Genomic DNA, 72,089 nt, shown 5'->3' with positions numbered 1-72,089 from the left:
ATAGGGCTAGAGAAAAGTGAATTATTATTGTTCATAGTAATGTGCTTTTATCATTCTTTAGGATATACCAAAATATTCTAATTAAGTTAAGCTAGTGGGACACTAGGCAACTGTAAAAGTCAATAGCTGACCAAAAGCCCACAGTAGACTCCCTGCTGAGCTACGTGCTTCAAAGGGTTCTTGCATGCCAGAGACAATAGGCCTTTGCGTGGAAGACAGGGAACAGGTCTCGCTATCAGGTGAGGGGTTTCTAAACAAAAGAGATAGCAACTCCGAGCGGGGGTAGCTTTCTAGATAAGAGACAAAAGCTTTGTGTAAGAACAAAGCAACTGATTTGACTGCATAATGCAGTCTGGCTCCACCGTGACAGGAAATGGCAAGGAATCGCAAGGCTTTGTGGGTAACCGGAACTTCCTGTTGCTAGAGGCGGACCTTGTGTGAGAAGTTTATAAATTAGGAAGGTCTCAGAACAGAGACTCAGATTCTAATAAGTAACTATGCCATGGGTTGTCTCTCGAATATGGGTTCTTGAGTGACCCATTGATCATCTGGAAGAGAGTGGAAAGTCAATAGTAAGTAAAGCATTGTAAATGATTGTATGTTTGATGTGTTCATAATGGGATGAAGTCATATCTTAATACTGTGAATGTTCTGTGCTTGTTTTCTCTCTTACCAGGTTTTATTACCTATTTACCTAAATGTATTGTATGTGTTATTAGTAAAATAAATCACCTTAAAAGACATTTGGTACGAGTAATGCCTTAGACTCACTCCTCTCTCTACCCTTTCATTTGGGCTTAGTAACCGTTGTTTAACTCTGCACAAAGCAGAAAACTAGGTTGGCTATAAAAGTGAACATACAGAGATAATGTGTGCGGATTTGCATGAGTTTTTGACATAATCTATAGGAGTAGTAGCAAAAAGTGTGGAAAATCTTGTCAGCTGTGGCCTATAGCCTAGGGGAAGTTGCGTCATGATCTAAGTCGTTTTTTTTACTGTATGACTTACGGTTCAAGAGGCCAAAATGTGAAACAGCCTGTAGTGCCACCATGAGGCATTTGAAAGATTTGGGGCAGAGGTTCTTCCTTGGCCTACTGGAAGTGCATGATACAAAGTTTCACACTGATTGGTCCAACAGTGACTGAGCTGTTCATAGCCATGTACAGAGGTGAAAACGTCTCCAGCCTTTTCCTTAGGCCGTCCTGCCTAACAATAAATACAACTCAAATCGATGTATTGTTTGAATGTCTAAATGTTGTGAATGAGACGTTCTCAAAGATACATTCATTTAGGATTAGCAGTCAAAATTTTTCCATGTAGCGCAACAGCACACAGAAGCCAAACCATTTACACAAGTCTGTCTCTTTTTCCTCTCATCCACTTGTTCCTCTTTTTCCTTTTTCCTTTTCTGTCCATCTCATTTGTTTTCTTTTTTCCATCTATTTGTCTTTTTCCTTCTTTTCTCTGAAAACAAGTTTTACAACTTTGAAAACCTTTTAAACTGAGTAGGGCCTAAGATTTTAATCTGTACGTTACCATTGCATTGCTGCTAAATAAATATAAATGAGAATCAAATAAATGACTGCTTTTTTACAGAATCATACAGTTATGCTGCTTGCCATGGCATGGTTGAACTGACTGCTACAGGGGATAGCAAATCAGGTACTGTCCAGACAGGGGCCCACATGAACTCTAATGTCCCTATTCTAGGCATATCGTAATAGGCAAACATTTGACAAAAATACACAAAGATTTGGCAAAAATAGCCAGTCTACAAGATGAGAGTGTGTTTATAAAGTGTTATAAACGCATGAACCCTAGTGTCCTTATTCTGGGGGCGAGCATTCGGCGAACTAATAGCTCACAAAGTGTTGCAATGTTATATGAGCTTGTAGATAAGCTATTTTTGGTGAAAAGATTTGGGTGTAGAGGGAAAAAAGGAGGGGACCTAAAACAGCAGCCTGTGAGTTCCAGTAGCTTACATACCACCATGCCTGGTTTTAAGAGCATCATTTTGCTCTTGTGTTTTAATCACAACTGGCTGCAGCACAAATCAGTCACCAAATCAAATCAAACTTTATTTTATTAAAGCACATTTCATATAGCAAGTGCAACTCAACATGCTTCACAGAGAAGAAGAATTAAAAAGAAAAAGAAGAAACAAAAAATGTAAATACATTCAGCACTTTCTACCTGGCATCAGTATTTTAGACATGTAATTATAGTCAAAATTCTTTAACAGAGACAAAAAAAAGTAGCAGAATTGGCCGATCTAGTTCACAACACGTCACATCACAACATGTTGTGAGCTTGCAGATGGGCAATTTACTCCGGCGAGGCAGCATACTGCTCGCACCATGTCCCCTGAAGGCTGGGGCCACACTCCGCGCTGATCTTCACAGTCAGAGTACCGTGATTCAGTTTGAACGTCTTGTAAACGTTCAGACCTCGGGTGGGTGTGTCAGCTCCCTTGCCGAGATTTCCGTCGGACCACATCATGTCCTGGTCCCATACCTCGAAACACAGCAAGCTGGTGGAGATAGCAGGAGTAGGATGTCATTTTCAACTTTCACTGATAGAAAACAACACAATATCTTTCATATCTTGCATTTTTATTGTTGGCCAATATACTTTATCATATCACGTTTGCACCCTGACTGACTTACGTCTTGTTCGTCAGGTCCACGGTTCCGATGTTGAACTGCTCATTCCAGCGGGGGAAATCGTCGTTGTTGATCGTCCTCGTTTGAAAGCCCTGGGGGCCGTATGACACCTTGACGTAGCCGTCCGTCTTGGTTGAAACGTCTCCATACAGGGCCGAGCCGTTGACCACTGTCACGCTCAACTGGGCCACGCCGGGCCTTTCGGGGCAGCAGTCGGCGTTCACCATACGGTGATTGCTGCAATGGCACGCGCAGTTCTGGTTCTGTCGGCCAACAGAGCAGCGGGCGCGGCACTGCAGTGACACATCGCTGGATATGATGTAATCTCTGATGGCGGCTCGCAGTCTGGACTTCAGCGTGGGGTGGTCCATGACCTACATTGACGAGGAGGACAGGTTCTTTTCTGAAAATGTTTTATTGTCCTATGGCGTTTAGAAAGCAGGACATTTGTGTGTCCTGCTCAGTGTTGGAAAAGTTACTAAAACATAGTAATATAGTACTTATTACATATTACTTGTTTAAAAAGTAATATAGTTACTTTACTTATTACTCCCTGCCAAAAGTAATTAGTTACTTTACTAGTTACTGGAAAAAAGTAATATATTACTTTAAGTTACATATTACTTTAGTTAGCCTACTTTCCAACACTGTGTTGGAAAAGTTACTAAAACATTACTTTCCAACACTGTGTTGGAAAAGTTACTAAAACATAGTAATATATTACTTATTATACATTACTTGTTTAAAAAGTAATATAGTTACTTTACTTATTACTCCCTGCCAAAAGTAATTAGTTACTTTACTTTACTAGTTACTGGAAAAAAGTAATAATATTACTTTAAGTTACATATTACTTTAGTTACTTTCCAACACTGGTCCTGCTTACAACAGAGTACATCTAAACGATCAAAGGCAGTGTATTTTACTTTACACATCTGTTAACCTCCTACCTTAAAAAAAACTCAGTCTCTCACCAGATAGTGTAGGGGGCTCAGTTCGTAGGATACCACTCCTGGGACCCTCTCGAGGGACGCGAGCCATTTATCGTAGCCCTGTCTGCCATTGGGGTTGAACAGGAGGTCACCGACCTCCCGGCCTCCCCCCTGAACCTCAGTGAACCGGTCCGAGAAGGAGGCACCGAAGCTCTTGGTCATTTTCAACTTCTTGCTCTGCAGCTCACAGTATTCTGCCTCGGGGCTGACGGTGGCTCCCTTGATGGTCGCACTGGCCTCGACTTCCAGGCAGTCTCTGACGGTGCGGGTGTCGAGGCCGCTCAGGGCCGCCTTGCAGGTGCGTATGGCGGTGGTGGAGTGCACGCGACCCCCAAGGTGAACCCGGCGGAGGAAGTGGGTGCCGTAGACAGAGATGAAGTGACGGAAGGCGGAGGTGTCGTTATGGTCAGGGGTGTAAGCGAGGTGCAGCAGTGCGGCCTTCAAGTCTTTGCTCGGTGGTGGTTGCGCCTGAAGACGGAAACTGTGGGTCATAGAGGAGAATGGGGCCACTGAGAAGTCGTTACAAGGTTACATTTGAAAAAACTGAATTTCACCCTGAATTTTTGTAGCTCTTGTGCAGCAATGGTCGGGCCAGGCAATTGGAAGTGAATGTGGAAAAGGGATTAAAATTATGTATTATTTTTTGAGTGGTGCTAGCCACTCCAAGGACTGACTTTGTCCGTGTGTCTGTCCGTATGAGCACGGCCTCTCTGTATGTTTGAGCACAGCCTTAACAGCTGCGGCTGATTGCAACACAAAGATGCAACCAGTTACACTAATTATACACACACACACACACACACACTTTTGAGTAAAAATACTTAAAATGAGTAAAAATACTTAAAATGAGTAAAAATACTTAAATATTAGTTAAGATACTTTAAAGTTCCTAAACTGAGTAAAAATACTTAAAATGAGTAAAAATACTTAAAATGAGTAAAAATACTTAAAAGATGTTAAAATGAGTAAATACACGTACAAATCTGTAAAAACATTTTAAAGTACTTAAAATGAGTAAAAATACTTTGAAGTCATCAAAGTCTGTAAAAAGTAACTAATGAAATGAACTCATGAAAGGCACCACTCTCTTCACACTGGGTGTGATTTTTTATATACAATTCTGAAATTCACCACACTGCATCTATCATGATATGAAAATGCTGTAGATATTTACAGTACTGTTTACAGTAACACATTTTGATGCCAAGCTGGCTCAAACATGTGGACCTGTTTGCCATGTGGGAAGGCAGATTTCCTGATAGAAGATATATAAGAATCAGAAAACACAAGAGGGACAATCATCATAGCTGCCTGGCCCCTAATTATCTTCAAACTAACTAAATCTGATTGACAAAATGATTATGTCAGCATAAAAGTCAAACGTTAATGTGTTGAACCTGTACTTTAGACAGTACAGTACATTGTTAGTACTGACCTGTAGTACTGGCATTTGAACTCATGGGAGACAAAGGAGAACTTGTCACTTTTGGAGTGAATGCGGGCAAACTTTGAGGACTTGGATTGTGTTCCTGCGAGAGGCACATCACCAGTGCCTGAGAATCCGAGGCCAACCTTAATCATGAAAACAATGATTATCCTTTAATAAACCTATGGAGACAGGCTCTATAGTCAAAGGAAAGAACAGCGTTATACACATATATAGCTACAATCCGTGAATTTGATGTCCTCTGCCGACAGAGAGAGATAATTGCAACGGTGTCCGATCTACAGGAATGATGACTCACACTGCTTCAAATAGCTTTCTTGACATGTATCACCTAGTCGGTGTCCTACAGTACCTGACAACATTATTGAAATTCCTCAGATGAGTGGGGAGACCTCCAGCCACAGCAGATGTGCTAGTTATATTTCGTGAATACTCTTCCAAACAGATTGGTTAAACTATCATTTTAAAATGAATCCTGGATTGTAGCTTTAAAGGTGATTGGTTGAAATTGTTATCCTGACCTGAAAATCTATTTTCTGTTTATTAAAGAGCTGGAGCGACAGGAGACCCCTGTTACTGAACAAACACGCTAAATTGCAATTACGGTATTACTGTCAGAATATGGAGCTTTAAAGTTTTAACAATAATCTTTTTTGTTTGAACCAAAAATATCACAGCACCTTTGAGGATAAATGTAAACAATGGTTACCAATGCTAATGCTGACAGACAAAAGATATGTCAGAAGAAAGAGTGGAGAAGACAATTCTAGATCAACAATAATTGTAAAAAACACACAGAGACATCAGACTAACCCTCCAACTGTCTCCCAGAGATTCACTGGTATCCTTCAAGACGGCTTGGCTGGATTCTAACATCTTACTGCTCAGACTGTTACAAAGCACCTGAAACCAGACAGAACCACACGTAATCATTTTAATCCAAGTGTGTGAACCAACTGATCGATTGAACTGTGTTTACACCCATTTTAAGCACCACATATAATTTACAGTCTTGTCACCACAAAAATGTCACTACAAATCGCAAAAAAAATATGAAACTGGATGTTTTTTAAATCCCAAAAACATTTCTAGATTCTGACCATGTCGACTCAATCCATTTAAAAAAAAATTGAATCAAGAATGATTATGTGCCTATTGGTATGCAACACCAACCTTTTCAACGTGCGATGTATGTATTGTGGTTTGCAGAAACAAGTATCTGGCAATTGTGTTGTTAATTTACTAAGTCGTAATTCCAGTGTATTAACTTGTATATCAACCTAAAGTGAACCTAAAGTATTAAAACCTGACACACACGTATTACACATTACGCATTATGAAGCCTTTATAATTACTAAGAGGTTGTGCCATGGTTTTGCACTTTTTCGGTTTTTCATGTGTCTATGAGGTTGATAGAACTTCATTAAGCCCCCTGGTGGTGTTTTTATGGTGTTTTATGTCTTCTCTGACTATTTTGAGTTTCTTCCTGGGGCTGAAACCTTGAGGGTCAAACGTGCCAATAGAGAAACAGCCATTTAATGACACAGTAAAAATATACCCTCCCCCTCATTATCATAACACAACAGGTGTGGGCATGAGGAGGAGGAGGGACTAGGACAGGTGGGTGGTGCTAAGGTGGTGGAGGAGGTGCTAAGGTGAGAACCAGGTACACTATATATGAATGTATACTTAATGAACTGGAAGCGTGCCCACATAAAAACATAATTTTAACACTTTCTGTACACTTTTTTGAAAAAAAATCTTCCTCCTAGTATAACCATAATACCTGATGATTATGTTTTAGGGGGGGGGGGGAATCACTGAAAATCACGGCACCCCGTCTTTAAATGTCATGTCATAATTACTGTCAGGATGTGTTGTTTGGGCATATTGGACAGACGGACAGACATTTACATCTCCAGAGCCTAAATCCCTTCATAGAAATTGTCATCCTAAATAAAGTAAAGGAGTGAGGTGTGTGTGTCTACTGACCTTGACCCGCCAGTCCCGGACAGATACTGGGAGCTTCTGAGTCTGGTTTAGGAGGAAGAGTTGAGTCAGCATGTCCCATGGTTGGAGTGATGGACAAGAAAGAAAGGAACAACAATTATGTTAATTAAAAGCCATAAGATAAATCAGTGGTTCCAAACCTTTTCTGGATCAGGGCCCTCTTGAAAATCTTGAAAGCGTTTGCGTCCCACCCATCTGATGACTTAACACGGCAGCCATTTAGGTCAGGTGGGTGGACCATGTGCATTTTCAGAGCATATTTATTTGAATGATCAATCAATCAATTGTGCTCCAGCTTGGATCAATGGAACTAACGTTAAAATAGCCGATCTACAAGCTGCGACGCATTGTGAGCTTGTATGTGAGCGGCTATTTTAGTATAAATCAGGTATTATGACGCCATCAAATACATGTTTGTCGACAAAATCAACTGTAGATTGACTGAAATCGTATGATATTTAGTCAACTAAAACTAGACTAAAAACAAAAAACATTTCAGATGACTAAAATATGACTAAAACTAATTTTATTCAAAAGACTATGAGTAAAACTACATAAAAATGTCCTGTCAAAATAAACACTGACTTGCAATATCCTCACAGCCCAACAGGTTGTGAATCACAGAAATAAAGTCATAATGTGAACGTTTCAGACAGACAGTGGAGCAGAGAGAAAGGCAAGTTGAGAACAGAATATTCAGTACAACCATTGTTGTAATTATAAGGTTGCCGGTTCTTGATCTATAATTTCGTCACCTTCCTAAACTAATGGCTTAAGTAATATTTTTTCAGTTTTCAGAAAAAAATAAAAAACTGTAAAAAACTGATCCAAAACAAAACTATATGATATTTCTTAATCATTTCACCCAAAACGTTTATAACAAATTATGACTATTAACATAAAAATAACACTGTCTGTCAGTTATGTCACATAAGAGATTTAAATAGGATTAAACCTGACTTAGGCCAAAGGATTTACAGATTCTTTCCAGACTTTTTGGCCTAAGTCACAAAAAACATGTGACTTAGGCCAAAAAAAAATCCTATTTTGGCCCAAGTCACACTAGGGAGATAGGTCATTATACTAAAAGCGGTGGGAACATTATGATCCTTTTCAATTAGGAGATAGGCGATTTTACCAGAGGTGAAAAATTACTTGGCCATTAGTTCAGGAAGGTGACGGTTTAGAAATGTTTTGAATATTTGGCACAAAGGATTTTTTGATGGGGGCACCTGGCCAAATACATATTAATTTGGGGGTCTTTGACATGAAAAAGAACCACTGCAGTATGGTGACCTTGTTGAGCAGATGGTTTTTACAGATGGTACATTTCCCCTCGTGTCCTCCGACCATATACTTCTGGACTTCCACCACGCTGGCCCCGGTGGTCTGCAGCTTCACCACGTCAAAGCCCTCCCCGACCAGGTTGTGACCCGGGACAAACTCAGTCATCAGACACTCTTCGACCGAGCCTGTATAGCAGCCCAGAGACGGAGGAAGGAAGAAGAGGAAGAGGAGGAGGGGGAGAGGGTGGCGGGGCATTGTTGAGCTGGAAAAACGACAAGACAAAAAGAATGCCTGAAGAGTTGGTGTGAAGTATAATGAGTCGTCCTCACCAAGGTTATTATAGTTTTGCATTTTCATTAGCTTAAAATTGTATTTCATTTTGACTTTAAATTTCAGTTTGGTTTTATTAGGGTTTAAAGCAGGTTTGCTAGTTTTGTTTAGTTTTTAGTTTTTGAAAATGTTTAGTTTTATTTTATAGTTTTTTCGTTTTAGGGTTAGTATTTTGTAATGAAAATGAATGAAATAATTGACACAATTCTATAAACTAGCCCAACCCTCAACATGACAAGCAGTGAATATGGTTCTCTTAGAAATGTTGAATACAACAAATTATTAATGGAATAACAATTAATATGAAATGATAAAATGGCATAAAATAAGTCAGACTCAACGTGTGTTGTGACTCACCTAGAGGACTTGGCTCCGTTAAGGATGGTGACTGGTGAGTTTGACAGAGATGGCAGGTGACAGTCTGTTTGATGGAGAATCCAGTGGAGATAAAGACCTGAAGATGGCTTTATGTATAAAGAGGAGGGGCTCCCTCTCTCTCTCTCTCTCTCTCTCTCTCTCTCTCTCTCTCTCTCTCTCTCTCTCTCTCTCTCTCTCTCTCTCACACACACACACACACACACACACACACACACACACACACACACACACACACACACACACACACACACACACACACACACACACACACACACACACACACACACACACACACACACACACACACACACACACACAGTAAAGTATAACTTCACTCATGTGAACATCAGAGTTGAAGGTGAACTATCCTAAGGTCTAGCCAGCCTATGAGCAAAGAATATGAGATATATCTCATTAATGGAAAAAGCAGTAAAACAAAGTAGAAAATACAAATAATAACTTTCCACTAATTACATTCGTTTGACACAAGTGTTATAGCAGCTTTAAGATAGGTGCTGTAAAGCTGGGAAAGAGGTTCCCATACATTACGAGCCAAATAATCGCTTTTAGTACTATTTAGCAACACTTTTGGTTAGTGTGAGATATGATCTACTGGTTTCAACATGAAGTTAGCGGAAACGTTTACCACTTCTATAACTTTGTCATACTTCTCTCTTTTTTATCTTTTTGTACAGTTTCCTCCCACAGAGTGAAAAAAGCAAGAAATGTCAAAATATGAGATGGTTTCATAAGCCTGTGCAATACAGATCGATGGATTCATGCGGGCCCGGCTGTCTCCCGCTCCTGCTTCCAAGATGCCCCAACCATGTGTTAATAGACAGGTCCTCAGGGATAGAACAGAGCATCTCTTGTGCCACCTGCGCCTTATTGTAGGGATGGCGGGGCTTGAGTCTTTTTGGAGGCGCCGCTGTCAAGCATTTTCTATATGTAGGAATACTACACTATTAGACACTATAACAACAACAGTTACACTGACAGGTTCAGAATTTGTAGAAGTGTTGAGCAGTCATTATTTGCAAACATAGCTGTTGACTGGACTCTATGGTCAAATGACAGCAGACCCTTGCTGTGCAGCCAAACATTCTCAATATAAAGTTTAAATAGAATGAATAGACAGGTCACAGGTTCTAAAATGCAAGGAGAATCAGAATCAGAATCAGAATCAGAAGACTTTATTGCCATGACATGTAGACATGTTAGGAATTTGGTTTGATGCAGTGGAGCGCAGTTTACAACAGGACTGGTGCAAGACAGGACAAGACAGTGCAAACCACATCATAGTGCAACAACAAGTAATAAAATAAAAATAAATATGAGAAGTGCCAAAAAGTCCTTAATGCTCTACAACAGAAATTATTTTTATAACAAACTTACAATTTACAATTTAGGCATTTAGCAGACGCTCTTAAGGCCAGTCCACACCAATGCAACTCCTTGCAACATGCAACTTGCATTGGCAGTTGCAAGGAGTTGCATTGGTGTGGACTGGCCTTAAAACTGTTTTGTTGTAAGGAGTTGCGACTAGTTGCATTGGTTCGGTCTGGCCTTTAATCCGGAGCAATTTACAGTAAGCAAGGTAAACACGAGGTAATACATCAAATGCATATAGAAATAGTAATCTAGGATCATAGGTAAACCAAAGAACCTATCATCAGTCTAAACAGTATAATATTTAAAAAAAAAATCTGTACATTGAAACTATACAAACTATAGGATGCCAGGTCAGCAAATGAACCTAGCATCTGTCAACATAACATGCTATCTAAATTACATTTTAACCTTTGCATAAGCCTGCAAGGTCGTCAAGGCTAGGGCGAGAGCTACGGCAAGTGCTATGGGCTAACATGCACATTTGGCATTCTATAAAGTCCTGCCACGACAGACAGCAAAAGCATGGTCACCCATGAGCCTGAGTTTAGTTCGTGGGACAGCTGAGGACACCCAAGTCAGCAACCTGGGTGTCGGGAAGAGGTGTTAAAAGGTTAGGGTGGGGCGATGTAAATGGAGAAGTATGACTAAGTATAACTTAGTCATACTTCTCTCTTTTTTATCTTTTTGTTGTCAGTTTCCTCCCACAGAGTGAAAAAATGCAAGTAATGCCAAAATGAGATAGGGTATAGTTTCATAAGCCTGTGCAGTAATAGCCTATGGTTTTTAATGGCTCAAAGCTGAGGAAAGAGCCATTCAAATAAAAATGTGTATGGTTCACAGGATCATAAATAATACTGCACCTAAATACCTATACATGAATATTTTCCCAAGGTCAGCGCAGTACATAGGAGAGATACTCAACCAGAGGAATCTCCACCAACTTTGTGCCTCACCTATTTAGCAGCTGTATGGGCCAAAGTTCATTCCTGTACACCGCAACAGATGCATGGAAGATCTACCCACAAGCATTAAGACCACTATCTCTATGGCTAGCTTTAAGTCCTCCCTTAAGAGATGGCTCATTACCAGCTCGACCTCAAGTTACATTTTTACAACCCTTTTATTAGGGTTCTTACCCCCCCCCCCCCCGCCCCCACGTACACACACAAGCACATACACACATGCACGCATAAACATACTCACACGCACGCCCGCACCCACACCAAGATCAAAGGTACCACGATGGAAATAAGCTTTTAGCTTTCTTGTGTCTATCAATCAATCAATCAAACAAACAGTTTGTATTTATTTAATAGACTGACAGCTGATTGATATGTTTTCACTATACTTTATTATTTTTATAGTAACAAATATGAGGGCCAAAGTAATTCCCTGGGTGATCTTTGCTTCCAGTCTGCCCTGCACTCAATCATCTTTCTCTGCATACAGTGGCTAACTTTTCCCAATGCAAGCAAATGCCCCTCACTGGTGTATGACCTCAGCAACGTATGTCATAATACAGTAATATATCAATTTAAAATACATTTATCAACTTATTAGTTATATTAGCAATAGTTGTATTTATTTCATCAGCAGGGATGAAACCCACAACCTACACTTTATTCACCTTTTAAAATAGTAAAGAAAGTTCACATAGTTTTTATATTTCCATTAATGAGATACATTGTGTTGAAACAGCCAATAGTTATGGCTGATGATGGAATAACACAAAACAAACACGCGCGCACGCACGCATGCACGCACACGCACACGCACACGCACACACACACACACACACACACACACACACACACACACACACACACACACACACACACACACACACACACACACAGTTAACAAGTAACCTTTCTTTAAATGCATACTTGAGTTGGGTAAAAAATCCAATGGGGCCCTTTTGACCGAATTCAAATATGATTTAGATAGCTTGTTGTTTTGACAGATGCTAGGTTCAGTCAGTGTTTACCTGGTAGCTTAGTTCCTTTGAGGCAAAACACTATTTCCTATGCACTCTATTTATGTGATTATTTACCTTGTTTATTGGGTTCATGCTTACTCTGCTTATTTCGATCTCGCTTGTAAGTCACTCTGGATAAGAGCGTCTGCTAAATAGCTAAATTGTAAATGGATTGACCAGGGTGTCCCAGTCTGTGGTTAGACAACTAAAATAACTGGGACAGGTGAATGCAAATGAGATCTTGGGAGGGTAGAAAGCCAGCATTACCGGGGGGTCCCAAAGGACCAGGATTGGAAATCATACAACATACAACATTCCAAGAGTAAGGCACACGTCCCTTTACCCAGAATTACTCGAAAAGAGAGGCTGCTCAGTGTTCAGCAGTAGAAGACGTGTGGTTGCACTGGGTTGCTCCCAGGTGTGAAAATGTGTGCATGAGAGTGAACCAATGTGTTGCTGTAAAAACAAAAAGAGCAATGATCAGTGCTCAATTAATTTTCCAGGTTGAAGCTCGGAATGGAAAGTGAAAGCACAATTTGTTTGCGTTACATTGCACCCAAGCTGATGAATCAGCTGTATCAGGAAAAAAAGTATATATATATGAATAAATAAATAATGCAGTTCATTCAGGTGGAAATTGAGCGACTTCAACTTGAGTAACGTGTGCAGAGTCCTATCTTGCATCAATGGAGCAATCATCACAACCTGTCCACCGTCATGCTCTGTGTTCCTGCTGAGAGACAAAGAAGATTACACCACTGAATCTAATTTAGAAGCCAGTTTACAACTGATTTAGCCGCTTATCATGCAACAGCAGCTGAGCTCAACAGTCTTTGGTTTGTCCAGACATGAATCACATTGTTGATATAGCAGCCCTGCGGTTTCACGATCAATGATCATCCATCCCAACCTTGTCATGGTCACACACCAAAACAATGCAGAATGACAAGTGCCACAAACTGAGTTTTACAGGGTGATTAACAACTTGACCCCTTGAGTCTCTCTTCTGAGGAGAACATTGGGCAAAAATGTGTCACCGAACTTCCTGCAGGGAATAGATTGACTTGCAGTAGCCAGCTGATTAGATATTAATGTCTGCGGCGGGCCTTAACACACACACAAAAAAGCAAGACATTTCCTTGCCGGATTGTAAATTAACAGTACATTTAGTAAACTAATGCTTACTTGACTGGGGTCGGCTCTGTACTTGGTCCACTCCTTTTCCCCCTTTACACCAAATCGCTTTGCTGGAAATAGTGTGTGCGTTGTGTCGTGTCACAACACAGCGCAACGCATTGCATTGTGGGCTTGTAGATCTGCTGTTTTCTGCAAATGTTCCCCCCCAGAAATGGGAATGCTAGGGTTTATGAGTTATGAGTCTATTAGAATCCCCATTAGCTGGTGCATAACAACAGCTAATCTTCCTGGGGTCCACAAATAACATAAAACATGACATTCAACAGTACATTACAAGACAACAATGTACAACGTCAATTTTCCTTTGAACAGTGACTTTCATATCAACCATCATATACAGCTTTTTTCTGATTCCCCATTTCCTTGGAAAAATAAATAAATAATAATAATAGGTGTCAAGTGGTTAAATCATGCCATATAACACAACCCAAAGTTGTTCTTCTACCAAAGTTCAGCATTTCTGTAAATCCTGTTTTATAATACATTATATTTCAGTATGATTACAAACTTTCATGAGTGTCCTATTTTATTATTGGGGAATCAAACATGGACCATGATTTATAAATCTTGGTACATTGCCAGCTCTCAGAATGGGGAAAAGAAAACACAAGGAAAAAACTAGTCAGCAGTATCTTAGAGGTTATTTCATTTTCTATATTCTCAGTTTTTCAATTCATGAAACCCCAGCAGCAAATCAATACCTGACATGTGCATTTGTTAATATATTTGCATTCCCCTTGACAAACATTCTGTTGGGCTTTCTCATTAGTTCCAGACTTTTTTCAAATCACATGATCAAACATATGTATAACTATATAAAATATGTATATATATTTGAATATGTGTCTATGCTTTACGTATCCGTAGCACCTTGCCAGTATTTGTGGTATGCTTGTGTATATTTGTGTTTGCTCACAAGGTCTGTGTACTGTATGTACACTGTGTGCATGCGTACATAGAAGAGCAGGAGAGAGCAAGGCCTGCAGGACAGAGAACCAGGCAGAGATTTAAGTGGAGCCATGATCTCTGATTACCAGTAAGTCATGATCTCATAGAGACACTGAGATAAAAACACACTATCCTGCAGGGAATAGATAGACTTGCAGTAGCCAGCTGATAAGATATATATGTCTGGAGCGACCCTTAACACACACAAAAATAAAGCATGACATGTCCTTGCCGGATTGGAAAATTAACAGGTGTTATGATACCAAGAACTGGCAGACCCAAATACAGGCATAGACACAGAATAAAAGTTCAAGGGTGTTTATTAACACAAACAGGGAATGAGGGGCATGGTGGCAGGCAGGCAGAGCGGATGAGAAACAGGCAGGCAGCCAGGTGTGTGAGTGAGATCTGAGATAGATAGGAGAGGAGGATGAATACAAGCAAAAATCCAACAGGTGAAAACCTCCAAGAATAACACATTTCTGATCGTATGAGATATTATGAACCTTCCAGATCTCTCAGGTCATCTGGTGGTCTGCTTTCTGTCTCTAAAACAAAAAATAAAAACGTGGGGAAGCAGTATTTAGTTTTTATGCACCACATATCTGGAACAAACTCCCAGAAAACGGCAGGTCCGCTTTTAAATCACAACTAAAGAGCGTTCTGTTTGCCGCTGCCTTCGAATGAGTTATTTTTATTAATTATTTTTATTTCTCTTCTGCGCTGTAATTGTATTTGTTAATTTTTACTTCTTTTGTTTTATTGATTGATTTATTGAATACTTTATAAACAGTTTGCGGACACACTTTTTGATGGCTGGTGGCAGGGCATTCCACATTTTGGTGGCATAATAGTAGAATGACAAACATGGGGTTGAACCCCATGTTTGTGCCGAATCTGGGGGGGAATGAGATCAGTGGAGCTCCCTCTGGTGTTGTGCCTGTGGGCGTCTCTCACTCTTTTGAAGTAGATTGACAGGTACATGGGCACTGGTCCCTTGAGTAGGCCCAGTGAATTTGTATTTTGGTTTTCTTTCTGCAAGATACTTGTCAATCTGTTCGTATAACCTCTCCATAACCTACGAGATGGAACATAGAATGGAAACAGGGCGGCAGTTGCCGGGGTCTAATTTGCTTCCTTTTTTTGTACAGGGGGGTGACTCTCGCAAGTTTGACATCTTGTGCATTCATCTTGTTGTGCAATCTTCAATCTTGTGCAATCATTATGCATCCTAATGTCCTTTTATTATTGTGTCTCCTTTGCTTGATGTTTTGGTGTGTTAAGCACATTTAATTGCCTTGTTGTTGCAATGTGCTTACAAATAAAATTGCCTTGCCTGTCTTGCCTTGTCACGAGAACTGAGTGTGTGACAAGAGTTCACACAAAATGAAATAAAAAAAATCACAGAATAATACATTTATATCAAAATAAATAATAATAATGAACATACAAAACAGAATACAAAGACAAATAAATACAATAGTATTGTGAATGTGTGTGTTCCCAGGGTGAACAATGACATGACGGGTCAGCCTACGGAGGTGCCCATGGAGACCGTTCCCATGGTGACCGTTCCTCCCCACCACCAGCTCCGGCCCTGTGGGAAAAGAGGGAGAGTCACTCAGAGAGACAGAGTTCCATGCGGAGAGGAGGGAGGATGTTTAGTTTTCGTTTTGTTCTTTCCCTTTTCTTTATTAAGATTATGCAAATGTACACTGATGAGCAACGGGAAAGTAAGGGCACGGCGGACAAATTACGTCCTGAACTGTCACAATCCCCTAGCCACCCTCCAACGTTATAAATCCAGTTCATTCAGGCAGAAATGCATCTCCATGGGGCAGTCAAATAGAAACTAATTCTGTCTGAAAGGTGCAGAGCACAGCTAACAAGTTTTATATACAGTATACTACCCCCAGGGTGAAAGGGTGATAAAAGGACAGAGACAGGATGAAAAGGTTACACTGATTTGCTATATATATTTTTATATTTTCACTAGGCAGTTCCTCACAGTTCCTTGTTCAGAGTATAGTTAATATGTTCATTATTGCTATGGGTAGGCCTACATGATAAACAAATGATCACCTATAGCATTCATCGTTGCTAGGATAAGATAGTAGAGAGACAGGAAACTAAGTGCACTGCAGAGATGGGGAAAGAAATGCAACACAGGTCTCCAGCCAGAACAAAACACAATAAATCAGGACATTGATACCTTCAGTACAGCAGCTGTGACTACTGTCACACCGTCACACGTGACAGTGTGCATGTGCTATGGATGCTATGCATTTACAGACACACACACACACACACACACACACACACACACACACACACACACACACACACACACACACACACACACACACACACACACACACACACACACACACACACACACACACACACACACACACACACACACACACAGAACTGAGCCTAGCAGAGGGCCATTGATTTTCCAGTCAGTGCTGTTGTGTAATCAAAGTGTCCATTCAGCAGTGTTAGGTAATTAAAGTCTAACTCTAAGTTCACCCAGCCCATGCCCTGCTCATTTATTTATTATCATCCCTTTCTCTCTCTCTCTCTCTCTCTCTCTCTCTCTCTCTCTCTCTCTCTCTCTCTCTCTCTCTCTCTCTCTCTCTTCATCATTGTCTATCCATCCTTTGTGCCCTTCTTGCTTAATTTCTTTCCCTTTCTTCCCAGTTCTTCCTTTCATGTGTCTTTCTTTTTACTCCATCTCCCTCAGCTCCTTCCCTCTTTCTGTGAGATAATCTCATTCTGTCTGTCTTTTCATTTGAGGAGTCTTTCATTGGCTCTGAAGCCAAGTCTCTCTCTCTCTCTCTCTCTCTCTCTCTCTCTCTCTCTCTCTCTCTCTCTCTCTCTCTCTCTCTCCCTCCCTCACCCCCCCCCCCCCCCTCTCTCTCTCTCTCTCTCTCTCTCTCTCTCTCTCTCTCTCTCTCTCTCTCTCTCTCTCTCTCTCAAGTTCCAAGTGTGCTATATATGATGCAAAGCATCAATTACATCATGAAGTGTGAAGGTATAATTGTAAACCCACCATTATTTACCGACATGACATCTCTGATAGTTATATCAGGGATGTCATGTGACTCATGTCAGTCTGTATGAGGTTGAATCTGCATGAGTCTGATCTGTCTTTCACGCCTGTCTCCCTCCACTCTCTCCTTTGTCTGTCTGTCTGTCTGTCTGTCTGTCTGTATGTCTGTCTGTCTGTCTGTCTGTCTGTCTCGTTCTGTCTCGTTCTCTCTCTCTCTCTCTCTCTCTCTCTCTCTCTCTCTCTCTCTCTTTACTCTCCTCCCTGTCTCTCCACTCTCTCCTGTCTGTCTCTTTCTACTGCACAAGCCAGTGAATTCTTAATGAATCATATTAATTAAATGTCATATCATCATCAGCCTAATAATAGTCTTTGTTCCTCTCATTCTGAGGTGTAATTGAACCTGACCTCCTATCCATCATGAAGCTCAAGTCTGCTCCACGTAAGCTCTTTAGCGCCCCCTGTATCTGTCAGTACAGTACTACACTACACACCTACCCTTTGCATTACCTGTTGACCATTGACTGTGACAAGTACATTACAGCTGTGGTTCTCCAATCTGGGACCCAGAGTACTGTTGCTTTTAGATTGTGGTCTCATATTATCAGAGAATAATTTAGAACTGTGAAACCAGGTGAATATGTGTAAAGAATTGTACTATTTTATTAATTAAACTGATGAGCTCGTTGCTCAACCGGTGGCAACCTCTAGTGTCCAGTAAAAACACAAGATTGGCGTCCGTTGAAGATGTATTACTCCTTCACACCCACATCCACTTTTCACCACCCTGTTCTTGTTACATCATGTGGTCAATTAGTTGCACGCACACTTTGTAAAATATAATGTCCAAGGGGAAAACAAACAACTCTTTCAGATCAGATTGATTGATTGATTGATTGATGTACTTTTATTTAGTAAGACATGAGAATCACAGTACATGGAAGTACAAATTCACAATACAAGGTCTACTAAACTGGAAGACTCAGTTAAGCACGCAGCTTGTTTTAGATGAGAACCCCATGCACACAAATCATGATGACATATAAGAGACAGACAGATATACACACTACTATACAGAATGTCACACAATCAGCTTTCATGTTACTGGTATGTTGAGAGAACAAAAAAAAATACAAAAGAAGAAAATGAAAGAGGGGGGGTAGGGGGGGGGGGGTAGGTTAAGAAGACTTAGACAGGGGCCATTTTCGAATTGCAGCCTCCTGAAGGTGTATCTTTGGGGCAGTTTTGAAAGTGAGTAGGGTTTTACACTCCTTTACTCCATGCTTCAGTTCTCTCACAGAAGACTACTTTTTAATGACGCAATCTTATTTAAGCAGCAGGCTAATCAAGCATCAGGCACTGATTGACCACGGGTCATGGTGACATGAGTAGGCAGCCAATTAAAATGCCTGACACAATACTGCTGACAATAATGAAAATATGGAATGCACAACATATTCATAAAATAATTAACAAATATAATTTGAGGGTAATAATTACTGGCCTTTTGTACAACATGTTTAAAGAACGAGAGAATGATGGGATTCAAGTTAAAAGTCATTGAAATCGTTTTCTACAATCATGCAATCAGTTGCTTTGCCTTGGAACACAGAGACTTCTTGACATCTGTTTTCTTACCTTTGATCTCTCTGACCTGCTGTCACTATGTGCCACTTGCATGTTAGGTTTATTAGCCTGTCAAGGGATCGATATGGAGGCATGTTGTTTGTACTGTACTGTGCTGTGTGTGTGTGTGTGTGTGTGTGTGTGTGTGTGTGTGTGTGTGTGTGTGTGTGTGTGTGTGTGTGTGTGTGTGTGTGTGTGTGTGTGTGTGTGTGTGTGTGTGTGTGTGTGTGTGTGTGTGTGTGTGTGTGTGTGTGTGTGTGTGTGTGTGTGTGTGCAGGGGCGCTGGAAGTCATTAATTCCAAGGGGGGCTATAATGTGGATAAAGTGATGATAATATAAGGACACATTCAAGTATCTGACAATGTATTAAGTCACTAGCCTGGCATGGCCAGACTAATATCACTGTGTAGATATTAGTCTGGAATCTCTGTGTGGAACTCGCATTTCCAAGGGGCAGATAAAACAAATGTCTCTGGTGATAAACCTGGCCCATATTTTGGCCATGTCAATATAGGCTTTTTTTTTCTTCTTTTTTTTTGTTAGCTACAAGCTCACAACGCAATGCATTGCGATGCAGGCCAAGGACCCCCTAGCTGAGAGAGAGATGAAGCAGGGACCCCCTCTATATTGTATAAAATTGTGTTTCAGATAAACTTTCGCTGCTCTTTTTTCCCACTACACCTATAACTCTTTGCCAAAAATAGCCGATCTACAAGCCGATCTCTCGCGCTGCGAGGCATTGTGAGCTTGTAGATCTGCTATTTTTGGCTAAAGTTCTCCTCGGAAAAGGGATACTAGGGTTCAAGTGGTTAATGTAAAAAAAAACAAAATCATATCACACAAAGATTTGGCGGACCCCCTGTAGTAACTCTGAGGACCCCCTGTCTGTCTGTCTGCTGTGTAGAGCCTGTCTCTCTGCTGTGTAGAGCCTGTCTGTCTGCGGTGTAGAGCCTGTCTGTCTGCTGTGTAGAGCCTGTCTGTCTGCTGTGTAGAGCCTGTCTGGCTGGGGTTTCTATGATGATCAATTTACCATATTAGGGACATCAACAGGCATCGACTTCCTTGATTGGCCAGCCCGACCCATCAGCGGATTGGTCAAACTTTGCATGACACTTGTGCCAATGAACCAATATAAGTGGTAGAGCACACGTTAGGTCTCCATTCTGTTACACAACGAGACTTGAAGAATCTAAGTTGATCAAGAGCTGTTGTGAGAAATGTCTTACTGGACGCTGCATCTGAACAGAGGACCAGTGTTAGGCGGTCAAGCTGCTGCTGTTGCCGTGGGAGACCAAGTCTACTCATTTGGAGGGTACTGTAACATCAACAAGGATCAGATTGATGTTTACATCTTCAACACAGTGGCTTTACGCTGGAGAAAGTTGACCCCAGTGACAACTGGAAGAGGAGAATTTCACCTTGAGGTTCCATCCAATCGCTGCAGCCACACAGCTGTGCTGATAGAAGACATAATCTACATCTGGGGGGGTTATAAATATGACACAGGGCGATTCTGCAACGTGCTGTATGCATTTGATGTCGACGCCCACAGATGGTTCAAGCCCAAGGTTTCTGGAACTGTTCCAGAGAAGAGGAGGAACCACTCAGCCTGTGTCTTGGGGAAGGTCATGTTTATCCATGGAGGAACATCCAATAGGACTTGCTACTATGATGACATGTACAAGTTGGAGACCACCACAATGGTCTGGTCTTTAATTAACACCAGAGGCACTCCACCTCCTGCTTCATCACATCACTCTGCCACCATCATCGGGACAAAGATGTTTGAATTTGGGTGCGGAGCCTCCTCTAGCAACAACATCAGAGTGTTTGACACAGAGACCAACTGCTGGCTGAACACACCTTCTGCACAGCTTCTTCCAAAAAGGCGCTTTGGTCATTCAGCCTTTACCTACAATGGAGAGCTGTACATATTTGGTGGAAGAAAAAGTACTACTACCCTCTATGATCTGTGGAAATTCAATCCAGAGACCTTCTCCTGGAAGAGGGTTGAGCCCAAAGGGAAAAGACCGTGTGGGATGTATGGGATGACGAGGATGTGCTGTTGCATTGTGGGAGATCGTATCATCCTCTCTGGAGGAGAAAACAGACCTGCTGACCTGTACATGTTAGACTTAAGTCCTAGTCTGAAGACAGTATGCAAGCTAGCAGTTATTCAGTACGATCTGGACCAATCAGAACTCCCACACAACATCAGGTGGGAACTGGAAGCCATGACTAACAACAGCAACAAATAAAATAATATAAATAAGACGGGGTCCAATAAGGGGCGTGGCCTCACGTGGATGTCAGACTTCATGTGACCAATCTGTGACGTCAGTCAACTATGACATAATGACTCCATATTTGGGCAAGGTTTCAGCCCGATCTGACTGCCATGTGAGAATTCCAAAAATAAACCAGATATTGTTTATGTTTTTAAAAACAATTTGTCACGAAAAAATGACAAAAAAAAAATCTCCACATTAATGGTTAAAAAACCTCCTAACTCCACTTGAGCTGTATGTGGCCTGGGCTGGGCAGGGGGCTACAATTTTTTTCCACACTTTTTTCGCGCGTTTTTCCCCCCAAATTTTTCAGCAAATATTTTATTCCCCAAAGTTAAACACATCATTGTTTTAATATATATGTGTGTGTATAGACTTTAAAAATTATATGTATTTTTTTTTTGCTTCCCACCGTCAGGGGGGCTGCAGCCCCCATAGCCCCCCCTTCCCGCGCCACTGTGTGTGTGTGTGTGTGCGTGTGTGCGTGCGTGCGTGTGTGTGTGACTGTGATGTGATAGAAGCACAACTTCTACACAGAACTTTTCCGTCATCTCTCTCTCTCTCTCTCTCCAGAGTGTTCTTCAATTAAACTGAAGTGTTTGTCATAAATCTTGGTGTAGTCATGGACTCAGACCTGAGCTGAACTTCAACAGCCACATTAAGAAACGTACAAAGTCAGCCTACCATCACCTTAAGAATATACAGTATCATGGATTAAAGGACTTATGTCTCAGAGTCAGCAGGATGACTAATGTCTCCCTAAAAAAAACGATCAGACAGCTGCAGTCGATTCAGAACGCTGCTGCTCGAGTCCCTCCCTACTAATACCAAGAAAGTGGATCATATCACTCCAGTTCTCAGATCTTTACACTGGATCTCTGTCTGTCAAATAATTGATTTTAACATACTACTGTTGATTTATAAAGCATTGAATAGTTAAGGGCCAAACAACATTTCTGATTTTGTGCTACATCATGAACCATCCAGACCTCTCAGATCGTCTGGGGCGTTTTTAACCCAACGTCCAGTTTTTAGTCTTCACTTACAGCAACTATGTAATGCAGAAAAGACAACGTTTCAGTGGCACACTCGCACTGACCTTCATCAGATACCTGATGTGTGACCTTGGCTTCATCAGATACCTGATTACGGTCAGTGTGACCAAAACGTTGTATTTTTTTGAATTAAATAGTTGCTGTAAGTGAAGACAGTGTGCAGGATTATTTTAGGAATTATCTTAGAATGCGAATGCACGTGCGTGCACACACATTGATACGTTTATAACTTTTGTTTGTTTTTTATTATTTATTTATAATATATATAAGATAGTTTTCCTGTTGGAAAGAGTATTTAAAATATATCTGTGTTTGGATTTATATATCTTTCAAGCCAATAAACATTTTGTGAGCAATATAGTTTCCTTATTTTAAAAGTCCTTGACTAATAGCTATTTATATAATAATAAATTTCAAAGTATTATTTCCGTATCTTGAAACAACACAACTGATTGGATAAATAGAGGGTAAATAATGTTTGGGACAGTGATTGCTGGTCTACTGTACATGAGGGACAGCAGATGGTAGCAGAGGAAAGGCGATGTGACCACAGTAACCACAGGACAGCAATGAGGGAAACAATAATGCAAATAACGATAACGAACAGTGTTGGAAAGTAACTAAAGTAATATGTAACTTAAAGTAATGTTATTACTTTTTTCCAGTAACTAGTAAAGTAACTAATTACTTTTGGCAGGGAGTAATAGGTAAAGTAACTATATTACTTTTTAAACAAGTAATATGTAATAAGTAATATATTACTATGTTTTAGTAACTTTTCCAACACAGTGTTGGAAAGTAATGTTTTAGTAACTTTTTCAACACAGTGTTGGAAAGTAACTATAAAGTAATATGTAACTTAAAGTAATATATTACTTTTTTCCAGTAACTAGTAAAGTAACTAATTACTTTTGGCAGGGAGTAATAAGTAAAGTAACTATATTACTTTTTAAACAAGTAATATGTAATAAGTAATATATTACTATGTTTTAGTAACTTTTCCAACACTGATAACGAATTATATCAGATAACAAACAGAGCAACAAGGCTATGAAACAATATTAACATAAATTGAGCAAGTGCCTCAGATCATGTTATAATCTGAGGTGCTTGCTGTTTTAGGGGGATAAAAAGGCATTTTTGGAAGAAAAAAAAAAAGAATGGCTAGTGGGATGGTTAACCTGATGTTCTCTGGGTCTAGGCTATTTCAGAGTCCGGGGGCCTTGGCGGAACAAAGGCCCAGTCTTCCTTGGTCCATACCCAGACCTGAGGACCTCATGGTAGGACTGGCACATTTAGCTGCTAAACCTTAGCATATCAAGATAGCTAGGTGCCAGCAAAAAAATACTAGAGGTCAGTATGCACTGCAGTGGTGTGTGATGCCAACAATCCAGTTTTAAATGGGAAGAAAGTTAGATAGTTCTTAATCTTAATTATCCTTTTTCCTTCTACAACAAATTTGCTGAAAACAGACAACACGTTGCAACGTGACTCAGTTTTCGCCTATTAGAACATGCTCAGAATAAGGACGCTAGGTTTATTGTTTATTATATGGATCGTTAAGGCGCCAGGTAATGGAGATCTGTATTCCTGGGGTCTTGACATTAATAGTAATCACAACATAAAATATTTCACCATCAGTTTATCACATACAAAAATACTTCATCTTACAAAAATCAAGAATCACATTACAAAAAAAAGAGAAGAGAAACCAACAGAAATACAGCAGATTTAAAATGGCACAGTTAATGTGGTAAGTTAAGATGTTATTGTATGTTTTGAGTGTATATGATATAATGTTTAAGTTTATTTTTGAAACAAGCTTTTCCTTTGATGTTACTCATATCGCCTGGAAGACGATTCCAGTGTGCAATTGACAAAATACAGCCCTCTTCATTGAATTGAACGTGATTGTGATTATTTATTTATGATTTAGTTAACACAAAGCACTTAAGTTAACACTTCATTGATTATTGTATGGACTTTGTCCTTGGTAGAGCAGAGACACCAATTAATAATATATAAAACCTATTTATATGTTAAACATATTTAACATAGTAAAACATCTTTATATGATATGCTAATCTGATATGACACAGCTAATATTCAGGGTCAGGGATAACTCTCTGACAGGTCATAAAACATTCAATGATTTCATTTTTGTACTTGCTGGATCCATTGATATGTAAATGTTCCCCTGCTGTTATTTCAATGTATTTCTCAGGTTCCCCCATGAGTCTCAACTCAATAATATCAGTCAACCTTTTATGATTTATTATAGCAAGTTATGTTTTGTCAAGCAACATTTCAAAAGGGTCGTGTGACATACATAAACCCACAATAGTATTAGACCCACAATACCCCCTGAAGTCTACATCCCAGAAACACACTGGGCCTGTACACTGAACTTTATTATGGTGTTTTCATTGTATTGTAACTGCAAATAATGGGAGTGTGCATGTGCAACAAATCATTTATTTACACCTGTAAATCTGTAATGAGACCATATACTTCAGTTAGTCAAGTGATAACACCCTTGAATTTCCCTGCAGGGTTCATAGTCTACCTTGTGGGTTTCATAAAACTTTGGTAATATTTAACATACTGACCTTTGCTAACCATCATTTACTGTAAAATGGCATAATTTATAATGGCGATCAAAAACGTGGAACAGATATTTTATGTGATGTAACTGAACTCAAATCACACAGGAGATGTATGTGTGGTAGATGTTTATTCGATTTACAAATAGTTTCTTCATATACAAATTTCTTTCCTGTAAAATAATTTAATTTGGACTCAGAGCAAAATATATCAGTCATATTGATGAATTATTTTATGATTCCAGTTGGAGTCATGTGTTGCATGTCTTTCTATAGCGGTCAAGAGATGCACGGACATCCAAACATTTCGACGGTTGATTATATGAGCAAACTGTTTATAAGTATACAATATTAATCATATTATTCTGAAACATTTTATAGTAAAGTACCCCAACCCAGGCAACCCTCAACATTATTACTATTGTTTTAATTTACCATAACCACTTACAGTAAACCCTACTGTAAAACTATACTATGACCAGAGTTCCCCAGGGTTCTATAACTTCTTAGCAAGAAAATGGTGATCTACAAGCGACGGCGGGTTGTGAGCTTGTAAATCGTCTATTTTCACAGAATGTTTGCCACAGAATAATGACACTAGGGTTCAAGCGGTTAACCCACAATATTATAACAACCACAATTGGTTGAGTTAAAATCTTGAAAGTTTGTCATCATCATCATCATCATCATCATCATCATCATCATCACCACCACATCTAACTATGTTGTTCCAGAGTTACACTGACCTTTCCTGGTAAAATCTTCAGAGGGAAAGTTTGAGTAGTGTTAATGTATGGAAAGAGTATACCAGTGAAAGTGTGTGTGAAGGTGTGTATGTGTGTGTTAGTATCAGGATCAGAGAATGACAACGTTCCTCTGTTCCAGTCCAGCTGAACTCTGATCCTCTGGAGGCTCTGATTCAACGTGATAGCAGTGCATGACCCCGATGAGGACATTGCTTTGTATTCACCTTCACGTAACCCTACTCTCCAGAATGTATTCCCCCTGTTTCCCTTCCACTGGTTAGACCCTGCTAACACACCTACTGACCAGTATGTATTGTCTCCAACCTCAACATCCCAGCTGTGAGTCCCTGAGTTAAAGCCTTCAGAACCCAGGACATGGGACCAGTAGTCAAACCTCTCTGGGTTATCAGGAAGCTGCTGTTTCTCTCCATATCTCACACTGGTAAGATCACCAGACAGGATGAGTCTTGAATAGGCAGTGTTGGGGTCCAGAATGACAGGATTGTAGGAAACAATGTCCTTCATCTTGTTCCAGACCCTGAAGGTCAGGTTGTTCAGGTGTTTGGCCTCGTCTATCAATGCTCCTGAGACCGGCTGTGGGTCCTGCAGTGTGAACTGGACTCTTTCCATTGTGGTCTCGTAGTTCTGCAGGAATGGGATGTGTTCAGCTCTCAGATCCGCCTCTATGGCTCTGATTGTGTTTGAAAGGGAAGATATCTTTCTGTTCAGACCCTCAATCTTCTCCTTCATCATCTGACTCTTCTGCTGCTCTTCCTCCCTCAGTACTTTGATACTGGCCACCTCTTCCTCTTGTAGAAACTGATGAAGCTTCTTAAACTGTTTATTCATCTGTATCTCTGTGTGCCTGGTCTGGACCTTAATGTGTTCTGCTGTTTGATCATAGTCTGTTTTAAATGTATTGAAGACCTCCAGTTTCCCCTGTAAAGGCTTCAGTAATTCCCGGACCTCCTCCTTGTGATCCAGTGCTGCTTCATCAATGGGTCTGAAACTGTGGTTGATGTGTTTTTTAGAATCTCGACATACGACACACACTGGCTGTTGACATTCCAGACAGAAGAGTTTGAGTTTCTCACTATGCAGACTGCAGCGAACCTCAGACCCTGAGGTTGAAGCTCTCTGATGTCTCTCCTGTATGAAGGCCTCACACAGGTTCCTCAGAGCCAGATTACAGGGTGGATCCATTGAATTTCTCTTCTTACAAACTGGACATTCCTTGATTTCCTTATCTCTCCACCATTCCTGCAGACAGGCTTTACAGAAGCTGTGACTACATGACAGAATAACAGGATCTTTAAAGATGTCATGACACACAGGACAGGAATAATCCTCTTCGGAGAGAGATGACTTGGAAGCCATTTTGCCTCTGAGTGAAGCTAAACACTCTTCTCAAGACAGGAAAAAAAGACACTCCCTCTTCTAGAATATTCCCTGAAGTTTACTTTCACTGTGAATCCTGATTCTTGTTAAAGTCTATTCAGCGACAAAGTCAGGAGCAGGTTCCAGTGGTCTGGGTCAGTATTCCCTAGCTGTGGAAAGGCAGTCTGTCTTCCCTCACTGGAAGTTGTGTGTTTGATCTGAAACAAGAAAATCTTGTTTCCGATTAGTCTGCCAAGGGGTGGAGCTTTGACACACCACATACCTGTTGCAAAGGTCACTCACGTACGCACGCACGCACCCTAATGCACTATATCAAAGTATCAAAGTCAGTACTGTCTTTTATTTATTATATTTAGTATAAGACAGGTAACAATATAGGGAACTAAATGAAAGGAAAAAGGTTTTTATCATCTCAGATTGGACTTTGGCCATTCAAAGTGCTTTACAATGTACGCCTCACATGAACCCTTTCACACACTGACGGCAGAGGCAGCCATTCAAGTCACCTGCCTGCTCATCAGGAGCATTTATAGGCCCTAAACACTCCTGACACTGACCCCCTAAATTTTAGGGGTTCAGTGTCTTTTAATAATCTTTATAATTTATTCATAATAAATATAATATAGTTTCCCTCATGGAAAGAGTATTTAAAATATATCTGTGTTTGGATGTCGTTTGCTAAATGTTGAATTATTTATTTATATTTTTTTCAAACCAATAAACATTTTGTGAGCAATATGGTTTCCTTATTTTAAAAGTCCTTGACTAATAACTATGTATATGATAATAATAATAATAATAAATAATAATAATAATAATAATTATTATTATTACTTCCATATCTTGAAACAACACAACTGATTGGATAAATAGAGGGTAAATAGTGTTTGGGACAGTGATTGCTGGTCTACTGTACATGAGGGACAGCAGATGGTAGCAGAGGAAAGGCGATGTGACCACAGTAACCACAGGACAGCAATGAGGGATTTGACTTCATCAGTCATCCCCACTGATGAAGCTGGAGTTGGTGTACATACAAGCCCATAGTCTTCAGCATATTATATTCCATACAGCACTTTTCTTAGCAGTGTTACAAGGTGCTTGTACAGATAAAAGCAACGATTAAAACAAGATAATAACGCAAATAACAATAATGATTTATATCAGAGCAGAGCAACAAGGCAATGAAACAATATTGATGATTCAAGTTTCTTTATTGGGATAAACCCCTTGAGATGTGCCATCTCGTTTTAGAGGAGGTCCCAACATAAATACATGTCACAATCGTTACATGTACACGGAGTAGACAAAACAAATAACTAGACAAACGAAACAAGAACAGACACACAATAACATTATGAACCTTGACAAACATCACAGCCTTAAAATGCATAAAATCCAGTAATATAACACATTCTGAAAATGGTAATGGTATGACACCAAGCTATCTAATTGATATGCTAAAACCCTATGTGCCAGTCCTACCATGGTAGGACTGGCACCATTACCATTACCATTACCATACCAATACCATTACCATTACTATTACCATATATTGAGCAAGTGCCTAAGATTATGTTATAATCTGGGGCTTGCTGAAAAGATTTAAAACTGGCTAGTGGGCTAGTTAACCTGAGGTCCTCTCTAGGCTATTCTAGAATCCGGGGGCCTTGGTGGCACAAAGACCTGGCCTCTCTTGGTCCCTACCCAGCCCTGAAGACCTCATGGTAGGACTGGCACATAGGGTTTTAGCATATCAATTAGATAGCTTGGTGCCAGCTAAGGTGAAATAGAGAGTTCAGTGTGCAGTGGTGTGTGATGCCAACAATCCAGTTTTAAATGGGAAGAAAGTTCCCATTTAAAAACCCCCAGGGCCATATTCTTGACCCCCTCCTTTTTTCCTTCTACAACAAATCTCTTTGCCAAAAACAGCCGATCTACGAGCTGACAACCCGTTGCAACGTCACTCAGTGTGAGCTTGTAGATCGGCAAAGTTCACATATTTTCGCCTATTATAACATGCTCAGAATAGGGACGCTAGGTTTATTGTTTATTATACGGATCCCCATTAGCTGTCTTTAAGGCGCCAGCTAATGGAGATCCGTATTCCTGGGGTCTTGACATTAATAGTGTAGGCTAATCACAATATAAAATATTTCACCATCAGTGTATCACATACAAAAATACTTATATATATAAAAAACATCTTACAAAAATCAAGTATCACATTACTAAAAAATCTATTTAAAAATAAAAAAGAGAAATCAACAGAAATACAGCAGATTTAAAATGGAACAGGCAATGCGGTATGTAAGTTAAGATGTTATTGTTATTATGTGTTGAGTGTATAGGATATAATGTTTAAGTTTCTTTTTAAAACAAGCTTTTCCTTTGATGTTACGCATATCGCCTGGAAGACGATTCCAGAGTGCAATTGACAAAATGCAGCCCTCTTCAATGTCTTCATTGAATTGGACTTTAATGTGTTAATCAATCAGGTCTGCTAGATGTACCTTGGCATGGTAGGAGCACACCTGCTCTACACACTGCCACTTTTGGTTTATTTGAGTATATCTGTATGCTGTGCCACTTGCTTTATTCTCTGATCGTCTGTAATAGCTTTTATCCAAAGTTTTATCATGATTGTTCTTTTTATTCTGCTCTGTAAAGCACTTTGTGACTTGTCTGGAAATGTGCTATATAAATAAATTCCTTATCATTATCATTAACTTATTAATATATCTTAGATCTCCTACAGATATTACAAAAAGAAATGTGGATACATCCCCCCCTTTAGTCACTATGCCAATTCCCCCCATGTGTATAGTTCCTGCATAGTCCATAGTGGTCCTTGCCTCTGCCAACACCTACTTGTTGGTCCGGGGAGGGTGTGTAGACAACCATAATGTCTTCTCAGATACACATGGAGTCACCAGCCACAATCATTTCACAGGGAGGATATAACCAGTGGTGTAAAGTAACAATGTTGAGGTATTTTTTACTTTACTGGAGTATTTCCAATTTTCAGTACTTTTAGTTCTACTCCACTACATCTCAGAGGAAAATATTTAACTTTTACTCCACTACAATTATATGAAAACTTGAGTTACTAGTTACTTTGTAGATTTAGATTATCATTACAAAACATACATTAACTATTTCACCCCTATATATATTTCGGCCATCTACAAGCTCACAAGGTGTCGCATCGTGACATTTTGAACTTGTGAAATGGGACATTCTGCACAATGAGTACTTTTACTTTTGGTGCTTTAAGTACATTTTGATACCAATACTTTTGTACTTTTACTCTTGTACATTTTGAATTCCAGACATTTACTTGTAACAGAGTATTCGTATATATCACAGTATTGATACTTTTACTTAAGTAAAGAATGTGAATACTTTTACCACCACTGGATATAACACACACATGTGGAGGAACAGGTTGTCCCTCTCCCAGTTCCACTCCACACTGAACAGGGGACCTAATCAACCTGTAGGAGTCGCTAGAGAGCAGCGACATATAACACCTTCCCCAGCTGCCCATGAACAAGGCAAAAGGGCTCTATGCACAGCAGCCATATTGGAAAGAAATTGGTCCTCTTCCTTACTTCCTTCACAGGTGTTACCAATTATACTAATGCTAAGGCCCTGTTCCATTTTGGTCAAACAGAGTCAGGGTGTTGATATTGTGAATGTTGGCTCACTGGAAACACTCGGCTACACCAGTGGGTCTCAAAGTGGGGTCCAGGAACCCTCATGGTTCCTTGAGGCCCCCCTCCAAATGGCCCCTTACGCATGTGTAACTCTGAGAGTGTACAAATGGAACCAAATGGACCCGTAATCCATTTGTACACTCTCAGAGTTATGGTGGGTTCTTGAAATGAAAAAAGTTTGAGAACCACAGTGCTGCACTAAATGGAACAGAGCCTTCATTAGTATAATTGGTAACACTTATGAAGGAAGTAAGGAAGAGGCCCAGTTTCTTTCCAATATGGCTACTGTGCATAGAGCCTATCGTGTTCATTGGAGCGCCTGGAGAAGCCGGTGGATGATCAATCTCCACAGTGGTTGGAAGGAACTTTACCTGTGTGCCACCCAGACGTCCCTAAAATATATATATCTTTTTTTATTATTCAATGTTTATTAATTTTTTTCATTGTTATACACAAAAAGTAGAATATAAACAAAAGGAGAATGTTAAACACAAGAAGCAGACATACAAATAGACAACAAATGCAACAAAAACCACAACCAATACAATACAACGCCCCTAAAATATTAAGTTTGTGTTAGAAGTAGTTTAACAATTTCTTCATGACCCAATAAGTTGTTCAATTGTCGCATCACTGAAACATATATACTGTAGGAACCTACTGCATCCAAATAAATTCAAATCTTTGCGCCAGAGATTACGTTATTAGGTTTGACGGTCAGGCTCTTTTCTGACTTTTCTTTCAGTGCAAAGTTGAATCATATGTCCTCAGGCGACTGAACAGTTTAAAATGTAAAACTGAACAAAATTATATTTCACACTGACCAGCATACTGTATACACATGTACAAGGAAGTTTATTCATTAGACAAACACACAAGACTGCTGATTTTAGCCTCGTCTTAATCAAATCACTTGAACCCTATATAGCATCCCTACTCTGGGGGAAGTAGAGTGGATATTTCTGACAGAGATTTGGCGTAGCCGTAGAGTGAAAAAAGCCTACCTAGTACTTGCAACTCAGGTCCATTTCACTAAGAATAGAGGGGTTAAGTCTTCATATAAAATATAGTGAAACGTGACCTCAATCCTGTGTCCCTACATCATGTATCTCTTTGTCCTGGGGTTTAAAAAGACACAGTCCCTCTGTAGACAGGCCATGACATCATTATGCCATGCGGGCAGAAACCTCCTGTCAGATCTCATGGCTGGGTGGCTCCATACAACAGCGTTGGCTTGCTGACTAAGGTGGGGTGGTGGGGTTTACAGTGTGAAACTGTGTGTGTCATGGAGCGAGACTATCACCATACGGTTCGATTTGCTGGGGGGGGGGGGTGAGCTTGTACATTGGCAAATTTAAGCTATTTGTTGTACAACGAAGTATACAGGGCTTAAATGGTTAAGAAAATATCCTCCCCTCTGTTTTTGTTTTACAAATTGAACCTTGAAATAGTATCACATTCTAACCAACAGGCGTAAGGTGAGGTCAAATGCAGGTTCTATGCAGAACTGGGACTGCTTAGCACAAGAATCTCTCCTCAAAACAACATTCTTGATGGCGTTTTAACTCATTTGACCAAAGATTTTGTGACACTTAAAACAAATGTGGGATTTGGAATCTCATGTGCTAGCCACATATAAAACCATTCTCATGTTCAAGCAAACTCTGCCTATACTACCAATTACATCATTTTGACTTTGACCTTGATCGTGACCTTGACCTTTTTTTGACATAAAAGTGAATCATCTCCTCAGGCAGTGTAATTACTTTGAGGCAGTTAGATCTACTAAAGGACTTCACCCTGCTAAATGCCACAGTATACTGCAACAGCTGTGATCACAGGAGTGTTCTGCCTGTGGTACACGATACCCTCATGGACTGTTTATCAGGAGCAATTGGAAGGTTATTGACCAACGGATGGTGGAGTCAGCGGTCTGGATACCCACCTCAAGCAACGTTACATCACTGGTACATTGGACATGACCACAAGAGGGGTAGAATAGAACAGTGATTTCATTCTCTTTACAAGGCACAGTGTTGTCTGCTCCAACAGCACACTATGGGCCCTATTTTCGCCGATGCCTTACCCCTTATCCCTAAACTTCTTTAACATTCTGTATTATTTTTAAAAACATTTTCAAATAGTTCAACTAGCCGATCTACATCGACATGTCTACAGCTTGTAGATTGGCTATTTGAACTATTTGAAAATGTTATTAAAAAAAAGTAAAAAATGGCAAATAAGTTTAGAGATAATGGGTAAGGCACTGGCGAAAATAGGGCCCTATTGGTGCCATGGTGGTAGCAGGCAGCCAGGGTCACTGGCCCAATCCGAGTCAGGACTAAAAAACAACAACTTGATTAGCTAAGATATCTTGATTGATTGTTTGTATGTTTGTTTGTTTGTTTGTTTGTTTGTTTGTTTGTTTGTTTGTTTGTTTGTTTGTTTGTTTGTTTGTTTGATTGATTGATTGATTGATTGATTGATTGATTGATTGATTTGAAAATGTATTTGGTGATGCTCTGCTCACATTGTATCTCTCCTTGTACATTAAACCAAAGAGTGTTCTGTCTACTTTTGTGCGGTATCTCAGACTGTATGAATCTGCTGCCATGGTTGGCAGAATTCCCACCAACATCTGTTTAGCTGTTTATTTAGAAACATCAACCCATGGTGTCATTATGTGGGGAGCAGACACACTCAATCACGTTGCGACACCCCTCTGTTCCCAAATGAAAACACTATTTGTGATGCCATTCAGCTGCCGTATTCTCAGAGCATTTATTTTTTATATCAATCGATTGTGTTCCAGCTTGGACCAATGCAACTAACATAACATACTTTAAGTTCCTATTTATCAGTATCAAAAGGAAAACTCTGTTTTAAAGAAAAAATCACACCCTGTGTGAAGTGGGCGGTGTCTTGCTAGCTAATCACAATACTGAATGGAGTCAACCAATCATGTACAAAAGATAAATACATTTATTGAAACACTCTTTATGATGGACGAAACCATAACTTTAAAAAAAATTAAAGTTATGGTTTCTTATATAGGGCTATGCACATGTGTCATGTGACACTGGCCAATCACAGTCCTGAATAGATTGTGATTGGCCAATCACAGCGCAGGATAATTGTACAAATTTCCAAACCTCACTTATAGGGGCGGTTTCACTGCCCAAGATAATTGTACAAATTTCCAAACCTCACTTATAGGGGCGGTTTCACCGCCCAAAAATCACACCCTGTGTGAAGTGGGCGGTGTCTTGCTAGCTAATCACAATACTGAATGGAGTCAACCAATCATGTACAAAAAATAAATACATTTATTGAAACACTCTTTATGATGGACGAAACCATAACTTAAAAAAAACAAATTCACAGAATAGACTGTGATTGGCCAGGTTAGGCGGGGTACTTTTTGGCCAATCACAGCGCAGGATAATTGTACAAATATCCAAACCTCACTTATAGGGGCGGTTTCACCGCCCAATATCCAAACCTCACTTATAGGGGCGGTTTCACCGCCCAAAAATACCATGACATATTTTTATATTAATGTTAAATTATCATAAAAATCTTAGTGCTTTGCCAATTATTTGGGAGCCCACTGGCAATAGAGCATAGCAGTGGTGGCCATGTTTACCGGATTTCTGAAAATATTTATATGAATTATTTTAAGCCTGGAACCAAGCCATCCAGGCTCCTGGTGAATCATGACCATAAAACATTTGATTCTGTGTCAAAAATATTTGTAAACCAGGCTTTTGGGCTTTCTATCTGTGGAACCAGGGCCGGTAAACACAATGGCCGCCACGTCTAGATGCTCTATAATATCTTCATGGCCCACAAGTTGGGAATCCCTGGTGTAGGTGATACTAGGCTTTAACCAATTAAACCCTCTAGAGGCTTAGTAAACTGGACCCGAGTTGACTTTGCACTTGGTCCTTCTGTTTTTTTCCCTCTACAGAAAACCTCTTCACCAAAAATAGCTGATTTACAAGCTCACAACACATCTGCTATTTTTGTTATGTTCCCTGCAGAATATGGATGCTGGGCTTTAAAGGACGACTTCACGTATTTTCAACCTATCTTCGTTAAATTGGTCCTCACTAATGCTCATGATAAAGTGGTAAAAAAGATTTCAAAAAATGTTATTGGATTTTTATTAACACGAGAACGGCGTCCATTACAGCATGCTAACTTTCCAGGAATAGAAAGCCCGCAGTTTCTAATAGCTTGGATTCCCCATCGATGACGTCACTGGTAGGCGGGTTTCTGAACTGTCCAAAGTAGACAGAAATGGTACCATATTAGAATGTGCATTAGTGACGACCAACCATATGAAGATAGTTTGAAAATCGGTGAAGTCGTCCTTTAAGAGGTTAATGCGCCCACTCACTGGAATGTGACATGATGCATCCAGAATGCTCATTTACTGGGTAAAGTCTGCTGTGCTCTATGTGTAAAAATAAACACACATCCACACATGCACATACAACAGCACATGGGGGCACCTGGCACATGGCACGTGGCCCACTTTTGCAAACACAGGGTGAATGCTTTTTCTTTTGAGGAAAAAGTGGCAGCGTGCCGTGAATAACCCATACATCATCCGCTAAATGAGTGGCATTGCAGAGAGACAAACGATGATGAATAATCAATGTGGCTCTAAATATCTACAGGAGGTCATCCAAAGAGGTGGATTGGATCACCAACCAGGCACGTTTAATTACTCAGAGGCCGTAAATCTGTCTAAAGATGTTGTGATGAGGTAACTAACTCGTCCTGGGATGTTTTGTTCCGTGATCCGGACTGCAGGACTCTGAACAGTTCACATTAAAGTCCCAATCAGTGCAATACAAACAAATAAAATGGGTTGCCCCATCATCAAAAAATAAGATATAGCAGTGGAAACATGTTTTTAATCTCTGACTGATTCAGCTCTTGACAGAATGACACTGACTAAAAAAATAGATATATTATTTTTTAGACTTTAATGGGTTTGTTTATATACAGCATATATTTCCATCCACAAATCAAACTCTTGCAGAATGTATGTGAATATAATCTTAAAGGTAGGGTAAGTGATATTTTTTGGTTAAAACAAAAAGTATTTTGTTAAAAGGTTAAAATACTATATTCTGATAGTAATCATTGCTATAGAGTGTTTTTTCAGTAACAGATGTCTCCCTGTCTCTCCAGCTCTTTAATAAACAGAAAATATTTTTTTCAGGTGTCAAAATCTCAGCCAATCAGGAGAAAGTACCAATTTTTAAGCTTAATTTGAATAGTGTTCCAGTTCCAATTTTGCCTGCTCATTTCTTAGTGTCATCACTTCCAATTTCACTTGTTTAATCTGTATCCTGATTGAGTTCTCTGTCCTGGTTGGATAAAATTGGAAATGAAACTGAAACTGAAACGAAAATGCATTTTCTGTTTAATAAAGAGGTGGAGAGACAAGGGGACTCCTTTTACTGAACAAACACTCTATAGCAATGAGTACTATCAGAATATAGAGCTATTTAACACTTATTTTAACCAAAGCAAATCACTTACCCTACCTTTAATTGATATGTTCAAAACAAACCAGGATTTGTGCTCGCATCAAATCCACTTTCTGTCAGTTGAGAATATGAATGTTCTGATGATGCATGCCTTGAATGGGGGAGGGGTGACCCCCAGCCCCAGTCGTATGGATACAAATTCAACTAAATTGTATTATTATTTATTACAGTGTTGATTCAAGTTGACTTTACATGGAATATCAAAACACACACTGCAGAGTATAAAAATACATTTATTAATCAAAACACATACTGTATGTATTGTGTATGCATCAAATGTATATAGTGTATGTATCAAAACACATACTGTATTAGTGCATGTACTGTACATTGCAGTGGTTCTCAAACTTTTTCATGTCAGGGACCCCCAAATTGACACTTATTAGCCCGCGGACCCCCCATTTGAAAAGATATGCCAGGGACCCCCATAAGAGAAGATTGTTACGGCTCTAGCAACCATTTTAATTTCAAGGACCCCCAGTTTGACATGCATTAGGGCTACGGACCCCCATTTAATGGCATTTCTATCTCTGGGACCCCAATTTATATTGTAAAAACAATGTTAATTTAACTCTGAGAGTATACAAATGGAACCAAATGGACCTAACGGGTCCATTTGGTTCCATTTGTACACTCTCAGAGTTACAGACCCATAAGGGTCCATTTGGTTCCTATCCATCATTTAGCTGGGGACCCCCTGGAACCCTCTCAAGTACCCCTGGGGGTCCCCGGACCCCACTCTGAGAACCAATGGTATATTGTATGCGTATCAAAACACATACCGTAATGTATAGTGTATGTACTCTATGGGAGTGGTTCTCAAAGTGGGGTCTGGGGACCGCCCAGGGGTCCTTGAGGAGGTTCTAGGGGGTCCCCAGCTAAATTAGTTCAAAATCAGTTTAACCACTTTAACCCTATATATACATCAGCTATTTCAAAATGCAACGCGTTGTGGGCTTGTAGATCGGCTATTTTCACCAAATCTAGATTTTTTTAAAAACAGTTTAACAACACAAGATCTTTCAGATGGGGGTCCTTAGCCAAATACATATTCATTTGGGGGTCCTTGACATGACGGTTTGAGAACCACTTCTCTATGGTATGTATCAAAACACACCCTGTTTAGTGTATGCATCAGAACACATACGGTGTCGAGTGTATGTAATTAAAACATCACGTCATTCTTGGTCTCTCTCGCACACACATGCATTGAGGACACCTTTGCACTCTTTCTTAAACACACACCCACGCACGCACGCACGCACACACGCACAGCCGTACAAACAACATGCCTCCATCAATCCCTTGACAGGGTAATAAACCTCACATGCAAGTGGCACATTACACACATTCATTCCCGCTGCTTATATCTGCCAAGGGACTGGGCACAGGTCTGTACACACACACACCCACACACAACCTCCCAGAAGATACACTTCATCAGAGGAGACGAAGAGGAGAGGACACTAGTACACCCAAACTCTGAATCACTATCCCCGGGAGAGAGCCCAGGCAACCAACCAGGCCAGCCTTCGACATCCAACAGCGCACACGACTGAAAAACAAGTCGTTCGAGAGACACAGAGAATCAATCACAGAGATAAGCAAAGAGCTGCCGTATACCGAGGAGAGTGATAGAGACACAAAACAGCAGGAGACCAAAGAGGGTGAGGGAATAAACCGCACGTATTTTGTTTGAGATAAACGGAACAGCATCATCAGTCAAGCTGGCAGCCGACGAGCAGAGCCCTGCCACACAGCAGCAGCAGCAGCAGGCCAACGGCGGGCTGGACAGCCCTGTGGACGGGGGAGCCCCCGGGACCAAGCCCAAGGTGTTCCTACGCGCCGAGGTGGCGTGGGACATCCCCATGTCGTTCTCCCTGCCCATCGAGTTACAGCCCGACCCCATCGCCCTCGACCCCGCCCATCAGCCCTTCCCCTTCCTGGACACGACGCTGGCCGACCTGGGCATCTCAGAGTGAGTCTGCGCTGAGAGCGGCGTCGTGTGTGTGTGTGTGTGTGTGTGTGTGGAGTGGTTCCCAACTTGTATTTCTGCTACTTTTCTATTGTACCAGCTAGCTGAATGCATCCACCTGCTGTTCAAAGGCCTAATAGGCTCTATGCACAGCAGCCATATTGGAAATAAATTGGGCCTCTTCCTTCCTTACTTCCTTCACAGGTGTTACCAATGATGCTAATTAAGGCTCTGCTCCGTTCTGGTCTAACAGAGCCAGGGTGCTGATATTGTGCATGTTGGCTCTGGTACACCAGTGGGTCTCAAAGAGTCCTTAAGGGGGTTCCAAATGGCCTCTTATGGGTCTGTAACTCTGAGAGTGTACAAATGGAACCCAATGGACCCGTAAGGGTCCATTGGGTTCCATTTGTACACTCTCAGAGTTATGGGGGTCCTTGAAATTAAGGACTTTCAGAACCACTGTGCTACGCTAAATGGAACAGAGCCTTCATTAGTATCATTGGTAACAGCAAGGGGCCCAAAAGTGTACAAATTGACCTAGATGGGGTCCATTACGGGTCTGTGTTTACACTCTCAGAGTAAAATGAACACTGAGGATTTGACGTGTTCATGAAAGTATGCACGTCACGTGTGTGTGTGCAGTCCATTAGGTTATTCGTGTGTGCACGTGTGCTGTGTGTGTGTGTGAGAGATGCAACTTCCTTCTCACCGTGTGTGTGTGTGTGTGTGTGTGTGTGTGTGTGTGTGTGTGTGTGTGTGTGTGTGTGTGTGTGTGTGTGTGTGTGTGTGTGTGTGTGTGTGTGTGTGTGTGTGTGTGCGTGCGTGCGTGCATGTATGCAGGTCAGAGGTGAAGGAGCGCGTGGTGTGGGTTGACACCAAGAAGACCCAGATTAAGAACAAATTAGGGAAACTGAAGGAGAAAGAGGTCACCATTCTGGAGGTCAGCAGTGGAGAGACAGAGACTCCTAATTTGAGTGTATAAATGGAACCAAATGGATCAGTTCGGGTCCATTTGGTTTCATTTGGCTGAGTTACACATTCGTTAGGTTAAATTATTGTTAAGATCCTGACAAAAAAGTTATCATGTTTCCACGGATTGTATGGTGGGTGTTAAAAAATGATCCCTGGCTAAGCCTTATATGCCATTATAAATGCCCTGTATAACTTTAACTTCAATTTGAAATTAAAAACCCCTGGAATGTTTTATTTATTTAAAAAATAGTACGTCTTTCACTCAATTGGGATATGTTTTATTAGCACATGCATTCCATACATTCCATAAGGCTGGAACACACATGGACAAATTACATCATCAACTTGCAACTGCTATTGTAATTGTACTAACTCACGCCCCACCGTTGTTCTTCCAGGTGCGAGTGAAAGCCCAGAAACCTGGAGAGAAACAGGTCCAGGAGATTCTGTACAGCACAGAGGCCCACACCGACCGCTCCTTCTGCCGCACCGGGGTCGATATCCTGCCCTGGAAGTCCAGATACAGCGGTCTGAGCGGCGGAGAACCCGGTGAGATACGCACACACACACACACACACACACACACACACACACACACACACACACACACACACACACACACACACACACACACACACACACACACACACACACACACACACACACACACACACACACACAGACACAGTGGTGTAAAGTAACTAAGTACATTAATCAAGTACTGTACTTAAGTACAATTTTGAGGTACTTTAGCTTTACTGGAGTATTTCCAATTGTCTATACTTTTACTCCACTACATCTCAGAGGCAAATATTGTACTTTTACTCCATTACAATTATTTGAAAACTTTATTTACTAAAACTTTTATTTTTCAGATATAAATATATTACATTATAAAAATCATTAACCACTTTAGCCCTATTTTATACCTAGGCTATTTGAAAATAGCCGATCTACAGCTCACAACGCGTCGCATCGCGATCTTGTAGATCTGTTTTTTCCACCACTGCGCGCACGAGCACACACACACACACACACACACACACACACACACACACACACACACACACACACACACACACACACACACACACACACACACCACAGTCAAAGAGGGAGGGAATCCACCAAAGGTCTCTGTTTTTAAATAACTGGCAGTTGCCTGAGAAATGTGAAACATCCCGTCTGAAATCCCGTTGAGATGTCAGGGTGCCATGCATGCAGTATGTGACTGCTCCTCTTAAAGCACTTAAATAATAATGTTCTGATATGTTTGTTGGCAGTCTGGGACACATTGGCTGAGGACAAGCAATAGTAGTATTGGATCCAGTAGAAAATCAACAGGGGGTGAAGATAATAAAAAGTAAACAGAAAGGTGTCAAGTATTTAAATTAGTCTACCTGTTCCCAGATGAATCAGATGACATTTATCTGCATGTAAATGGTACTGATTCCCCACACATAACTGCACAGTAATTTGGCAGATAGTGATCATGGTAAGAAAAGGTGCTTTTACAGCTCCTCCCCATGCTGGTCTAGGATCAGATCCTCCTGTATCAGAAACCACATGACATGTACCCCATGATGCTGGTCTAGGATCAGAACCCACCAGGGCCAGACACCGTGCTATACACTCTCTAGTAACTAAGTAACTCTTTTGAGAGTACAATTTTGAGATATTTTCTACTAATTCTAGTGGAGTATTTCCAATTTCCAATACTTTTACTTCTACACTACATCTCTGAGGAAAATATTGTACTTTTTACTCGTTTAGTTACTAGTTACTTTTTAGATTTTTTATTTTTTATCACTAAACATACATTAACCTCTTAAGCTCTATATATATTTCGGCTATTTGAAAATAGCTGTTATTTTCTAAATACTTTAATACATTTTGAAAACTTGAAATGGGATATTCTGCTTAATGAGTACTTTTACTTTTGGTACTTTAAGTATATTTTGATGCCAATAATACGTTTGTACTTTTACTTAAGTAAATTCTGAATACCAGACTTTTACTTGTAACAGAGCATTTCTACACTGTGGCATAGATACTTTTACTCAAGTAAAATATGTGAGTACTTCTACCACTGACAACAGAGCAGGGGCATTCAATTCCCATGAGAAGAAAAAAACAGCCTATTGTAAAAGCAAGTCTAAAATTAACCCATAATAAAGACCTGGAACGCATCTGTGTCACTTTAGATTTCTTTGGCTAATCAAAAATAGCAGATCTACAAGCTCATAGCGCGGCACCGAGTGCCGCGCTATGAGCTTGTAGATCTGCTATTTTTGAAAAATCTTGAAAAAAAAATGTTTCATTTTTTTTTCTCTTCAAACTGTTAGGATTTAGAAAACATTTTTAAGAATCGCCTCAGGTCTTAATGGGTTAAATAGTTATCATTGGATGGAAGTATACGAGGTGGTGGGGATTGGAGCATGATGTTCTCATTTTGGCCCGGGCAGACTGTGCCATAAATACCATCCATCCCCATCATCTCCTGCCAAGGCCAATGACCTCACAGATGACAGCCGTATTCTCAGGCTGATGCAGATCTCAGTAACTATGTGCCAACGCTGGCAGCAATGTCCACCGGCCACGCCTGTTAACCAACTGATTTCATGTTAAAGGGATGGTTCACCCAAAATAATCATTTTTTCTATCGATTATTAGTCACCCCATGGAGACTTGAATTCATGGATAGTGTTTTGTATTTGTCGCATTCCTAAGCCAATAATTTGATGACCAGCGGACCGGTAGGCAGCGGTTTCCGGTAGGAGACACAAAGGAGACTCTTTGTGTCTCCTACCGGAACCGCTGCCGGTCATCAAATTATTGGCTTAGGAATGCGACAAAAAAATAAAATAAGTCTCCATGGGGTGACTAATCGATAGAAAAAAATGTCATTTTGGGGGTGAACTATCCCTTTAATAGTCTGCTACAAACTTACAGTATATCTCCAGGTCAACTACATCACGAATACACAGTGTAATGTCTTACTATATCACACTGTCAATAAATGAGCTTGGTCCACGTGTTGTGAAACACGTCCTGTTGGACATAATGTTAGCTTCAGGGTTGAATAAAGTGATTGATGGCAAAGAATTATGCCAAATATTCTCTCCCGTTGCCAGCATTGGGGTGTTCCACGTGTCATAAGCATGCCTACGGTGTCTATTTATTTGTGATGGGTGTGTAGTATTTGTCTCTCACTCAGTTCCACTAGAACACTAAGCCCGATAGCTCAATGTTCATAATTGTGGTATAATGAGTCAGTGAAGTACTATCACCCTGAGGAGAGGGTTTCGTCTGGTTCGTCTGTCAGTTTGTAAGCAATTTAATGGGGAAACGGCTCCACAGAATGCCATGAAACTTCCAGGAAAGGTGGGCAATAATCCATAGATTACAGTCATTATCAAATATGGGGTTACAGCCATAATTTTGACAAAAAGATGAAACTACAATCTACTAAATCTATCTACTAAAGATCAGTAGAGTTCTTTGTTTTGGACATCCCTTTATCAAGTGGGGAAGGGTTTGTTGTGCCTCTTATTTGAATGCAAGTGTTTGTGTTTCAGGGGAGAATGGTCTGGCCCCAGTGGAGATGACTCTGCCGTTGGGTCTGGACCAACCGAAGCTTAACGAGACACAGGAACAACGGGAGATCTAAGTTGGTGTGGGGCGGGGGCCATACGCAGTGCAAGAGATATTGAGGATCAACCAGCAACACTTTTAATTAGCTTTTAATGTAAGCCATTATTGATTTACAAACAGTCATGTTGTCGACTCTAAACTGGTTTGAAGACTCAAGTCATCTACTAACTGTTGCGTGTAAATTGTATTTTGAGGAAGCACTATATGAAGTGTGGCGAGGCGTGGTTTGACTTACCCACAGTTGTGTCCCTTTAAGATATTGTAATATTTGTACAAACATCTTGTTAAATAGGTGCAGTAGGATATTCTAGAATGGTTTGATAACACATTTTGCTTGTCTAAGCCTTAGACTCTACGGTAATACGTATCCGAATGTTAATGACCAGAAAACATGTTTGCAAAAACTATATAACAGGTGAATGAACTAAACCTTCATGTGTTTATAAAGCATAATAATGTACATTTTGAGTGTTTCTGCAACTTCCACATGGCATGACAATATGATGACATGGAAATAAAGAGCTGCTTTTTGTAACAACCGAGGGTGACCCCTTATTTCAACCAGATATAATGAGTGAGCTCGACTCACACAAACTGCTGGATGCCTGCCCTGGCCTATGCAAAGAACACACATGCGGGCACACAGAGTTCACATGAGTACACGGTTACAGAGTTGGCTTGATTGAGGAAGCCCTTAGTAAGAGGTATTAGAAACCAAAGCACCACGCTCTACTAAAACTTTAAAGTTCAGAGATCTCCAGGAGAAGATTTATGGTTGTAAAAATAAAGACGGACATGTCTTGAGAAAAAGAGACATTTATCAGGAGAACAAATTCATTACTTCACACTCCAAAACAGCAAAGCCAGAGGTTTTTCAAATCAGTGGTAAAAAAGGGGACAGCAGCAGATCAATAATAACATTGAACTAGGTCAACAAAGTAAATGAAAAAGAAAAGAAAGCAATACATCAGACATTAAACCATATTTCATAAAATAAGACAAACCGTTATGAGCACACAGGGTAAATAAATAAAAATTCTAATACTGAAAACATAACCAATTAATGAAGTAGTAATAATAATAGTAGTTGTTGTGGTAATAGTATATTCTAAGTGCTGAAGTTTGCAGGAACTTGGCCAAATTGTGGAAAACATTGTCAAACTACTGTCCCATTTTTTCCATCCATAGTATAAAAATGTATTCCTTTAAGGCTGGCTTCACGAACAAGAGCGGAAGGGCATATATTGTGTGTGTGTGGGCTATGAGGCTGTGACGGCCACACTCAGCTTGGCCTGCTGCTCGGCAGGAAGTGAGCTCACGGCACTCTGGAACTCCGCCGAGTGTCGCTGGGCGAACTCCCGGATAAGCATGGAGATAGTGTTGGTGGTCTCTGAAGACAGGAAACACGAGACACAGAGGGGCAAATAAATAACAAAAAATGCAAAGACACTGCAGCATTCACTGTAGTGCAAGTGTACGAATATTACACTAACCTGCACAAAACTATGCTATTTCCATGTAAATACTGTCTGTGGAACAATGTGGTGTGACCTGTGGTTTTCTCACCTGGTTCGACCTCCTTTGAGCCCAGGACTTGACTGGAAGCAGCAAGGATAGACTTCATTTGGCTCACAATCTGAAGAAACATAAGGTACCATCAAGTACCAATTAAGACCTTATTGCTACACAAATAAGAATCCCTGATCCACCTATGGAAGTAGCTTTGCTTCCAGTACTCCTCAGGATATAGGTACTATTTCAACAAATCCAGACATTTGTTCTGGCTTCTTTTCTATCCGTTCCATCTGCATTGTGATATCAACAGCAGATATGAATGGAGCCAGTGCAATGTGTATTTACCCGGCCTGTACTGTACCAGGTTAAGGAACAGTTCTTTATCTGTTCCTCTGCATTTGACCCATCCTAACTACGTAGGAGCAGCGAGCAGCCACAGCACCCAGGATCAACTCCAGTTCTAATGCCAGTACCGTGGTCAAGGGTAATATGAAGGTATATGTACCTAGTTGCATGCATGTCTTTTGGTGTGGGAGGAAACTGTACTACCTTGAGGAAAACCATGCAAACACAGGGAGAACATGAAAAACTCCACAAAGAAACGCCCCCCAGGGTTTGAACCCAGGACCTTCTTACCAGAGCAGGGCTGTGTGTGTAGAGCATGGCCAGGCAGCTATAGACCGTCTTGTTCTCCTCCATGTCCTCTTTGAGGGGGAGGCAGTTGATCAGAGCAGGTACAACCTGGGAGAGGAAGCAAAACACATTATACAGAGAACAACACTCAGGGATACTTCAGTCTACAGATCCTTCTCAAAAAATAAAGTAAAAGTTCATTTTCTTCTGTAATATAATTGAACAAGTTAAACTTACATATATTCTAGATTCATTGCACATACAGTGAAATATTCAAAATGTTCAATTGTTAATTTATGCACTCAATACTTTTGAACAAAATGACTTCATCAATGGGGCGTGGCATAAAGGTGATCAGCCGGTGGCACTGTTGAGGTGTTATGGAAGCCCAGGTTTGCTTTGATAGCGGCCTTAAGCTCATCTGTGTGGTTGGGTCTGGTGTCTCTCATCTTCCTCTTGACAATACAACACAAATTATCCATGGGGTTCAAGTCAGGCCACTTGGCTGGTCAGTCAAGCACAGTAATACCATGGTCAGTACACCAGTTACTAGTAGTTTTGGCACTGTAGGGCAGGTGCCAAGTTCTGCTGGAGAAGGAAATCACCATCTCCATAAAGCTTGTCAACGTACAGAAGCACAAAGTGCTCTAAAATATCCGGGTAGATGGCTGTGTTGACTCAGGGCTTGATAAAACAAAGTGGACCAAAATCTGCAGATGTCAAACTGATTTCCTTTTCCAGCAGAACTTGGCACTTGCCCACAGTGCCAAAACTACTAGTAACTGGTGTACTGACCATGGTATTGACTGACCAGCCAACTGGCCTGACCTGAACCCCACAGAGAATCTATGTTGTATTGTCAAGAGGAAGATCAGAGACACCAGACCCAACCACACGGATGAGCTTAAGGCCGCTATCAAAGCAAACCTGGGCTTCCATAACACCTCAACAGTGCCACAGGCTGATCACCTCCACGCCACGCCCCATTGATGAAGTCATTTGTTCAAAAGTATTGAGTGCATAAATTAACATACTTTTCAGATGGTCCATATTTCTGTAGTTTTAAATCCTTCTTTTGTGTGGTTTCAAGTAATATTCTAGTATTTTGAGAGTATTTAGATTTTCATGAAATGAAATGCCATAATCATCAAGATTATAACTAAAAAGGTTTTACATATTTCACTTTATGCGCAATGAATGAAAGTTTCACATTTTGAATTATATTATAAAGAAAATGAACTTTTCCACAATATTAAATAGTTTTTAGAAAGATCTGTATATATTAGATGCCATCAACGTTGTATTGTTGCTAGGAAGTGAACTATAGCACACCTGCTCCAGCGGAATAGCATCTACGTTGCTCCCAATCATCCTACAGAGGGCAGCACACAGGTTGTCGATCACCCTGAGGTCAGTCTCCTTGACCAGCAGGTTGGAGAACAGAGAGAGCATCATGGGAAAGTCTCTGAGACACACGCTAAGGAAACACATTACCATGGACGGCTGCTCAAAACACACACACACACACACACACACACACACAACAATGAATGGGGCCTTGCCGGAGTGGATACGTACTCATAAATATGTGTATGTACTGTAGGCTATATACAGAATGTATGTTAGGGTTGGGTGATATGACTTCAAATCAACATCACGATCATTAAAAACTTTTGCCTCGATTACGATTAACTCTCTCAGTGCCAAGCCACGAGTTATCCCGAGTTTTTTCTGAATGCCCTCAGTGCCAGAACGAGTTATCCCGAAATAATAATAATTATTTATTTATTTTTGAAAAAAAAAATCAGAACCCAAGATATCATTATCTGAAGATTTGCAGCTCCATCCACTCCTTGTTTAACTTATAACTGAAAAAGGCTGTATCTCGCTTCCTAAGCACTTTTTTTTTACTTTGAAAAAAAAAATAAATGCTGGCACAGTATGAACATTTTTTTATTTATTTCATTGGCACTGAGAGAGTTAATGAACGAATTAATTAATAAATTTAAAGAAAAAAATATGGAAATAGCTGATCTACAAGCTCACAACACGTCGCTATGCAATGCATCGTGAGCTTGCAGATTGGCTATTTTCATAATTTTTGCTTCTCGATTATTCTATTAACCTACATGAGCAAGATTAATTCGGTTAGAGGTTAAACATTTTGTACGCGTATGAATAAATCTGATCGTCATATGACATTGGCGATGGGAATGAAATGATAACCTAGCCCACTCACCTGAACATTAACCCATTAAGACCTGAGGCGATTCTTAAAAATGTTTTCTAAATCCTAAAAGTTTTTGAAAAAAATCTAAAAGAAAATGTTTTCAAGATTTTTCTAAAATAGCAGATCTACAAGCTCATAGCACGGCACTCGGTGCCGCGCTATGAGCTTGTATATCTGCTATTTTTGAATAGCCAAAGAAATCTAAAGTGACACAGATGCTTTCCAGGTCTTTTTAAGGTCATTTGACATTAACAACTTAAACCCTCTATACTAGTAAAACGGACCTGAGTTGCACTGCATTTCATGCACTCTTTTTGACCTCTAGTCTACATCAAATCTCTTCGCCGAAAATAGCCGATCTACAAACTACCCCCAGAATAGGGATGTTGGGGTTCAAGTGGTTTGTGGTGTGAATAGTGCATAATATACTGTATTTTAAAGGAGGCCATTCTCAGGTCAAGAGGTCAAGGAGGATACGTGACTATGAGAGGCCCTGCAGCCTGCGCCAGGGATCCCAGTCCAAACACGCTGTTGTTACGGACCTCCGCGTCGCTGTCCCTCACTCCAGCCACCAGCACCGGCAGCACCCGGTTGGCGAGGCGGGCCGCCACGGCCCTGCCCCCGGGCACGCCCGCAAGGGACTGCAGAACCTCCCCGATAGTCCCCACGGAGAATGAGCGGTCCGCTATCGTGCTCGACGGCTTCTGCAAAAAAGGGCAACATGTGAGGAAACGCTCAGAATTTGACTTACTACGTCAACCTCATTTATTTTTTACAAAGAAAGGAAGGAAAAAGTTCAGACTGCAAACTAGTTTTTTTACCCCCTTAAGTTTGTATCATTGTTACTGAGGCCTCTGGGACTCTAATTTTATGAGTCAGCAAACTGGAGAGAATAATGAGGAAGTTGCTTACGTTCCAATCACTCTTAGAACCAACTAAATATAGATCACGTTTGTCATCATATAATTTTGCAGGCATGTTCACAGCCCTGAACCAAACGAATGAATACGATTTACCAGCCAAGTAACAATAAAACTCAAGTTTAAACTCGAGTTGGAAAATGAGAGCCAACTCCAGTGGTAGACCGGAGGTGTTTAGTGGATGCCTTTAGGCATTTTTAACCACTTCAACCCTGCATATTTTGTTGACCGGGGTCCATACTTGAAGCCCTCCTTTTTTCACTGAAAACAGATCTCGAAGCTGCACACATTGTGTTGCGACACGTTGTGACTGAGCTTGGAGATCTGCTTTTGTCATCAAATGTACTCAAGTACTGTACTTAAGTACAATTTTGAGGTATTTTTACTTTACTGGAGTATTTCCAATTTTCTATACTTTTATTTCTACTCCACTACATCTTAGAGGCAAATATTGTACTTTTACTCCACTACACTTATTTGAAAACTTTAGTTAATAGTTACCGTACTTTGCAATTATCAATTATTACATTATAAAACTTACATTAACCACTTTAGTCCTATTTTATACCTAGGCTATTTGAAAATAGCCGATCTATGCGTTTTGAGCTTGTAGATCTGCTATTTTCAAACATTTTAGTACTTTTACTTTTGGTACTTTAAGTACATTTTGATACCAATACTTTTATACTTTTACTCCAAGTCAATTTTGAATTCCGGACTTTTACTTGTAACAGAGTATTTCTATATTACAGTATTGATACTTTTACTTAAGTAAAATATCTGAGTACTTTTTCCACCACTGAATGTTCATCTGTTTTTGCTGAACGTTCACCTATTATGACATGCTCAAAATAGGGATGCTAGGGGTCAATGTGGTTAATCCAGGGATTCAAACTCACAGCTTTGTTCATGATGAGGGGCAATAGGTCGTTGAGGTAAGGTGCGAAGGTGTCTGCTGGCACGGCTGCGGCCAGCAGAGGGATACCCTCACCGGCAAACTCCTGCAGCATGGCGTCATACTCCGCCTACCACAAAAAAAACACAAAATACTTAATCCTAAGAACAGGGGCAGTAAACATGAAATTCTGAAAATAAGACATTAAGAAAAGCATATCTCTGCTGTCCGGCAGAAACCAGCCAACTCCATTTTGACGCTTTTGCATTTCTTTCCATAAATCAGGGTCATCTGTGTGTTCATAGACATATAAAGGTAGACGCCTCCTCTGGCTCTGAAGCGTCTGTATGGCGGACGCGCTTCCGCTTCCGGGGGGGCAGCTGGAAATGTCCGCGTGCGTCACAGAAGGGGGCGTTCAGTAGGCCAATCAGAGGCAGGTGGGGGCGGGACAACTAGATTCTGACAAGTCCTGGAAAAGACGCGCTGTGGTTGGCCAGTAGTCAACACGCTGTGATTGGCCAGTGCCCCCCCCCCCCCCCCGGAAATATGGCGGCCACCATACCAAACAGGTCGCTCCAACGAACTGCAGAGGCCAATGAGGTATCTAGGTTTCTATATCTATGTGTGTGTTGGTAAAAAAAATATTGAACCAATGAAAAGCATTAAAAAGCGCTTCTGACAAAACCAGCTAACTCCATTGGATCCTCAAACTTTCTGCTAAACCAGCTAACTCCGGTGGAGTTAGCTGGTTTTGCTGACTCCAGGCTCCACCCCCTTTTGACCTCCAACCTCATTGTGAGCTTGGAGGTCCATTCAGCTGTTCTTATCAAAATTAACATTTTGGAGTTAGCAGGTTGCTGCCGGACAGCAGAGATATATAACAAACTTCCTGGGTTTCAGACAAATGAACCGTCTGAAATTAATCCTTTATTCACACATCACTTTATCAACCCAATATTAATTTACAGCCCTAACTAGTCAAGTGAATCTGCTCTAACCAGTTCTCCCATGTAAATACTGTTGTGTTAATGTGCTCTTCTTGTGTTAATGTGTACTTTCAGTTGCCTGACAACAAGCACCCACACAATGGATACCATAACCAATGCATCTTCATGCTGAACAAAATCCCCAAGGATTGATTGCTTCTTTCACACACAAGAGCAGTGTTGTTATGAATACAATTGTCTGTGCTATACTTTTCTATGACTAGGACAAATTACTCCAGTGTGTAAATGTACATTAGACATTTTTTATATAGACACAAAGATCCAACCTGTTGCTCTTCATCATCAGCTTCATCACCCCCGCCGTCCTGACATGCCGTCTGCACAAAAAGGGAGAGAGAGAGACAGAGAGAGAGAGACTGAATGCTGTTTTTTAATAGAACAGCCGCCTGGAGCCATGTTTCATTTAGATTACATTGTGACATTGTCTCCCCACATTATCCTGAACACCTGAGGTTCAGCAGATTTAGTCTATGCTAGGTTTGTACTAATTTAAAATGAGTAAACCCACATCTGACCACAGCCGTCAGACTCAAATCACTTAACTGAAGCAATGCAGCTTTTTTTTTGCTAAACCTGACACTAAATAAGGCCAATGTTTGCTTAATTAATATATTTCACAGTTTATGTTTGCTCAATGGAGGTCCCTAAACGAGCAGCCACTGATGTGGAGGTCAGGGTTCAAGGAAGTGGAATTTAGCAACAATAACAATGCGAGATACACAGTGTCAATAAGCAACACCAATCAAATTTCAGTTCAATCAAACACACACACACACACACACACACTCAGTTCCCCCTCTCACCTTCTTCTTCAGTACGTCTCGGATGGCGTGGCTGATCTCCTGCAGGCGCCCGGGCTTCTTGAGCGCCTCCCCCTGGCAAGACTTGATGACGCCGTTCATGGCCTCCAGAACGCTCATGACCACCTGGCGCTCGCGGTCAGTACGCACTGCCCCCACGTAACATGGCAACACCACGTCCAACAGCTTATGGAGGGCTGGGGGGATGGAGAGAGGGAGGGAGGGGGAGAGAGAGGGAGAGAGGGAAAGAATTTGTGATTTTGTGCGTCAATAACCCCTTTCCCTTAACACATTCCATGCCAGAGGTTAATATCACAATGTACTCACCAGTGCCAGCGTTTTATTGTTGTTTATTTGTTTTTTTCATGTCGCCACAGACCTCGCTAACTCCGCTAAAAGTGCGCGTTCATTTGGTTCTAAACACACAGAGGATCTGTGTGAAACGAGCAGTGAAGACCGCGTCGCTTTGAGATCCGCCATCTTGAAGCTACAGCGGTGAACGCTAAACAGTGATCAGCGAGGAGAAAAATAACAACCAAGAAAATCGACTTTTAGACAGGATCCCAGACAGGAAGCGGATACGATAGAAAAAAACGGAACCCGAATAATTCCGTTTCCGGTGGTGCTACCGGAAACGGAAGTGGATCGAAAATTTCAGAAAGTGCACTTTTTGTTCATTTCGAGAAAAAATTAAAAAAAACACCACTTCGCGTAGATCTATGCGATTGGCACGTGGCGGCTTTAAATAGGTTCGCGTAGATCTACGTGATTGGCAGTCAATGTGTTAATTAAACCACACAGCGTAGTGTGTCCTGTGTGATGTATTTGTCTTTACCCTGGTGGTTGTCCTCAGATGGATTCTCTTTCCACACTTTGTGCTGAGCTCTGCAGAACTGGCCGATGGCTCCGAACGCCGCCCTGCGCACGTCGTCATGGGGAAACTGAGGCAGGGTTGGGGGACACAAGGTCGCAGAAAGTTAGTTACGTAGGGTCGGAGAGGCGTATTGTCTGTATCACGACCACATGACCAAAACTAAACACCACATATACATATATACACACACACACACACACACGCACACAGCCACACACACACCCTTCACAGCTCATTAGTCAGAGAGGGACAAGGCAGGGTGACTTACATCTGTCATCTCGTACACTTGCTGAAAGCTGGACTCCAGGAATGGCTGGAAGGCAGCACTGGTGAAGCGAAGAAACAAACAAAAAAAAACACGATGACATCCATTCATGAAGTTGACTGATCCAGTAAAGGTCCAACCATTTAGGTTCCTAACTATCAATAATTTAGCTGGGGACCCCCGGAACGCAGGATGTTACAGCATGTACGTAAAAAAATGTGCATGTGTAATTAGTACTTAAATCATTTTTAATTCAATTTTTTTGACATTTGGATATTTGCTCTTGGACAGAAAGATAAATGTACTGGGATGCTGTTGTGTTTGCCATCACACCATGACTGAGCACAGCTGTGCAAATGTACCCTGTGTTGAAGGCGATCTCTCCCAGGGCGTCACAAGCATCCTCCTTCTCGTCAATGTAGGAGTTTTCCACACTGAACCTACAGTAAAAGACGGAGAGACGTATTGGTCACAAAACAGGCCAAATGACAAAAACGTTGTGTGTGTGTGTGTGTGTGTGTGTGTGTGTGTGTGTGTGTGTGTGTGTGGTGGGGGCAGCTGACCAACCTCGCAACGTCCCCGATATCGATCTCAGGCTCGTCATCCAAAGTGATGTCGACGCTTTTGTTGTCATCTTCATTGTCATTTTCGTCTTCGTCGTCGTCATCATCGTCCAGGAGGACGAACGCCTTGTCCTCCTCCAGGTGTGCCTGAGGGCAGGTGAGGAATGAGGAAAAGCCATTTTAATTATATAAACATTCTGAAATGGCAGCGATCTATTGGCTTGGATGCATTGTGGTTTTTGGACCAGAGCAATAATAATGGCATCGTTGTCGGGCAGAAACCTTGTATCTCCATTCTCCATATTTAAACGTTTTGAAAGTGTAAGTGGTTAAGTGTGTCTGTTGGTTTTATTAACATTTAACCAATGAAAAGTATGAACAAGATCTTGTGACGAAATAATAACTACATCGATCGGATCCACGGGTGACGATATCATAACATAATAATACTCCATACCATGACTCCCTCGGTAGACTTGAGGGCCAGCTGCATGACATTGGTGATGGCAGTGAGGTGAGGAGTCAGACAGTCAGGACTGACTGTGGACACTGCAGAGTACAAGCCGTACCTGGGTAGACAGGAGACAGAAAGATGTCTGGTTGTGATGTGATTATTTATGTACATGTTTAGAACATTAGCATAATCTGCAGGTGTGTACATGTTCTTTTAGAAACTATTAGCAACATCATATGCAGGTGTGCACGTTATTTAGAAACGTTAGCATCATATGCAGGCGTGTGCATATAACGTGCTGCCAGGCTGGGTAAAAAAAAGAAAAAAGGAGCAGCAAGTACAGTGATATGGTGCCGTTTCAAAGGCCAGTTCGTGCAACAAGGAAATGGTTAAAAAGCACCTCAGGTTGAAGCCACATCGGGAAGACAAACAGGAGAGGTTAGAGAGATATGGGATCAGAAGAAACTAAATGTAAAAAGACAATGAAGAAGCGGCAGAAAGTCTATTTCTGTCCTGTGTGTGTGCTTACGTACGTGCATCGTCTCAGGTCGGGGTCGTCGATGGACTCGGTGAGGTTGAGTCCCAGCTGAACGCACTCTGCAGCCAGAGGGCTGAACACGTCGTTGCCGATGGTGCGGGCCAGCACAGACAGGGTGTCTGATAGCAAACGACAAACCATATGAAGACGTTTAACAGCCATTCATTCATAAAAAACTACAACTATGGCTGCTGCAGTTTTCTTTGTTTAAAAGCTCCAGCTGATCTGAGCATTTAAGCTGCTGTAAATCATCTGCACCTCGTTCGAACTACCACTTGTTTTCCCATGGCACAGCAGCCTGGCACCGCGGGCTATGCAGTCCTAAACTGCGGTCACTCACACATCCAGGACACACGGCATGCAAATTTGGGTTGGAGATTATCCAATCACGTACTTGTATACAATGCATACTCGGTTGTCGCAGCACCTTAACCAATCACGCGTGTTTTAGCAAATCGAGTACACATGAAGTTCGTCCATTCTCTTGTTTCAACCGACATTCAAGTAACGCGACCACTGAAAACCGAGGTTAGGTTTAGTGAACTTTTTTTACCCAAACTGTACCTATTTGGTAAATCCGAGGTTCTAGTATTTGGCCCGCCCCAGCAAAGAGCCCTGCTGGGTCTAAACCTGGGCTCTTTAACGCCAAACCTGAAGCCCTCCGTAAGTAACCTGGGGGTCACCCTTGATCCTGACCTCAATTTTGAAGGCCATGTAAAAAAGATCATTCAGATATCCTTCTACCACCTCAGAAACATCGTGAAAATCAAGGCCTTCCTATCCACCCCCGATTTAACTAAAGTAATTCATGCATTCATCTATTCACGCCTTGACTACTGTAACTCCCTATATTCCTGTTTTTCTAATAAATCAATTCAACGGTTACAACTGGTCCAGAACGATGCCGGTTCGGGCCTTCGCTTTTAGAGCCCCGACTCTCTGGAATGCCCTCCCCTTAGAGATCAGGCTTGCAGAGTCTGTGCCCCGGTTCAAATCCCTCCTGAAAACCCACTTATATAGAGTCGCTATTACCTAAAGACTTTTACCCATTGTGTCCTACTGTATTGCTGCATAAATTCTTTTTTTTCTCTCTTTTTTTTTTTTGCTTTTAATGTTTTCTTATTTTTTTGCTCTCCTACTGTATCGTGTATTTTATCTCTGTGAAGCACTTTGTAACTTTGTTTCGAAAGGTGCTATATAAATAAAGCTTTATTATTATTATTATTACTATTTGTATCAAGTACATAACTATTGTACTGTAACATACCCGCTGTATTTCTGTTGTAGCCTATGTTTCACATCATGACACAGAATGAGCACAGTACATGTTTGCCGTGGTAACTGGGCAGGTTTCATTCTTTATATTGTCCAATGTTTTCAAAATGTAAAGCATTTTGAACATTTTATGTACAGTATGGAAGGTGCTCTGCAAATGTGTTGTTTTTTATTATTATTAGTAATAGTGGTGGTAGCATTTCTCAATGAATGGCTCTTTGCGACTAACAGGGTACACCCAGAATCTTTCCAGAAGCTGTGAAGTTCTGTGATGTTTTTTAGTTTTTTTTAATGTTTCTATTATAACCAGAACCAGGGAGGTAGTTAATTAAAAGATTAAAAAAGCAAAAATAGCTGATCTACAAGCTCACAGTGTTGTCATATTGTTATGCGTTGTGAGCTTGTAGACCAGCTATTTTAGCTATTTCTTTAAAACATTTGAAACAAATCCAGAACCTGTGAAAGGTTGTGGGCACGGTTCACTAAGTTGTTGTAGTGGAAAAGAGCCAGAAGAAAGACTTTAGTGGGAGTCATTACCCAGCGCTTGGGTCTGCAGGGCTCTCATCTCCTCTGAGGTGGCTGTGAGGAAACCCTTCAGGCTCTCGATGACGGGGGGGAAATAGGGAACCAGCAGCTCCTTGGCGGCGTTTGCTAGACAACAGACAAGACAGGAGATCAACATCAGGCTTCATTCACCGTTATTCACTCAATTTAAAAAAAGTGGAACGTCAGTTCAGTCGCTAGTGCTACAGAAAGTGTATTTGTGACAAAATGATTGCTGAATATCACAGGCTCCCTAGGCCCATTGGTTCTCAAAGTGGGATCCGGGGACCCCCAGGGGTCCTTGGGGGGGGTTCCAGGGGGTCCCCAGCAAACGTAGTTAACATAGAATTACAATCATCTTAACCACTTTATCCATTTATACGTTGGCTATTAAAAAAATTGCAGATCTACAAGCTCACAGCGCTTCACTTCGTGCCGCGCTGCAAGCTTGTACATCTGCTATTTTTTTAAATACTTGAAAAAATGTTAACCCCAAAACTTCTCCTCTGGGAGTCCCTGGCACAAAATATTTTCAGATGGGGGTCCGCGGTCAAATACATATAATTTTGGGGGTCCGCGGCACGAAAAAGATTGAGAACCACTGCCTTAGGCCATAAGGTATTTTCCATCAGTATTTCAGTTTCGAAGGAAGTCCTTTTCAGAGAAGACATGGATTAGTCAGATAACTAGTCTGCGAAACAAAGTCAAGTCTTTGGGGTGGATAGGAGGACTGCCAACGCAGTGTTCAGAACCACTGACCTATGGCGCTGATGGCCGACACGGCCAGCTCTTTGATCTTGAGGGTCTCTGCATTGTTGAGGGCAGACAGCATGGTCTCCATCAAGGTGGGCAGGTAGGGAGCGATCTCATCCCCTGTCACAAAGAAAAGGGAATAACACATTTTATCACATGCCGTTATATTTCTTTGGAGTTGTATAATGCCACTTTGAGGATGAAAGTGACAGAACAAGGAGAAAAGGCATGTGCAGATTTAAAAAGAGTCTGAGTCTATGTCATGAAGCTGATGAAAGCGTCATTATATTTGGTATGAACGCTGTTATGCCTTGAAAGCATGAATAATGTGTGGAGCACGTCAACCTTTTGCTTGTCAACTCTATGATGAATATCTTAACCATCACTCTAACCTAGTTTTCTGCTTTCAGACCGTTTCATCGACTGAAATAAACACCAACGTTATCCAAAGCATTTGCATTCCTTCATTTAGCAGTCACTGTGGATGAGTGTCTGTGCAAAACTACACCATGGTTGTTCCTATAATACCTCTGTATTATGTAAAATATGTCCTAGTAATACATTTAAAAAGGTACCATAAAAGCTGTTATTCAATTGGCATACCCAATGTTCCGATGGAAAACCCCCAAAAAAGGCCAGTCGAGTCAAGTCCAGTTCAGTCGTTACCCACCATGCAGTGGCAAAGCGCTAAAAAACATGGCTGCAGGTGTTTTTGGGGGGTGGTGAGCATAGACATATAAAGGTAGACGCCTCCTTCGGCTCTGAGGCATTGGTATCTCGGGCGCCATTTTAGAGTAGGAAAGCTTCCGCGTGTGTCACAGAAGGGGGCGTTCGGTAGGCCAATCAGAGGCAGATGGGGCGGGTCTTTTCGTAAGAGGCAGCCGCGCAGCAAAAGTCAGTTAGACGCGCTGTGATTGGCCAGTAGTCAACGTGCTGTGATTGGCCAGTAGTCAACGCGCTGTGAGCGCTGTGATTGGCCAGTAGTCACTTTGAGTGTCAGCTTGCCTACTCTAAAATGGCGGCCGCGATACCAGTTGCTCCAACGAACTGCAGAGGCCAATGAGGTATCTAGGTTTCTATATCTATGGTGGCGAGCCTGTGTGATCTTTCCCTCACAGTAACCACAACACCACCCACTAAATCTTACCCAGGTTCTCCATAAAGTTCTCCAAAGCGTAGAAGGCCTTGGTGACATGGCCCACCTTGGCCTGGTTCAGATGGGACATGTAGCCCAGCAGCAGAGGCATCAGCTCTCCACAGTACTTGCTGACCTCGGGCTGGAGAGAAGAGAGAAAGCAACAGAACGTGGGTGGAGGATAATGAAAACTTTACCATTACTGTAGATTAAGTTAATCTAGACCGGTGCCGGCCTACTTGGGGAACAATGCAAGTTGGGAATGCATGCTCCACCCGGTTATGCAATACCCATTGTACCCGCTGTCAGAGTCGCTTAAAGGAGTAGTTCACCCCAAAAATTACTTATTGTCTATCAATTATGCACCCCATGAAGCTTTTGAATTCATCAAGATTTTTTTGTTTTTGGCGCATTCCTAAGCCAATAATTTCATGACCAGTGGAGTCTCCTACTGAGTCCCATATTTACCGATGACCTGGTCATCAAATTATTGGCTTAAGATACAATGAATTTCATGTTCACTGCAACATGTGAAATAGTACTGTATGTCCCAAATAATACTAATATAATAATTTATAACGATTTATATAGCGCTTTTCTAGATACTCGCTAAGTCGCTTTACAGAGCAAATATAAAAACAACTTTATTAGAAAGAACTAGTTAGAGTAAACGGGGGAAAAAGGGTTGGGGTTTTATGTAGGGAATGCCTATGTCTGAAAAGGTGGGTTTTGAGTGTGGTTGTAAACATGTTGAGGGTGCAAATAGACAGCATACGTTAGATAATGAAGGATAACGTCAAATCTAAAAACATCTTCATTTTCATTAGTCTGCTATGACGTGTTTCCATATTTGGCTGTGTGCCATGAACAAAACTCAAAATGGTTAAGGACCATCTAACTCTGTAATGCTAACAAATCAAATGAAGAGGTAACGGTTGCATGTGTGGTTTTATGTCGTGTTAGTATGAATCCTGGCTCACCTGCAGGTGTTCAGAGAACTGTCCCAGGGCGAAAAGGCCAGCGCTGCGAACCACCTGATTACTGTCCGATAGGCTCTGACACACCGTCTGCAACATGGACGACAGCAGCCTAACACACACACACACACACACACACACACACACACAAATCTGGATTATTCTTGGAACTAGATCCTATGTTTCAGAGATGATCATTAAGCACTTAAACCTCATTTCAGTGTCAAGTACAGCAAATAGCCAATCTACAAAGCTCACAACACATTGCAACATAACGCGTTATGAGCTTGTGGATTTTCGCCTGCTTTCGCCGAATGTTCACCTATTGAACAACATGCCCAGAATAGGGAAGCTAGGTTGTTGTGGTTAAACCAATGCAAACGCATTTTAAACTTCAGCGTGATATCTATTTGGACCTGACTTGGGCCAAGACGACTTACTTGGTGCGTATGTGGTCTGCACAGCCCTCCGCCACCACAGCCAGACACATGAGGCCCCCCTTCCTCTCATAAGGGTTCTCACTGGCCAGACACGCCTGGGCCAGGGGCATCTAATGTACAAACCAAGACCCAACAACAACACATCATCAGTCAACCCCTGCCTGAGGAGAGGACACCGACCAGACTACAATATCACGACACATCACATTAATGTTCACGCTGGGATATACACAACATCACTCACCAGGTGTTGGAACAGTTTCTCCGGAGGCATGTGGAGTGCCATAGTGTCAATAATCTGCAACACAAAAAAAACACATTAAGTCCCAAGTTTGGCTTTCCTGCCCCTCCCCACTAACATGACGCTTGAATTTCCCCCCGTGGGATAAATAAAAGGTAATAATAGGCTGCTAAAACTTTTGCTAAGTTTGGAATTTTGTATTCTTTGCCATTATTTGAGAGCCAGGAAACTGAACGCAGAGAGGAGGAAAGACATTCAACACAGCTGGTAGCAGTTCAACAAAAAAATCCAGCCGAAAGTGAACCGGGGCTGTTACAACTACTTGGTCAATGCGCTATCCAGTCATCTACCTGTGTGCCCCACTGCCCCGTAACGTTAGGTTTTTTTTTCAAGTAGGGTTTGCAATCAGGCCATAGGAACAAAATGAAACATGGCCCCAACCTGAGCAGCACAGTGTTTGGGGTTCTCATTGTCTGTGGCCTCGTCGTCCTCGTTGTCCTCGTTGTCCTCTGGGTCCTCCTCGCCAGGTGGGGGCACTGCACTCAGCACAGGGAAGATGGTCTGTAGGATGGGGTTCAGCAACTTTTGCTTCAGAACCGTCTAATAGGAGGGAGAAAGAAAGGGAAACGCATGCTGTTGATGTCCATTTCAGTTAATTGTTTATTGCTTATTTACTAAAACAATATTTATGATAAAACTCATATTGACAGAGAAAATGTGATCTATTTCGGCCATTCTGTGTTCCTACAATGGAGCGTGTTCACAGACGTGTCATATGACAGGGTAAGGACAGCTGCAGCTAATTCAATTGATGAGTCTGTTTGATATACATGTAGGTATGCCAAACAGCAAGCCAAGCACTGACTGTAAGAATATGTTGTCGATGCTTACTAACAGTACATCTTAATAAAAAGAATGGCGTACCGTTTCTAAGCATTGACAACATATACTCACTATTCATTTTATTAGCTGCAGCTTGTTTACCCTGTCTGTGAAAAGGGTCCATTCCCATCATGCACGCAGATACGGTCTATGTAGGCACCATTACATCAACCTGATTCATTGTTCACTATTTGAAAGTCTGATATGAAAATTAATTGCAGTTATGGTGGGGAGTAAGCTGCAACGGGAGATTGCACTGACACAAACTGTCTACCATGTCCAACAGTTATTTTTATTATTCCAGGATATAGAAAGTTACCCGAGACCATTATGATCTTTTGGTCTTTTCAATTTAGAGGGGAAAAAAACTAAAAAACAACATCCAGTGAAACGGTGGATACCTCCAATGACAAAAGCCAGAGACAGCTCTCATCTGTGTAAATCTTTGCGAGGGCCAGCGGTCTATGAAATACATTTCTGTTGCCTTCACCTTAAATGTACATTAATTATCTATTGGCTCATGGTGTGTTGTGATACTCTAGTCTCCTCACATCTATTTTTACCATGCAAGCTGAATAACTAACATGACTGGGGAAGGAGCCAAATGCCCCCTAAATGAAAGGTTTTAAGATATACCATGACCGGGCGTGGGCTAGTAGTAGCTGACCAGCGTCGACCACATACAGCTTTCTATGCAACTTCTACACCTGTCCTTGATTACGGTAATGTTTTCTATTTCTATTTATGTATCCTCTCAGCATCTTCTTTACAATCATTATCACGGGGCACCAAGGTTTGTTAATAATTGTAGAAACCTGCAGAAATGGTCTCATTTTCAGATTTTAAATCTTGGATTAGGAATTTAGTTTCTATTAGCCTATCCAAATTATTTTTTTTCTTCTGATAGTGACTTTATTTGATGCCACGTTTGAAACTTTTATGTACTGACTTGCACTGCTGCTTACATTGGTATGGTCACTCGTTCAAAATACTTTTTTTAAGAATAAGAAAATATATATAATTCCAACATCCTTGATTCGATTCCGGCCAAAGTCCTGTGTTACAGAAGGCAGAATGTCTCACTTCTTGTCTCTCTACACGCGCCTATCTAAGTACAACAGGATATATACCATGATAAGAGCCCTCGTTCACCAAATGGTGACACACTCTGTCTCACGTAGCCAGACCATCAGAGATCTCCGCCTGCCGATATGTCTGAGTAAATTCAATGTAGTGGCTACAGAGCAATGGAGTAATGTACTAGAACAATGGAGAAAGCCAGCGCTAACAAACCTACGCCCACTGCTTTGAAAACCAATCCTGATACATCATATGAAGGACCAGACCACGCTGGCATTGGTTCTGTGATGCTTTGATTGATTGATTGAATACTTATATATTATAATATTATTCAGAAATGTAAACAGGCACCTAGCCTGACAGCGTGTCGCGGGTTCGAGTCCCGTTCCCGACGACCTTTGCTTCGTGTCACTCCCCATCTCTGTCCAAAGTTTCTCCCTCCAGAATGAGTAGATGGAGATGTCTGGCTAAACAAGACTATAACAGGGACAGAAATAGGCCATCCTTTTATAGCAACGGGTGAGGTGACCTTACCTTGCTCTTCAGCCTGATGAGAGAGGCGATGCAGTTGAGAGCCTTCACGCGCACGGAGTCACTCAGCGTGGTATCAGCGCACACCTAATGGAAACACACACACACACACACACAAATGCATGCCATTAAACATCTCACCCACTGCTCGCACAAACCCAAAGTAATGATCCACGACAACTAACCTCCAAGCAGAAGCGGACAATGTCAGCGATGTTTGGGACGATGATGGACACCTCACTCTCCATCAGCTCATCAAACACCTCCATAGCCTCGCTGGCTTTTTCCTGTGCACGCACGCACGCACGCACGCACGCACACACACGCGCACACACACACACACACACGTTATGTTGGGCTGTCGAGTGTAGGCAGTATGTTTAGACAATTATTTATTATAATTGTTGTATATCATTTTTTTGTTTACATTTTTCTCCAATGAAATAATGTGTTTAACATTAATATGATTTAATGTAAAGTGTATTTGTGTGGTGGACCACAGGCAGACTTGCATCGGCTAGTGGAGATTTCCCTATAATTTACGTCAAACAATGAAAAATAGTCATGATATTTAAACCATCTCACAGGAACATGGGACCAACAACAGCTGCAACTCCTCGGATGAAGTGACAATCTAAATCCATCCATTTACCTGATCTGCCTTGATGAGGTGTTTCAGAGCCACGATCAGTTTTGGGATGAGCGAGCGCATCAGGTTCTGAGGGACAACAGATCACTTCAATCAATACAAAAGGTGATGTTTCGCTCGTCTTAAATGACATTTTCCATATAGTGTGAACATGTAAGAGATCAAGACATGGTAATACATATAATACAAAACGTATCTTTCGCAAATAAACTTAAAACTCAAAATCAACCTCTCCTTAAAGGAGAAATCCGGACATTTTAAGTGTTATCTTTGATGTGTCGTTACTCACCTACCGACGTAGAAAGTGGCTAACGAGCTAACGAGCTAACGTTGTTTGCTTATTTCTCTCCCTGGCAACACCGAGTTGCCAGGTTCTGGGAGAGAAACAAGCAACCAGCGTTAGCTCGTTCGGCATTAGCGATAGCTTCTCAGGGACTTTCAGTGCATGTTTGAGTATCATGAGACTCTACAATGAGTAGTTGTAGAGAAAAAAATAACTTTGCATCGGTTATAATAGACGAATTTCCCTTAGCCACGCGCTCCCATTATGCCAACGGAGGGGGTCGGAAAAATGACGACAGGGGAATCGCTGGAAAAAAACAACACCACTTTCTACGTCGGTAGGTGAGTAACGACACATCAAAGATAACACTTAAAATGTCCGGATTTCTCCTTTAACCCCATTTTTTTTGCCAGTTTCCCTTCCACAGTAGCTCTACATTTACTGCATGTCCTAATATACACTTCCCCATGGTGACCTGAGAAGGGATGATGATGCCTCACCATCTCCTCTGAGCCTGTATACGCGGTGATGGCGGTGAGCGTGAGGATGCAGTAATACAAGGCTGTGGGGTTGTCCAGGTCCTGCTGCAACACAGTACCAAACAGCTGGAGCAGCTCCCGGTAGTGAGGCTTGAAGGGCTCTGGGTTGGACTCCACCACCTTGCTCAACATCAGGAGGCCCACCTGGGAACAATAAAGGCTCACCTTAGACTAAATATAAACTTTATAAACTAGACGGGATAAAAGTGTCAGTTAAAAACAGATATCTGCCCTGTTCTTACAACTGACTGAGGACAATAGAAATACAGGAAGCTGGTCTCTGGACAGAATCCAACATTGGAAGTTTGTAGGTGACGCACTATCCTGCCACCCACCGGTGTACCCTAGTACATTAGTTCTCAAAGTGGGGTCCTTGGGGGGGTTCCAGGGGGTCCCCAGCTAAATGTGTTAATACATTTTGTCATTTTATACTTTGGCTATTCAAAAATGGCAGATATACAAGCTCTCAGTCAGCACGTCACTTTGTGCCAAGCTGTGAGCTTGTAAATCTGCTATTTTTGAACATTTACCAACATCTTGAAAGTGTTTGAATAATTTTGCATTTCTTAACACAAATCTTCTCTTCTGGGGGTCCCTGGCATAAAATAAATTCAGATGGGGGTCCACGGCCAAATATATATCAATTTGGGGGGTCCTTGGCATGAAAAAGTTTGAGAACCACTGCCCTAGTAATAAAAAAATGCGCTGGACTTCTCTGAACTTGTACTTGAGGTGTATACCTGTCTGTCCTGAGGGTTGTTGCTGTGGGTGGACTGGTTCAGGAGTTGGAGGAGAGCAGGCCAGCGGTCAGGTGTCTCGTGTTTGACCAAAACGGCACTCAGCTGGGAGAGGGAGTGGCGCACCGTATGTCTGCAACACAAAGAGACTTGAATGAAGGGCTAGTTCATTCACATTCAGCCTGTACTGTGTGTATTTATGGAGAGGGTAGAATGCATCGGCGTGACACTCGTGGCAACTCACTCTGACTCTTGCATGAACGCTTGTAGCACGACGGCCTTCAAGCTGCGACACAGTAAAACAAAAAACGACTATATCAATCATTATTATTCGCCTCATTATACAAGTAGTAAGGAGATCTTCACCCATTAAGACCTGGAACACATCTGTGACATTTTTTTGATTCGAGCCAAAAAAAAGCATTATTTTACACTTTAGCTATTCAAAAATAGCAGTGCTATACTATGAGCTTGTAGATCTGCTATCTTTGAAAAATTCAGAAATCTGTGTGGAAATCTGTGAATGTATATATTCTTATAAAGCGAACATTTTTAATTCAAATCTTTGCTTCTGGGGGGTCCCTGGAACAAAATTATTTTTGAGATGGGGGGTCTGTGGCCAAATACATATAATTTTGGGGGTCCTTGACAATAATGACAACGTTTGAGAACCACTGATATAGCAACATATACGTTTTTTTTAGAAAACTGATTTAGAAGATATTTGTAGAATCGGAAAATAACTGAATCTCTCTTACCTTTCTCTATGATCCGGGCTTATCTTCTTCCAGTGTTTCTTCACCCTCATCCTCAGCATCACTGCAGCCGACTGCCGGATCTAAAGAGAGGTGAAAAGAGATAAAATACCAAAGTTACAACACAAGTAGATGTTAAGTTATTCTTGAGTGGATGTTTAGATCTCAGGTTAATAAAAAATTAAAAGCATACCTGAGGGTTCTGAGAGCCAGTCATGACAGCACACAGTGCTGGGATGATGGCTGGGTCTTTGAAAGCCAGCTTCAGCTGGGCTGTGGCCTGAAAGAGGGGAAACACCACACACACACACACACACACACACATCACTAGTTCTGTGAGGAAAATACGCATTTGTCTACTACAAACATCAGTGGTGGTAAAAGTAGCCTACTCACATATTTTACTTAAGTAAAAGTATCAATACTGCAATATAGAAATACTCTGTTACAAGTAAAGGTCCGGAATGCAAAGTTTACTTGAGTAAACGTACAAAAGTATTGGTATCAAAATGTACCAAAAGTAGAAAGTACACATTATGCAGAATGTCCCATTTCACAAGTTTTCAAATGTGTAAAATAATTTTAAAATAGCAGATTGCATTGTGAGCTTGAAGATCGGCTATTTTCAAATGGCCGAAATGTATATGGATGAAGTGGGTAATGTATGTTTTGTAATAATAATAATCAAAATCTACAAAGTAACTAGTAACTAAAGCTTTCAAATAATTGTAGTGGAGTAAAAGTGCAATATTTGTCTCAGGTCTCAGAGATGCAGTGGAGTAGATGTAAAAGTGCTGAAAATTTCAAATACTCCAGTAAAAGTAAAAACACCTTATGTTACATCATTGCTTGCCAAGACTGACAGTTTAACTTTCGACAACATTTGCTGTTATTTATTTGCTCAATAAAAGTAGCCTACATAAAAGACAAAAAAACACTCAAGGGCATAAAGAAAAACTCACAGTGAAAATCTCATGACTGAAAATGTAATGATGCACTTACTCACACAGTACTCACATTTCTTACTTAATTATAAAGTATCAATACTTAGAAATACCCTGATACAAGTAGAAGTCCAGAATTCAAAATTTACTTGAGTAAAAAGTAGAAAAGTATTGTCATCAAAATGTACTTAAAGTACCAAAAGTAGAAAGTACTCATTCTGCAGAGTGTCCCATTTCACAAGTTTTCAAATGTATAAAATGAATAAAAAAATATTTTAAAAAGACAATAAACATACAAATTGGGAAGAAAAAAAAACAATCAAAGGCTTATATGTATGTAAAATACAAATCACACATAAAAAACACAAAAGTTGGATGGATTTAACCCCTTATTTAATGACAAAATATCTTGTTACCTGCTGGATCACTGCATTGTCGGGCTGTGTCAGCTGTGAGAGAATCTGCTCCAGTTGTTCTGTCATGTCGGCACTTCTAGTGGTGTCTGTTGTCTTATTATTGTGATTTATCAGTCTTATTATTATGATTCACAAAATTGATTAAAAGCAGTTTGTTGGGAGGAAGACTCCCAGAGTCCAGATGATCACAGTGTGTTAAAGATGACAGATAAAAGAAATGACAACAAATCCTCCCTAGGTGAATAACAGTGTTAGGCGTCTAGCTTGGCAGCCAGCTGTCTAGATTGTCTTAATAATATCGTGTATTGATATTAAAGTAGGATCATAAGCCGGTGAGAGAAGACGATCGATCGATCGAAGGGAAAGGAAGGGTGGGTGAGGTTCGGTTGCAGTCGTGATCGTGACACCCTGCCTGTCCCCATGCACCACGCGGGATGAACTATGCGTGGATGGCAGTGTTGCCAGATGTTGTGGGAGAAACAAGTAATACAGGTCACACATTCTCATGCTATTCATCAAAAATGTGGAATGCCCTACCAAAAAGGAGTAAAGGAGTGTAAAAACCTACTTACTTTCAAAACTGCCCTAAAGATACACCTTCAGGAGGCTGCAATTCGAAAAGTCTTAACCTACCCCCCCACCCCCCTTTTCTTTTTTCTTCTCTGTACATATTTGTCACTCTTCATACCAGTAACCAATGACATTCTGTATAGTAGTGTGTATATCTGTCTCTTATATGTCATCATGATTTGTGTGCATGGGGATCTCATCTTAAACAAGCTCAGTGCTTAATGAGTCTTCCAGTTTAGTAGACCTTGTATTGTGAATTTGTACTTCCATGTACTGTTGTTCTCATGTCTAAATAAAGTACATCAATCAATCAATCAATCCCTGATAACTTTTGTTTGGTTTATTACCATTTTTTGTCTTCTCTATTCCCTGTTTGCTTGGTTGCTCTATGATCAGTAATCTTGCCATGGATGATCAGGTATTTCAAACATGTTGTAGATTTTTATACTGCAATCATGTTATTTGTAATTTCTATACATTTTGTTGTTTACAAATCATGTTCTATTAATATTTGTATTGTGTTATGCATAGGTAGAGGCCTCGTATAAGCCCTTTGGGCTTCTTGCCTCCTCCTGGCACTTTTATTTTTTACTGTTTTTAAAACTTTTTTTGTATTGTTTTTACATTGTGCTAAACAAATAAAATCAGGTCTATGAAAAACAAGCCCAAAACAAAACAACAAAAACTAGAAATTTAAAGAAAAATGTGGATATTTCACTTTCAAATAAAATAAACATGAAAAATAAATGAAAAAAGTAATCACGTGCCCCTTAAAAATGTCATTACTTTGTGGAATGTATTTTTCCTTGACATGAAAATATTGTAGAACCACTGGTTTAAACAACATTTAGGAAAGAAGACCAAATACAGAAAAAATTACATTTACAGAAAAACAAGCCCAAAGTCGCTTATAATAAGTAGACATGGCAACCCTGCATGTGAGGTGGCGAACTTGGCTTGATTAAAGGGACAACATCATGCACCAGCAGCGTGAGAACGGCCGAATGGCGACCTCTGTGGGAACGGAGGACACACTGCACTGCAAAAATAATAATGAAATGCTAAAAACTAACAGTACAAAAGTATTGGCATTGGCAATGCATCAAAATGTACTTAAATTACCGAAAGTACTCCTTATGCAGAATGTCTAATTTCACATGTTTTCAGAGGTATAAAAATCTTTTGAAAATAGCAGATCTACAAGCTCATAATGTGTCGCATCGCAACACATTGTGAGCTTGTAGATAGGCTATTTTCAATTAGTAACTAAAGTTTACTAAGGTCAAAATCATTGTAGTGGATTAAAAGTACAATATTTGCCTCTGAGATGTAGGGGAGTAGCCTGGAAGTAAAAGTACTGAAAAACTGAAAAATACCTAAAAATTGTACATAAGTGCAGTACTTGAGTAAATGTACTTAGTTCCTTTCCACCACTGGATAAACGTAAATCATTCCACATCAATAGTGCCACTATGGAGGGGATGTACAAACAACTAGTTGCATGATAACACACAATTAAACACATGTCTTTATCAATCTTTGTAAAAGCATTGCAGATGGTGAAGACCCAAACTTCTATTTCAAGTTTTGTCACATGTACAGGTGCAAACTACAGGAATGGGTGAAAGCAATCTAGAATCTGACATTGTGCAGGGTAAAGGCTTTAAAGTTATTCACTATACTGTACTTGATGATCCCAAGGCAACACTAAGCACAGGACTAACACGGGACGGGACGAACTTGAATTTGTTCAGAAGCCTGCTGTGAGGGCAAAATGCAAACAAAATTGTTGGTTGTCTGTCTATGACGAGACCACTGGCCAATTAAGAAAACACAAGATACATTTAATAATACTACAAATACAATACAACCATTTAAGAAAACACTTTATGTAACTTGAATGGGTGTATTGTGTTCTCAGGCCCAGATACAAGCTGTACACCACAAAGCTTGCATTGTCTAGTCTGATGAGATCCTTTTCATGTAGATTAAGATATTGCATTATTTTCTTTTTGAGATGTGTGTGCTACTAAATGAGACACAGCTCACAAAGTACAATAGGTGAAGACCACAGGACTGTCTCTTAGTATTGTTGGTGAGCTGCTCAAGTTGTGTGCATACTGCATAATATACTAATACACGTACGGAATCCACAAACCTCATTCCTGGAACACTCTGTTCACTGGAGAATAATAGAACCCTGTACAGGTAAAGATCAATGGCAATGCCAATAGAACCATTAGGCTTACTGCTCTCAAGCCCTTTCAGTGGTAACTGAATCATTTGCACATCAATTGCCACCATGGGGGGAGCACAAACAACACAGGCCTAATCCAAATAATCGTCGTGAAAAGAATTGCAAATGGTGGAGAAAAAAAACCAACTTCAAGTTGGTCCACAGGTGTGAAGGAGTGGGTGATATACTTTCCAGTTCAAGCTCCATTCCCTGGCCTTCAACATGTTCAGACATTGTGCAGGTAAATTATTCACTATCTACTTGAGGATCCCAAAGCAACACTATCTTGTGAACCAGGCCAGGTAGCTGCAGGACTAACACAGGATGAACTTGAATTTGTTCCAAAGCCTGCTGTGAGGATAAATGCAGACAGTAGCTTTAAAGACACAAAGTAACAGACACAGTAAAGTCTAATCTAATCTATAATGAGGCCATTTGCACATTAAGAAGACACGGATGGTCTCACACCATACTACAAAAACAACCATTAAAGAAAACACATTTTTTGTCTGTCCTGAAAATGAAAATGTTTAAATACTTTTTAGAGTACAAGTGCCTCTTTGATCATTTCATTATAGAATTACGTTGTCTCCTGAGATATAACAGTTTTCATGTATAATGCTCACCGAGTACTTTAGCTGTAGACTCCAGGAATGTGTCTTCTTGGTATTGTTGGTGTATGAATACATTGCTGCTCAACCTGTGTGCAAAATATCACAAACACATGTTGAACCGACAAAGCTCATTCCTGGAACACCCTGTTCACTGGAGATTGACAAAAAATATATATAAAAATGACATACCAATGACAAATTATGTACAATTCTCATATCAACTACAGTATCTCAACAGTAAATCTTGAAAGTATGAGCCTTCCAAAACATAGCATAATCTGAGTCCACATTCCATTAAATGGTAATGCAGTATACATACCTTTACATAATGCTTCAGCTTCACACATACACTCCCTGTTCAGGTAGAGATCAGTGGCAATGCAAATAGCACCATTAGCCTTACTGCTCTCAAACCCTTTCAACAGTAACTGAACCATTAGCACATCAATTGCCACCATGGAGGGGAAGACAGGCCTAATACAAGCCATCTCTGTAAAAGGAGTGCAAATGGCATTCAATGTATCACAGGTGTAAATTAGTGGGTGACATTATTTCCAGTACAAGCTCAATAGTACCCTTCACAACATGTTCAGACATTGTGCAGGATAGTAACGGTTGTCTGGCTTTCACATTATTCACTACCTGTACTTGAGGACCCCAAAGCAATGCTAAACACATCTTGTGTCCAGGATACACAGGACTAACACAGGTTTAAAATGTAATATATTATGATGCCTGCTGTGAGGGCAAATGCAGCAGCTTTAATCCAAATACACAAACACCATTTTTGTGTAGCCTAAATCAGTTGAATCTGGGTGCTAATACATAATAACATAACTCTTGCTATAAACCTAAACATAGGCCTAAGCATTATATTAATCTCATTTATATTCTCTGTACAGAATTTAGACTATAAAGCTATTAGCCTTGGCCTGCAGGATAAATGCATTTGAGTTGTTTAAAGTGGCATCCTGGGACCCCGAGGGGTCCTCGAAGGGGTTCCAGGGGATCCCCAGCAAAACTTGATAATCAGTTGAACCACTGTGTATTTTACACAATTCACAATTTTATGATATAAAAAATATCTACATCTATTTGAAAAGAAAAAAAAGTTAAAATGTTGGAATAGCATATTGGCTCCCTGGCACCCAGCAGCCAAATAAAAATCAATTTGGAGGCCCTTGTCCAGTACTGTACAGTACAGGGTCCTGTAGTGTTCTATATCCAGAATATGAATATACAAACAAGTGGGACTGGACACTACACAGACACCCCAAATTGATTTTTATTGCTCCTTGACATGAGAAAAGGTTTGAGACTCATCACCGGTTTAGAAGTGGATTCAAATGAGATTGGGGGCCAATTAAAACGATGCAGTGATGAGTGAAGGAGATGATGACTGGCTGCCTGGTGCCTCCTCACGCCCACCTGGGTCCACGCCCCCACCACACCTCTCTCTTTCTTATTAACGGTTCCCCCAGGTGGTCAGGTCATCCACGTTACTTAACCACGGATACGTGCAGAGATTTTCCTCTAAGCATTGTTTTTATCATTGCCACCTATATCGGGACCGTGGAGCCACGGTTCGATCGCCTTTTATCTTCCTTTTAAACTATTTTAATTGGGTAAAGCAGTGATCGGGGTTCGACATGGCCGAGTGGAAGACGCAGCTGAGCTACAACTACCACCACGCTCACGCTGCTGGTGGTGGGCTCTACGCCGCTGCCTACGGGTACGGCTTCATGTACCACCAACCACCGGCACCAGATCATCACCATCAGAGCACCGGGGCTGCAGCGTGGACCGGCGATCCGGGCCTTGTTGTCGATCTCTCCAACTACCACCACCACCCTGGCGTGACCCAGGCGTCTTACTACACGGCCCCGGGGACCCGGGAGGCGTCGCCACCCAAAAGCCCGGCGGCGCACGTCGGCCATCATCATCACCATCACTACCCTGGCTCGCAGCCGGGTGTCATCCAGTACTTCAGCAACCCGCACGTCCCGCAGACGGGCCACATCTACGGTCTGGCCCCCCAGAACCGCGACCCGTACGAGATCAATGCTGCACGGACACACGATGTGGCTGAAGACGCCGGCAGTGACACCAGGCCTGCTACACCGGCAAGCGACTCAGAATCGCACGCGTCACCTGGTGAGTTGATTGATGATTGCATGTAGGCCTACTTTTGTGTCAAGGACCCCCAAATGTATTGTGTGTATATAGCCGCGGACCCCCCCATCTGAAAATGTTGTGACAAGGACCCCCAGAAGGAGATTTATGTAAAAATAAATTACATTTTCCCCAAATGTTCGATATTTTTCAAATCTAAAAAAATAGCAGATCTACAAGCTCACAGCATGGCTCTGCTATTTTTGTATAGCCAAATTATAAATGGATAAAGTGGTTCAAATGATTGTGATGCTATGTTAGGTACTTTTGCTGAGGACTCTCTGGAACTACTTCAAGGACCCCTGGGCCCTGGGGATCCCCGGACCCCACTTTTTGAGAATCAATG

The 72,089-nt window shown here is 41.0% G+C and overlaps 4 protein-coding genes across 4 annotated transcripts; 1 reads left to right on the top strand and 3 right to left on the bottom strand.

Moving 5' to 3' along the window:
* Positions 1 to 2,114: 2,114 nt before the first annotated feature.
* Positions 2,115 to 9,147, bottom strand: LOC308077094 (perforin-1-like). Its single transcript, XM_080417648.1, has 8 exons — positions 9,087 to 9,147; positions 8,409 to 8,661; positions 7,095 to 7,136; positions 5,916 to 6,005; positions 5,091 to 5,227; positions 3,638 to 4,136; positions 2,667 to 3,037; positions 2,115 to 2,530 (listed from the first exon to the last, which is right to left on the bottom strand). The coding sequence occupies exons 2-8, from the start codon at positions 8,652 to 8,654 to the stop codon at positions 2,326 to 2,328; spliced, it is 1,590 nt and encodes a 529-aa protein (XP_080273774.1). The 5' UTR covers positions 8,655 to 8,661; positions 9,087 to 9,147; the 3' UTR covers positions 2,115 to 2,325.
* Positions 9,148 to 25,420: 16,273 nt separating this feature from the next.
* Positions 25,421 to 27,369, bottom strand: LOC308077105 (nuclear factor 7, ovary-like; the record flags this gene model as incomplete). Its single annotated transcript, XM_080417659.1, has 1 exon — positions 25,421 to 27,369. One exon carries the CDS (start codon positions 27,367 to 27,369, stop codon positions 25,963 to 25,965), a length of 1,407 nt encoding a protein of 468 aa, XP_080273785.1. The 3' UTR covers positions 25,421 to 25,962.
* A 10,956-nt stretch (positions 27,370 to 38,325) lies between these two features.
* On the top strand, positions 38,326 to 43,460 carry LOC308077123 (uncharacterized protein). Its single transcript, XM_080417683.1, has 4 exons — positions 38,326 to 38,654; positions 39,492 to 39,591; positions 40,022 to 40,172; positions 43,202 to 43,460. Exons 1-4 carry the CDS (start codon positions 38,545 to 38,547, stop codon positions 43,291 to 43,293), a joined length of 453 nt encoding a protein of 150 aa, XP_080273809.1. The 5' UTR covers positions 38,326 to 38,544; the 3' UTR covers positions 43,294 to 43,460.
* Positions 43,461 to 44,077: 617 nt separating this feature from the next.
* Positions 44,078 to 66,585, bottom strand: ipo4 (importin 4). Its single transcript, XM_080417611.1, has 30 exons — positions 66,152 to 66,585; positions 64,985 to 65,071; positions 64,795 to 64,874; positions 64,281 to 64,322; positions 64,040 to 64,169; positions 63,261 to 63,443; positions 62,481 to 62,546; positions 62,014 to 62,115; positions 61,832 to 61,915; positions 59,777 to 59,935; positions 59,339 to 59,392; positions 59,095 to 59,204; positions 58,658 to 58,766; positions 57,690 to 57,819; positions 56,549 to 56,662; positions 55,784 to 55,897; positions 53,967 to 54,090; positions 53,437 to 53,548; positions 52,984 to 53,126; positions 52,779 to 52,856; positions 52,420 to 52,477; positions 52,113 to 52,218; positions 51,281 to 51,474; positions 50,744 to 50,794; positions 49,475 to 49,600; positions 48,133 to 48,359; positions 46,758 to 46,890; positions 45,429 to 45,533; positions 44,844 to 44,913; positions 44,078 to 44,667 (listed from the first exon to the last, which is right to left on the bottom strand). Exons 1-30 carry the CDS (start codon positions 66,215 to 66,217, stop codon positions 44,537 to 44,539), a joined length of 3,288 nt encoding a protein of 1,095 aa, XP_080273737.1. The 5' UTR covers positions 66,218 to 66,585; the 3' UTR covers positions 44,078 to 44,536.
* Between the last annotated feature and the right edge of the window lie 5,504 nt (positions 66,586 to 72,089).

Source organism: Gymnoscopelus braueri (assembly GCF_963280865.1).
Source record: "Gymnoscopelus braueri genome assembly, chromosome: 21".
Classification (NCBI taxonomy): Eukaryota; Metazoa; Chordata; class Actinopteri; order Myctophiformes; family Myctophidae; genus Gymnoscopelus; species Gymnoscopelus braueri.
Note: the sequence above shows the minus strand (reverse complement) of the source record. Positions and strands in the feature narration are given on the sequence as shown.

Coding starts and splice junctions, on each gene's coding strand:
- LOC308077094 (XM_080417648.1), bottom strand. CDS start 8,654: ATGCCCCGCCACCCTCTCCCCCTCCTCCTCTTCCTCTTCTTCCTTCCT. Junction 5,228..5,915: donor CTCTGGGAGACAGTTGGAGG/GTTAGTCTGATG, acceptor TTCATGATTAAG/GTTGGCCTCGGATTCTCAGG. Junction 3,038..3,637: donor TGAGCCCCCTACACTATCTG/GTGAGAGACTGA, acceptor TCGTCAATGTAG/GTCATGGACCACCCCACGCT.
- LOC308077123 (XM_080417683.1), top strand. CDS start 38,545: ATGTCGTTCTCCCTGCCCATCGAGTTACAGCCCGACCCCATCGCCCTC. Junction 38,655..39,491: donor GCCGACCTGGGCATCTCAGA/GTGAGTCTGCGC, acceptor GCATGTATGCAG/GTCAGAGGTGAAGGAGCGCG. Junction 39,592..40,021: donor AAGAGGTCACCATTCTGGAG/GTCAGCAGTGGA, acceptor TTGTTCTTCCAG/GTGCGAGTGAAAGCCCAGAA.
- ipo4 (XM_080417611.1), bottom strand. CDS start 66,217: ATGACAGAACAACTGGAGCAGATTCTCTCACAGCTGACACAGCCCGAC. Junction 54,091..55,783: donor CCTGCAGACCCAAGCGCTGG/GTAATGACTCCC, acceptor GTTTGCTATCAG/ACACCCTGTCTGTGCTGGCC. Junction 46,891..48,132: donor GCAGGGCCTCTCATAGTCAC/GTATCCTCCTTG, acceptor CGTGTGTCTCAG/AGACTTTCCCATGATGCTCT.